The sequence below is a fragment of the Xenopus laevis genome, chromosome 8S, assembly GCF_017654675.1.
Source record: "Xenopus laevis strain J_2021 chromosome 8S, Xenopus_laevis_v10.1, whole genome shotgun sequence".
In the NCBI taxonomy this organism is placed as follows: Eukaryota; Metazoa; Chordata; class Amphibia; order Anura; family Pipidae; genus Xenopus; species Xenopus laevis.
This window is the reverse complement of record NC_054386.1, coordinates 67,734,822-67,806,910: the sequence shown is the minus strand read 5'-3', so window position 1 is coordinate 67,806,910 and position 72,089 is coordinate 67,734,822. Positions and strand designations below refer to the sequence as shown.

The 72,089-nt window shown below is 38.6% G+C and overlaps 1 protein-coding gene across 1 annotated transcript; it reads right to left on the bottom strand.

Moving 5' to 3' along the window:
• Positions 1 to 18,599: 18,599 nt before the first annotated feature.
• Positions 18,600 to 26,407, bottom strand: LOC108700658 (homeobox protein ARX). The gene is made up of 5 exons (XM_018233834.2): positions 25,947 to 26,407; positions 24,854 to 25,178; positions 22,645 to 22,690; positions 20,045 to 20,322; positions 18,600 to 19,073 (listed from the first exon to the last, which is right to left on the bottom strand). The coding sequence occupies exons 1-5, from the start codon at positions 26,110 to 26,112 to the stop codon at positions 18,965 to 18,967; spliced, it is 924 nt and encodes a 307-aa protein (XP_018089323.1). The 5' UTR covers positions 26,113 to 26,407; the 3' UTR covers positions 18,600 to 18,964.
• Between the last annotated feature and the right edge of the window lie 45,682 nt (positions 26,408 to 72,089).

Below are 72,089 nucleotides of genomic sequence, written 5' to 3'. Positions count from 1 at the left end.
TAGATTTCGCTGGCGGCATTTTTTGCGCGCGCAGTAATTGTTGGCGCGCTTTTGGGTAAGGTGGTTCCTGACGTCACGTCCGTTCGCCATTTGGTGAAGAGACTTTGCAGAGCAAGGACGTGTGCATCACTACTCCACCTGTTTGTGCCTGTGGACTTCCGGCAGCTGCTTGTGAAAGTTTCACCGCACTTCCACTCTTCACACCCAGGGGTACCAGCCTTGTACCGCTCCTCATTTCTACAAACCAGAGGATTTCTACATCGCTCCTGTTCAAGGTGCTGCACCATTCACGGACCACGGCTGTGGCCCATCCACGTGCGGACCTTCCGGACTTCACTACTCATTGCCCTGTGGCTGCGGGCATAGTGGAGGACTACACTACATTCATTCCGGTAAAACCCTTTTCCGTTATTATGGCTGACCATTCCTGGGAGGGTTGGGCAGTAGAGATGTCGCGAACTGTTCGCCGGCGAACTTGTTCGCGCGAACATCGGGTGTTCGCGCTCGCCGGAAGTTCGCGAACGTCGCGCGACGTTCGCCATTTTGGGTTCGCCATTGTTGGCGCTTTTTTTTGCCCTCTCACCCCAGACCAGCAGGTACATGGCAGCCAATCAGGAAGCTCTCCCCTGGACCACTCCCCTTCCCTATAAAAACCGAAGCCCTGCAGCGTTTTTTCACTCTGCCTGTGTGTGCTGAAGAGATAGTGTAGGGAGAGAGCTGCTGCCTGTTAGTGATTTCAGGGACAGTTGAAAGTTTGCTGGCTAGTAATCGTTTTGATACTGCTCTGTTATTGGAGGGACAGAAGTCTGCAGGGGTTTGAGGGACATTTTAGCTTAGGTAGCTTTGCTGGCTAGTAATCTACCTTCTACTGCAGTGCTCTGTATGTAGCTGCAGTGGGCAGCTGTCCTGCTTCTGATCTCATCTGCTGACTGCTGCAATAACAGTAGTCCTTGTAAGGACTGCTTTTATTTATTTTTTTGTTGTTTTACTACTACTACTACTACTACTACTATAAGAGCCCAGTGCTATTAGTCTAGCAGTGTTGGGGAGTGGGACTGGTGTGCTAATCTGCTGCTCCTAGTAGTTCAGCAGCACCAACTTTAATTTTTTTTTTTTAATATTCATTTTTTTTTTATTTTACTTTTTTTATTTTACTACCGCTGTAGTAGTGTATAAGTTGACCTTTTAGGCATTATTTGCCCTGTAGGCATTATTTGCACACTGTTTTCTTCAACCCGCCATCGAGCTGTGTGACCTTGTTCACATTCTGTCTAAATATCCATAATATTACCGTCTCCAGAAAAAACACCGGAGTCACTTTTTTCAAGCAGCCATAATATATTTTACGTAATCCGTATCCACCGCTGTAGTAGTGTATACGTTGGCCTTGTAGGCATTATTTGCACACTGTTTTCTTCAACCCGCCATCGAGCTGTGTGACCTTGTTCCCATTCTGTCTAAATATCCATAATATTACCGTCTCCAGAAAAAACACCGGAGTCACTTTTTTCAAGCAGCATTCATATATTTTACGTAATCCGTATCCACCGCTGTAGTAGTGTATACGTTGGCCTTGTAGGCATTATTTGCACACTGTTTTCTTCAACCCGCCATCGAGCTGTGTGACCTTTTTCCCATTCTGTCTAAATATCCATAATATTACCGTCTCCAGAAAAAACACCGGAGTCACTTTTTTCAAGCAGCATTCATATATTTTACGTAATCCGTATCCACCGCTGTAGTAGTGTATACGTTGACCTTGTAGGCATTATTTGCACACTGTTTTCTTCAACCCGCCATCGAGCTGTGTGACCTTGTTCACATTTTGTCTAAATATTGATAATATTATCGTCTCTAGAAAAACCACTTGAGTTACTTTTTTTCAAGCAGCATTCATATATTTTACGTAATCCGTATCCACCGCTGTAGTAGTGTATACGTTGACCTTGTAGGCATTATTTGCACACTGTTTTCTTCAACCCGCCATCGAGCTGTGTGACCTTGTTCACATTTTGTCTAAATATTGATAATATTATCGTCTCTAGAAAAACCACTTGAGTTACTTTTTTTCAAGCAGCATTCATATATTTTACGTAATCCGTATCCACCGCTGTAGTAGTGTATACGTTGACCTTGTAGGCATTATTTGCACACTGTTTTCTTCAACCCGCCATCGAGCTGTGTGACCTTGTTCACATTTTGTCTAAATATTGATAATATTATCGTCTCTAGAAAAACCACTTGAGTTACTTTTTTTCAAGCAGCATTCATATATTTTACGTAATCCGTATCCACCGCTGTAGTAGTGTATACGTTGACCTTGTAGGCATTATTTGCACACTGTTTTCTTCAACCCGCCATCGAGCTGTGTGACCTTGTTCACATTTTGTCTAAATATTGATAATATTATCGTCTCTAGAAAAACCACTTGAGTTACTTTTTTTCAAGCAGCATTCATATATTTTACGTAATCCGTATCCACCGCTGTAGTAGTGTATACGTTGACCTTGTAGGCATTATTTGCACACTGTTTTCTTCAACCCGCCATCGAGCTGTGTGACCTTGTTCACATTTTGTCTAAATATTGATAATATTATCGTCTCTAGAAAAACCACTTGAGTTACTTTTTTTCAAGCAGCATTCATATATTTTACGTAATCCGTATCCACCGCTGTAGTAGTGTATACGTTGACTTTGTAGGCATTATTTGCACAGTGTTTTCTTCAACCCGCCATCTAGCTGTGTGTATTATCGTTTCCAGAAAAACCAACTGAGTTTTTGTTGTTGTTGTTGTTTTTTTAAAAATAATGCCAGGCAAAGGCAGGCCGCCACGCAGAGGCCGTGCTAGGGGCCGTGCTGCTATGCAATCCTGTGGCCCTAGCAAATTGCCCAGTTTTAAAAAGCCAATGACCCTGAACTCCCAAAATGCTGAAGAGGTAGTTGACTGGCTTACACAGCACACCCCATCCTCTACCGTTTCTAACTTTACCACAACATCCTCCTCATCCTCCACTGCTATGGCCACCCCACGTAACACTTCCTCCACCACCGGTGCCCCTTCTTCACTGGGGTCAGAGGAGTTATTTTCCAATGAGTTTCTTGAACTGAGTAATGCGCAACCATTATTGCCAGAAGAAGATGAAGGAGATGAGGACCTTACACCAGATTTAATTCTGGCAGAGAACACGATAGAGATGGACATAATGAGTGATGAGGAGGAGGTCCCCGCTGCTGCTTCCTTCTGTGATGTGTCAGAAGAAATTGATGCATCTGAGGAGAATGATGATGAGGAGATTGATGTTTTGTGGGTGCCTAGTAGAAGAGAGCAAGAGGAGGGTAGTTCAGATGGAGAGACGGAGAGTCAGAGAGGCAGTAGGAGAATAAGACTTAGAAGAAGCAGGGAGGACAGCCCGCAGGGATCAGTAGGGCAACAACATGTATCGGCACCTGTGTTCAGCCGGCCAACGCACCCGCCATTGCCGCCAATACCGCCAACTCCGCCAACTTCTACTGTTACCGCCAGATCGCACACTTCCAAAAAGTCAGCAGTGTGGGATTTTTTTAATGTGTGTGCCTCTGACAAAAGCATTGTAATTTGCAATGAGTGCAGTCAGAAACTGAGCCTTGGTAAGCCCAACAGCCACATAGGTACAACTTCTATGCGAAGGCACATGAGCGGCAAGCACAAAGCACTTTGGGAGCAACACCTCAAAGGCAACAGGCAAACTAAAAGCCACACTCCTTCTGGTCCAGCATCTTACTGCTCTACCTCTGCTCTCCTTGACCCGTCTGAACCACCCTCCACTCCGCCTTCCACCTTGACCACCTGTTCCCATTCCCAGTCATCTGCCACCAGCCAAGTTTCTGTGAAGGCCATGTTTGAGCGTAAGAAGCCAATGTCTGACTGTCACCCCCTTGCCCGGCGTCTGACAGCTGGCTTGTCTGCACTCTTAGCCCGCCAGCTTTTACCATACCAGCTGGTGGACTCTGAGGCCTTCCGCAAATTTGTAGCAATTGGGACACCGCAGTGGAAGGTACCCAGCCGCAATTTTTTTTCTAAAAAGGGAATACCACACCTGTACCAACATGTGCAGAGCCAAGTTACCGCATCTCTGTCACTTAGTGTTGGGCCAAAGGTCCATATGACTACTGACGCATGGTCCTCCAAGCATGGTCAGGGCAGGTATGTCACCTACACTGCCCACTGGGTGAACTTGGTAATGGCTGGGAAGCAGGGAATGGGTAGCTCAACAACAACAGTGGAGTTGGTGTCACCGCCACGGATTGCACGCGGTTCTGCCACCACCTCTACTCCTCCATCGCTCTCTACCTCGTCTTCTTCTTCTTCTTACTCTGCTGCTGGGTCCTCCTTCTCCTCCTCCACACCTGTGCACCCCCAGCTCCCCCTAGGCTATTCGACGTGCCAGGTACGCCGTTGTCACGCTGTCTTGGGGATGACGTGCCTGGAAAGCAAAAACCATACCGGATCTGTACTCCTGTCATCTCTGCAGTCACAGGCCGATCGGTGGCTGACCCCACACCAACTGCAGATCGGAAAAGTGGTGTGTGACAATGGAAGCAATCTGTTGGCAGCGTTGAGACTAGGCAATTTAACACATGTGCCCTGCATGGCACATGTGTTAAATTTAATAGTCCAACGTTTTGTCTCCAAGTACCCAGGATTCCAGGACGTTCTCACCCAGTCCAGAAAGGTGTCGGCCCATTTCAGACGTTCCTACACAGCCATGGCACGCCTTGCTGACATTCAGCAGCGCTACAACATGCCAGTCAGGCGTTTGATTTCTGACAGCCAGACTCGCTGGAATTCAACGCTCCTTATGTTGGAACGTCTGCTGCAACAACAAAGGGCCGTCAACGAGTACCTTTTTGAACTGGGTGGTAGGACTGGATCTGCACAGCTGGGGATTTTTTTCCCCCGTTACTGGGTGCTTATGCGCGATGCCTGCAGGCTCATGCGACCTTTTGAAGAGGTGACAAATATGGTCAGTCGCACCGAAGGCACCATCAGCGACCTAATACCCTTCGCTTTCTTCCTGGAGCGTGCCGTGCGACGAGTGACAGATGAGGCTGTAGACCAGCGTGACGAGGAGCTGGAAGCGCACGATTTCTGGTCGGAATCACCAGAACGAACCCAGGCACCTGCTGCAACGCAGGGAGAGGTGCCAGAAGTGGAGTCAGAGGAGGAAGGTGGCTTTGTGGAGGAGGAGGACCAACAGGAGCAGGCTTCCCAGGGGGCTAGTGGTGACCTTTTGGGGACCCCTGGTCTTGTACGTGGCTGGGGGGAGGAGACCGTGGATGATGCAGTCCTTGATAATGAGGAAGCGGAGATGGATAGCTCTGCATCCAACCTTGTGAGAATGGGGTCTTTCATGCTGTCATGCCTGTTGAAGGACCCCCGTATCAAGAGGCTTAAGGAGAAGGACCTGTACTGGGTCGCAACGCTACTAGACCCTCGGTACAAGCATAAAGTGTCAGAAATGTTACCAACATACCACAAGTCCGAAAAGATGCGGCATTTACAAACCAGCCTGCAAAACATGTTGTACAATGCTTTTAAGGGTGATGTCACTTCAGGAACTCATCAACATTCCAGGGGCAGAGGTGCCAGTAATCCTGCCACGAGCACACCTGCAAGGACAAAGCCCTTTGGCCAGTCTGTAACGTCAGACATGCAAATGTTTTTCTGTCCAAGGCAGCGCCACAACCCTTCTGGATCCACCCTCAAAGAACGCCTCGACCGGCAGGTAGCGGACTACCTGGCATTAACTGCAGATATCGACACTCTGAGGAGCGATGAACCCCTGGACTACTGGGTGCGCAGGCTTGATCTGTGGCCAGAGCTGTCACAATTTGCCATGAACCTCTTGTCTTGCCCAGCCTCAAGTGTGCTCTCAGAAAGGACCTTCAGTGCAGCAGGAGGGATTGTAACTGAGAAGAGAACTCGCCTAGGTCACAAAAGTGTCGATTACCTGACCTTTATTAAAATGAATGAGGGGTGGATCTCGGAGGGTTACTGCACGCCGGAAGACTTGTTCTGACTTCTATGCAGCTGTCCTTCTCTTCAAGCCTCATGACTCCACACACAGCTGTCCTTTAGCGTCCTCCTCCTCCCTCCGCCACCGTTACAAACTAGGGTGCAAACCCTACTGGTTTAATTTTTTCTGGCCTCTGTGCTTCAGTGGCTGCGACCAAAAAAATGCCTATTTTCTGCATTTATATGACATAATTTTTCTGGCCTCTGTGCTTCAGTGGCTGCAACCAAAAAAATTTATATTTTCAGCATTTATATGGCATAATTTTTCTGTCAACTGTGCTTCAGTGGCTGCGACCAAACAAATGCATATTTTCAGCATTTATATGGCATAATTTTTCTGGCCTCTGTGCTTCAGTGGCTGCAACCAAAAAAATTACTATTTTCAGCATTTATATGGCATAATTTTTCTGGCAACTGTGCTTCAGTGGCTGCGACCAAAAAAATGCATATTTTCTGCATTTATATGGCATAATTTTTCTGGCCTCTGTGCTTCAGTGGCTGCAACCAAAAAAATTTATATTTTCAGCATTTATATGGCATAATTTTTCTGTCAACTGTGCTTCAGTGGCTGCGACCAAAAAAATGCATATTTTCTGCATTTATATGGCATAATTTTTCTGGCCTCTGTGCTTCAGTGGCTGCAACCAAAAAATTTATATTTTCAGCATTTATATGGCATAATTTTTCTGGCAACTGTGCTTCAGTGGCTGCGACCAAAAAAATGACTATTTTCAGCATTTATATGGCATATTTTTTCTGGCCTCTGTGCTTCAGTGGCTGTGGCCAAAAAAACTGGGCAAACAATGCCTACAAGGTCAACGACGTTGACCTTGTAGGCATTGTTTGCCCAGTTTTTTTGGCCACAGCCACTGAAGCACAGAGGCCAGAAAAAATATGCCATATAAATGCTGAAAATAGTCATTTTTTGCCATACGTTGACTCAACGTATATGGCAAAAAATGACTATTTTCAGCATTTATGTGGCATATTTTTTCTGGCAACTGTGCTTCAGTGGCTGCAACCAAAAAAACTGGGCAAACAATGTCTACAAGGTCAACGTATGGCGAAAAATTACTATTTTCAGCATTTATATGGCATATTTTTTCTGGCAACTGTGCTTCAGTGGCTGCGTCCAAAAAAACTGGGCAAACAATGTCTACAAGGTCAACGTATGGCGAAAAATGACTATTTTCAGCATTTATATGGCATATTTTTTCTGGCAACTGTGCTTCAGTGGCTGCGTCCAAAAAAACTGGGCAAACAATGCCTACAAGGTCAACGTATGGCAGTTGTTTAAAGAGAACAGTAGATTACTAGCCAGCAAAGCTACCTAAGCTAAAATGTCCCTCAAATCCCTGCAGACTTCTGTCCCTCCAATACAGAGCAGTATCAAGCAGATTACTAGCCAGCAAACTTACTATCATCTGTCCCTGAAATCACTAACAGCTCTCCCCCTACACTATCTCTTCCAAGCACACACAGGCAGATTTTTCAGATACATTTTTGCCCTTGATCCCCCTCTGGCATGCCACTGTCCAGGTCGTTGCACCCTTTAAACAACTTTAAAATCATTTTTCTGGCCAGAAATGTCTTTTCTAGATGTTAAAGTTCGCCTTCCCATTGAAGTCTATGGGGTTCGCGAACCGTTCGCGAACCGCTCGCATTTTTGCGCAAGTTCGCGAATATGTTCGCGAACTTTTTTTCCGACGTTCGCTACATCCCTATTGGGCAGATGCGGAAGAAACCCTGACAGGGGAAAACCCTGACAGACTTTGGCCTTAGATATATTTGGGCCGGGACATATGGTGAAAAGCTCAATGTCCACTTTAACCGGATAGTTGTTCCCTACTGCGGGCACTGTACCCGTGAACTATCCACAGAGACCTGTAATTTCCACTCTTTGTGCCCCTATTGTTTCCACGAGTGCTGGTTAGGTCCCTATGTGCTCTATGCCAATCCTAAAAAGGGCATAAAGACAAAATCCATCGCTACAGACACGGATGGACTGTCTTCAGTGTCAGGAGACTCTGCTCCTGCACCTGTTCCCGCATATCCTCATCACCTCTCCTCAGTGCGGCCACCCACCATCCAAAGCCTACCCACTCCTCTGAAAGCTTTGTCCATTTCACAGCCACAGGGAGTAGGCGCTAGTGGGGATGCAGCCACCCAGAGTGAGGATCCACGTGTTCCACCCAGAGGGAGGGGGAGTACTATGTGTAGGAACCCAGATGTCGCACCTAGGCCTATTACTCCTAGGCCTCCCACACCCAGGCCTGCCACGCCTAGGCCTGCTACTCCAAAGCCAACCACAGCACCAAAAGATGAGGCTTCATCCACAGTGGTTCCAACAGTGTGTTCCAATTCTCAGCAGCCTGTTGCCTGCTTGTCTAAACCATTGCTATCTCCAGAGGCACAAGGTTTCTGGGTCTCTCAGGGAAGGGCCGACCCTAAGAAGGCACGCACAGTCTCTCGGGTGGAACACATCATTAATGCCCGAGTTCGTGACCGTTGGGGTTATCCAATGCCCTATGCCCCTGAGTGGGTTTATGACGAAGTAGAGAAGAATTTGGAAGAATGGCTATATGGAGAACTTTTGAAGAAAACAGATTTGGGACCCAAGGGATTGTTCCAAAGCGATCCACAGAAGCGGCAGCGTGACATGGTCTTCCTCTGTGACACCCTCAGCGAATGGTGGTATGGGCGTACCATCTTAAAGCACCATATCAAAAGTTGTGGGAAGTTTCAAGAGGACCGCTTCTTCAGCTTGTCGTCCTAATGGAGGGAAGGTAGAGAAACCTCAACCTTCCTATTATTTGTCCTACGAACACACCCTGGAGAAGTATGGGGTGAATGTTTGATCTGTCCACAGTGGTTCCGGCTGGACCCTGTGTGTTATTATTCAGTATCCCTCTAAGAGTGAGACTTCTTCTTAGAGATGATTTGTTTACACTTGAGGAAGTCATTTGATTGCCCCAAGTTTTGGGCCTTCTTCATATCCTGATGTTCTTCGAGATTGATGCCCCAAGTTTTGGGCCTTCTTCATTATTTTGTTCACTCATTGTTCCATTTCTGGACTTCTGAACATTGTATGGAACTTGCAAATAGTTGGGTTCATGAGACAAAGACTGCTGAGCCCCCACCACAACTCTTCTACCTCTAACTACTCATTGAGTAGCACCTTTATTCTTTGCCTTTCTACTCCCCAAGTGACTGTCAGAAACTTTGGACACTTGGGTAGGGGGGTGTGATATGGAATAAAGCTTTTGGTTATGGTGGGGTCATGTAACTCAACTGCAATGAAAATGAGTGTTCATGTGTGAAAAGAAATCTATGCTAATTTTTCTTTTCAGCCAAGCCTGTGCCTGGACCTCCTGATACACTATGGATGGTTCAAGTATCGTAAGTTAAGTGCCTAAGTGTTCCATTAAGGACCTCATGCATGTAATAAGTTATGCAACTGAAATTATTTGCACTGAAACTTATCCAATACAGTATTGCACTTTTGCTCTTTACTGTTCTTTTCTCCACAGTACCCATTGTTACCAGGTATTCCTCAGGAGAGGATACCAGAAGAGTGATGTTCAATGGTATTGTTGGTTTGCACTTATATATTCACTTTGTTACTATTGTGTCTATATCATTTCACCATTGTCGGGACGAAATGGATTTTTCCCCCCTGGTGTATGTAGGGACCTATAGGATATCCTATCCCTATAGAGTTAATCCCCTACCTTATGTATGTAGTTCTTTTTTCCCTTGTTATTGGGCCAAGCCCTTCTAACTGGTAAAGTGTAACATCCTCACCTATTGAACAAAGAGTGTAATGACACTCCCCTGCCACACTGCTATATAGTGTTGTGCAGGGAGTGTCCTCTTCCTCTTTGGCTCCTGGTGCTGCTGCTAGGTGAATCCCCATTGAGCCTTGGATCACCATAGGCCCCAGTAAGCATTTACCCCAGAGGGACCTGACACCTTTGGTGCTAAGGCGGGGACCAGGTAACCCCGTGAACGAGGAACAGCTAATATAGTAAGATCTTGTTATAGACTCTCTAGGAGACTGAGACAGAGAGGTGTAGCAGAAAGAGCAGTTGTCGCTCCAACGAGGATTGTAGGAGGAAGTAGCTTCCCACAAGGCCTGTTTGCCTTTAGAGCAGGGAACTCAGTTGATAGGCATCTAGGTTAGCAAAGGACTACCTGTACCCTACCTGATCGATCCCGATCCCCTCACTGGCGACGTCGGTTAAACTGGGAATTGATGTACACCTATCTGCAATATCCTTTGGGAGTCGCTTCTGTCTGACTGTGAGCCTTGTATTGTCCAAAGTGATTCCATCTGCTGTGAACTATACATCTTTGTAAGTAAACCTGTGGTCATTTGCCTCTGGCATAATAAATCTGTGCTCCTGTTTTACTATCTAAGAACCTCCTGGCGTCCATTATTCTATTTTTACACTTATATGCCTGTGAGTTGTAGTTCAACTACATTTTAAAGGGGAAGCTTCCATTTGGCAAAGGCTCTGCCCTCGGTGAGGATTCGCAATGTAACCCATGCTCACTACCTAGCTGGTCACCCTTAACTCCTAATTGGCAGAATAGGCCAAGAAAGCGTTACAACTGTAAAAGCTATTATCTGGTAAAATAAAACATAACCTCCTTGTGTGTTGGTATCAGGGGTAATTAAAGGAAGTTCTTGCAGTAGTGAGTGAATATTATATATTTTATAGATTTGGGTTGGTTTTTACTATTATAGTGAGTTCTGCATAAATTGTAGGGATGCAACGAATCCACTATTTTGGATTCGGCCGAACCCCCCAATCCTTTGCTAAAGATTCGGCCGAATACCGAACCGAATCTGAACCCTAATTTGCATATGCAATATGCAAATTAGGGGTGGGAAGGGGAAACCATTTTTTACTTCCTTGTTTTCTGACAAAAAGTCACACAATTTCCATCCCGCCCCTAATTTGCATATGCAAATTAGGATTCGGCCAAATCTGAATCCTGCTGAAAAATAAATTGAATATGATAAATTTAATATTGTTTCTAAAACAAAAAGGTATTACATGATGGACATGAAATGGATAGTATTTTTCTTTTGTATTTGCACTTAGTTCAGTTTATAAAAGCCAAATTATCATGCCCTGTTTCCTTTAGATTGTTCTGTTTGTCTCTCCACGTGAGGCATGTGATTGTGGGTTCAGAAAAAAATATCTCAGTAAATTACTCCTCTGCTAAATGTTAAACACCATCTTAGTTCACCTGATGAGCAGCTAAATAGATAACACTGCAATTTATTTATCTGTATTGTCATATGTGCAAAGGTGACACACAAGCCCATCTCAGCGCAGAATAGTGTCACATTGGCAGATACATTAGACCTACCGTGAATAAATCAACATTTGCTCTGATTATGTTTTAAGTGTCAAGATGTGGCTGATGCCATTTTTACCATCACTAAAGTATTTAATGGCTCGTTTGCTTCACGGCTGATTGGACACCAATATTTTGTTTAATAAGTATCAGCAAAGAAGGTTTTTAAACATCAGCTACTGATTTGCTTCACTGAAAAGATTAGTGATTTGTGAAATTGTTTTAAATTCTGTTGCCAGGTGACAATAACACATAATGTTTGCAGATATGTAAATAAATACAATATTCAGTTAATATTCATAGGCATTAAAGCATGCGATTTTACTACTTTTGGAAACACAGAATATTGAAATAGGCAAACTTGTCATGTTTAAGAACAGCAGGGTCTATGTCATACGCTTTACATTTTGAGTGAGCCCTCACAAGTTTGGCAGTAAGAGGCTGGGGCAGTTGCTGTATATTCATTTTGAGGCTGTGGACAGGAATACCATCAGGGATCATTGAGCCCCATACTACTAAATTAGCAGGGCCTTCCTCTTCAAGAGCCCCATTATTAATCCATTTGCTACCTGGGCCCCTGGGTGGAGATCCCGCCAAAAAATAGAATGGGGCTTCAATGAAAAAAAAGTCCAGCACATGCAAAGCTAAACACCTGACCCAACCTAGCCATGCCCTATCATATATAAACCCCAACAATGACCCATCCAAACCCAGAAGGCTCTGCCTCCTTCACAACCCCCAAATCAAACATTCATGTGTTTTGGGGCTCTGCCATGAAGGCCCTGACTTAACTAACCCCTGTACCCCATGATGATGGCCCTGGCTGTCCACATGCCTGTTGTGTTTTATAAAAAGAACATGGATATGCCTTCTGAAGCCAAATCTTGTGATATCATACACAGTATACAGATATCTCTTGTGACATCACAAAAGGATCATGAACATGTCATGTCCCATAATGTGCAAGAGAGGACGAGACTGTGAGTTTTACCTGTAAAGCACAATTTTAAGACACATGTCTATTGGCGTAACTACTGGGCCCCACAGCAAATTATTTTTCAGGCCACCAAAATTCTAGAGGTTGACCTGTTTTACCAATATATATTGAAATTGTAAATGAATTAGGGCCTCATGGGGCCCCATAACACATGAGCACCCCTGCAGTCGCAGAGTCTTTTTCCTCTGTAGTTACGCCCCTGCACATGTCAGAACACTCCTTGCGCACTTAAAGTATGACATGGGGATCTCTGTGTCTTACCAGTTCAGGGTAGACCCAAAATGTAACACCTTCCTACTCAGCTGCTTGATTGTATCCAAATTATTACCCATGTTAAAAAAACAGCATAATGGATTCTAATTATAACCCAACAAACAAGCCAGTGATTTGAATGGTAGATGAAAAGAAGGGTGTCTGAACATGAATGGAAAGCTGAATTACATGAATTTAGCTACAGGTACAGATGTTGTGGCTTCAGCTGGGTCCTGATGGTGCCCACTGGAAAGCAGTGTGAAGATTTATAGGTTGAAAAATTACTGGCCATAGGAGGAATATGGTGGGGCCCAGCACTGAATTTTCACTGGGCCCTGGGAGCTCCTTAATGTACCTAAAGAAAATAAATAACATTTCAGCCTCAAAATTGAACTGCTTTTGGTTTTGTAGGGCATCTGACAAATGCAACCAGAGAGCATGTTCAGTTTTGGTGGGAAAGTAGGCAGATTAGAAAAGAGAACTAATTAAGACAATTAAAGTCCAGCTATATATTACTTTAGAAAATGATTTCCTATTTATAGTTGCATGCCAATTAACATTATTGCTTAAAAGAGGCATAAAGTGGCTGGGCTTTATGCTAGATTGATTCATGAATGTCTTCTCTTTGTACATTATCCGTGTACATTCATGGCCGGTGTGTCGCGTCACTGGATATCCCGAAACACTGGATATCTCAATGGGGAACTCATTTAATTCCATGTATATTTTAGTGTGTTCTCTCTCATTCCAATTAATGCACTAATTGTTGAAAGGATTGCAGGAATAAAGAAGGAAAAAAATTTAATCTCTAATCTGTTCATAAAAAAGCTGACTGTAGCCCTGAACCACATACTTTTGTAAATTAATTTTCTCCATGAATACGCCTGAGGCTTTGAGTCACAACATCCCGCTGATTTAACTTCTTTGTGCCTTCCTGAAACACCTGGCACACTATGCTTTTCATCTAGCTTGTTCTCATGTCGTTTTTTTTTGCATGCAGCCTCGTGCCACTGTTTTAGTGGAGACAAAGTCACAGGTGGCATGGCATATAACATATCTATATTAGAAATCCACCACGTGAATCAGTTAAGGAATAATATATGAAATAATATTGCATAAAAATTAAAATCCCTTACTAGAAGTGCAGTTAGTCTATCTAAAAGACTATTATGCCACACACTGAAAACCGTTTTGGGGTTGAATATCATGTAAATAAATCATCGGATTGGAAAGGAAGAGCCGCAAAAATCTTTAATGGGACAATTGGATTGGGTATGTGACTACAAATTTACAAAATAAAGATTATTAGCACTAGGTAAACAATGCATATGTATACAGGTATGGGAACCTGAAATCCAGAATCTAGATGGAAGTCCATCTCAAATAAAGTCCATTTTAAGCAGATCATTTAATTTTTTAAAAAATTATTTCCTTTTTCAGTAGACGGTGCTTTATGGTAACTAACTTGCATGGATCCAAATTGGTGGCAAAACAATCCTATTGGGTTTAAGTAATGTCTACATATTTTTGGAAGACTTCAGGTATCCAGATTAGAGAACAAAAACAGGCCCTGATCATTCTGTATATACAGGTATGGGATCTATTATCCAGAATGCTCAGGACCTGGGGTTTTCTGGATATGAATCTTTCCATAATTTCATAACTTCATACCTTAAGTCTATTGGTAATTTAGTTAGGATCAAGTTCAAGGTACTGTTGTATTATTACTGAGAAAAAGGAAATCATTTAAAAAAAATTGTTTGGATGAAATAGAGTCCATGGGGCAGATTTACTTGAAGGGCGAAATTTGCCATTGACCAATACGCACCCATCGCTACACTTCGCCAGGCGAAAATTCACTTAGACAACGCCGAATGCTGGAGATGTTTTGCTAGTATTACTTCAGCAATGCGAGCAATTGAAAGCGAAGATGTGCTAGCGTTCATTTCTGCCTAACACAAATTTGCTAGAGGTCGGGAAATTTAACGTTAAATGGGCGTATACAGTATGTTGCAGCAAATACATTACATTTCACAAGTCCAGGGAACCTTAATAAAGACAATAGAGTTGTTATAATGCCCTACACATGAGCCCACTGTATAGTTTATGTTCCATATGTTAGCAAATGTATGGTGGAAGCTGATTACCCAAAAAAAAGGACTTTTGCAGGCTACTCTGAAAAAAGGAAAAGACGCCAGCGAATTGTCTCCTGGCGTTAGAGTGTGAATGACCATTAGCATCTATCTCTTTCACTAGCAAAGTTACGCCTGCGCCCGTTAAATAAATAAAAGTAAATAAAGTAAATTAGCGATGTCCCTCCGGGCGGTAATGCTAGCGAATTGACGCTAGAGTTAGCCAGTTCGCCCTCGAGTACATCTGCCCCCATGGGAGATGGCCTTTCTGTAATTTCAGAGCTTCCTGGATAAAGGGTTTTTCAGATAACAGATCCCATACCTGAAGTAATAGATTCTACACATGTATGTGTGTCTATATAGATAATATATGTAAATATTCTCCACACAAATACAATTTCTGCACCATTTGGCCTGTAATTAAATAGCCATAACTTACAAAGTACTACAGGTTTATGTAGAATATAGATTTTTTGAGGTACAGAGTTGCTGCCTGTTTATAATGTCATTTCTGACACCGATATAAAGGTCAAGATCAATTACTTTTAAAATGGCACTGGACGTTTTCATGAGAAACACATAATAAATGTGACCAGTTCATTCCTTCTCTGCAGGCCATTTTGGACAGTTTTTTGATGTCCACATAACTTGCAAAGCAGGCCATTTAGAATCATCAAGTGGAACTATATTGTAAGGTACTTAAGACCCCCATACACGGGCTGTTAAAAGCTGCCGGCAGACCAAGTCGGCAGCTTATTGGCCCGTGTGGGGCCATTCGAGGGGCATCCCTGATTGATATCTGGCCGAAAGTCGGCCAGATGCCGATCGGCTGGGTAAAAAAATCCCATCGGATCACAGCCGCATCTGTTTGTTGATGCAGTCCCGTGATCCGACCGGCCATATGGCCTCCATTCTGATCCGATCGTTGGGCCCTAGGGGCCACGATCAGATCAGCTGAATATCACCCACCTCAATATGGGCATATCGGGGAGAGATCCGCTCCGTTGTGTATGGCTACCTTTACTTACCTATCTGCTAGTGATGATAACAGTGATAATAAAGGAGGTGCTTTCTAGACATTTTGTATATTTCTTGTGTTTTACTTTTTGTGTATTACTTTTTCTTACAGTACCTTTACTCACTGAACTAAAAGAAATGTCATCCTGTGGGTCCGGAGAGCCACATTTCGATTGAACGATTAAATCATTTGAATCGTTCGATTCGAAGGATTTTAATCCATCGATTGAACGATTTTTCTTCGACCTAAAAATTGTTAGAAAGCCTATGGGGACCTTCCCCATAGGCTAACATGGCACCTCGGTAGGTTTTAGGTGGCAAAGTAGGGGGTCAAAGTTTTTTTAAAGAGACAGTACTTCGACTATCGAATGGTCGAATAGTCGAGCGATTTTTAGTTCGAATTGTAGTCGAGGTAGCCAATTTGATGGTCGAAGTAGCCAAAAATATAACATTCAAAATTTTAAGTTTTTTTTATTCTATTCCTTCACTCGAGCTAAGTAAATGGGCCCCATATTGTAAATATTGGTTCAGTACATGCTGACTGTGAGAACATATAAAGTGACAAAAGCTTTCCTATGTACCCCAGCATTTCCTGATCGGCTTTGAGTGTAAGCTGGTTTTAAGTAATATAACATTACCTGTGTACTTTTTATTATATTATTAGCTCTCACAGTGGGTTTATGGCTCACACAGTGAAATTCTTGGGATTGAACAAAGTAGATAAAATTAAATTTAGATGCCAGATCAGAAAGCTTTGCTGTTAACCCCCCAAACACGTTCTGCCAATAATGCAATTTAAAAGAAATGGTACAAATGCACAGAATTCAACACTGAATATATGATTTGGCTAAATTCCAGTCATTTATATGAATCTCAGATGCCCAAATTGTTTGCACATATGATGCCAGTGGTATGCTCACTGATAAATTTTAATTATCTTATGTCTAGTGATTTGTGAATTGACTTCCCAGGGCCTCAATGCATTTAGCAAATGTTAGCGTTTTTCTTTTTTTTGTGAATAATGCACTGGAGTGAATAGTCCTTTTATATTGCCATGTCAAAATATAAATATGCAGATTAAGATATGTTTCATTTTTTAATCGCTTGTGATGCATGAGGTCTGCTGATGGCAAAAATTATAAGATTATAACTGAGATCAGGTACCCACCCCTGGAAAGAGCAGGGAGAATGGTTGGCAGATAACGAACACCTCTGGGGTTATTTATTAAAGTCCAAATTTATCTCAATATTTTCTGCTACAAACACCTATCAAATCTGCTTGTGTTTTTTATGTTTATTTATTATTACATTTTCCTGAGAATTTGGTTTGCGGTAAAAAAATCAGATTTTCGCGTTTTTTTCAGATTTTTTCAGATTTTTTTCATCCCATTTTCAAGATTTTCAAGTTTTTTTTTAATTTTCACCCGAAAACCTGAAAACTGCGGGGTATTGCACGAAACCCAGTGCAGATCAAGAAATCATTGGGACCTCTCCCATTGACTTATATGCAACCTCGACAGGTCTGAGATGCTGGATTTTCTGATTCGGACTTTTCCATCCTTGGGGTTTTAATAAATTACAAAAAATCTGATTTTTTTAAAAGTCAGATTTTGTAAAAAAAAATTTTCGTGATTGTTGCATTCGCAGTTTAGTAAATAACCTCCTTAGAGTTGGCTTAGTTCCTCCGCTTTTCTGGAGCTAGTCCATATGTTGAATAGGATTCTTAAACTGGAATTATCCACAGTAGTGAAATTCTGAGCCTTTGAGCATATATATATATATATATATATATATATATATATATATATATATATATATATATATATATATATATATATATATATATATATATATGTATATATGTATATATGTATATATATACACATGTATATGGAAAATGGAGGAGCACTCACCAAACAAAAACACATGCGTGCAGGTACTCAACACGTTCAGTTAAGTAACTGATTTTAATGGACAAGCATAAGAAATTCCAACGTTTCGATTTTACAAATAAATGTATGATGTATCTGCAAGTGATCAAACTCTCCAATACAAAGAAGTCGATTAATCAAGTAGATTAAAAGTGAGATAACTATATGCTACTTTAATAATGTTGATAGAATGATAGAATATTCACAGTGAATTCTCCTGCTTTGGACATTAGAGTTTACATCTGCTTATCACAAACAAATATCGCCATGTATTCCATGAGCACATGCTGTACAAACTATACTCACATTAGTAATACAGAAAGATTTTTAAAAAGAATATTGTGTTCTAGAAAAATAAAAGACTCTGTGCTTACATTCTAAATATTGGCAAATATACTGGGACGTCAATCCACACTCTTTCTATTCCAAGAATTTGACGACCTGTTGTATTTTCTAAGGCACATGTTGGTATAAATTCTGCATTTCAAAGTAGATTCTGTATTGCTTACTGTTTTTTTCACATTTTTATGAGGTTCTTAAACTATTAACTATACAGGTATGGCATCTGTTATTGGAAACTCATTATCCAGAAAGCTCCGAATTATGAAAAGGCAGTCTCCCGTAGACTCCATTTTATCCAAATAATCCAATTTTTTAAAAATGATTTTCCTTTTCTCTGTAATAATAAATCAATACCTTGTACTTGATCCAAAATAAAATATAATTAATCCTTATTGGAAACAGAACCAGCCTATTGGGTTTATTTAATGTTTACATGATTTTCTAGTAGACAAGGTATGGAGATCCAAATTACGGAAAGATCTGTTATCAGGAAAGCCCCAGGTCCCAAGTATTCTGAATAACAGGTCCCATACCTGTACTATGAAATTGATGATTTTTCACATAAATAAAATAAACAGGAGACATTCGTGGAAGTAATTTAGGAAACTTAAACCTTTGTATAAAATATAATTTGAATTGCTTGGTAAATTCATTCCCTGGACCTATTATATGCAGCATCATTCCCTCTTAAATATATTCAAAAATAGTGAACTGGGGTACTATCCAGAAATTGTCTTTTTGCTTGCTCCTTCCAAAAGGATCAGCACATTTCTTTGTTAATCTCAGTAAAGCTGCCACCAAGGAGATTTATGGCAGGGACTTGTTCAGAATGTTCCTTTGCCCTTTGTCTCAAAGCAGCATTTTCCATTCACCCATGGTTGGATGGGTCAAAGCTGTAATCAGAGTCTGAGGCAGGAATTGGATTTTCCAAAAGGAGAGAAGATGTGGTCATTAGTGGGTTTAGAACACCAAGGAATCTGGAATAAATGGGAAATTGTTCATATCAATGCTCAGAGTGACGATTACAAAGTTACAGCGTAGAAACAAAATGTAAGTTTGTGATAAGCGTATAAAATTATTATTGTTCACCTTTAAACTAACTTTTAGAATGATGTAGAGAGTGATGTTCTGAGACGATTTGCAATTGGCTTTCATTTGTTATCATTTGTGGTTTTTGAGTTATTTCATTTTTCATTCAGCAGCTCTCCAGTTTGCTATTTCAGCAATCTGGTTGCTAGGATTCAGATTACCCTAGCAACCATGCTTTGATTTGAATAAGAGACTGGAACATGAATAGGACAGGAACTGAATAGAAACATGAGTAATAAAAAGTAGCAATAACAATAAATGTGTAGCCTTACAGAGCATTTGTTTTTTAGATGGGGTCAGTGACCACCATGTCAAAGCAGAATAACGTCAAGAGAAGAAGACAAATAATTAAAAAATCAACTAACTATAGAAATAAAAATGAAAAATAAATAATGAAGACCAGTTGGAAAGTTGCTTTGAAATGGCCATTCTATAACATGCTAAAAGTTAATTTAAAGGTGAACAACCCCTTAAAAACATAAGGATGAAATAAAAAACTTTGAAAAACTTGCACATTTCATCTTGAGTACCAAAGACATTATTTGTGACATATCATATTTAGGTTATTGTTTTGTGTTTTCTCATCTGCTTTCTAATTGTAGACACTTTAAATCGGTTGCATACAAACTTTACAAACTGACATTTTTAGAAATCTTAGTGAATTGGTGCAACCTTAAAATCTTTAGTGAGTATTTTTATTTTTACATACTCCTTGTTCCTGTTCTTGGTATTGTAATTATTTACCATGTAATTATTGCTTCTAGGGAATAAAAGTCAGTGAGGTCAGGAACAGGAGGACATTATGGAATTGCTAATATAGAAGACACAATTTGTACCGGAATGCTTAAAATAATGTTACCTTCCAAAATAAGGACTTAGAATGGGGCTACTGAAAAGTGTTGCCCAAGAAATGTTACTGAGATTCAAGGAACCCATCGGAGGTGTGCTTAATGCAGGCATGAAAGGTGGTAATGGTACAGTGGACAGAGGTACTGTTTTCCAAGCAGAATCTGTTAGAGGCGAAGGACCATCAAAATACAGTCCCAAGGGGTTGCTCATGGGAAATCCAGAAACACCTCCTAGCATCTCAATTTTCTCCTGCTTTCTCCATTTTGCCCTCCGATTTTGAAACCAAACCTGCACAAAGAATATCAAGTTTATTAATTAACCCTCAAGATTCGACTGCCGAATGTAAATCCTTCGACTTTGAATATCGAAGTCGAAGGATTTACCTCAAATAGTTTGATCGAACGAAAAATCCGATTAAATCCTTCGAATCGTTAGATTCAAAGGATTTTAATCGATCGATCGAACGATTGTTCTTCGACCAAAAAATTGCTGGGAAGCCTATGGGGACCTTCCCCATAGCTAACATTGAGGTTCGGTAGGTTTTACTTGCCGAAGTAGGGGGTCGAAGTTTTTTTAAAGAGACAGTACTTCGACTATCGAATGGTCGAATAGTCGAACAATTTTTAGTTCGAATAGTTCTAGTCGAAGTCGTAGTCGAAGGTCGAAGTAGCCAATTCGATGGTTGAAGTAGCCAAAAAAATCATTCTAAATCCTACGTTTTTTTTTCTTCTATTCCTTCACTCGAGCTAAGTTAATGGGCCCCCTACACTCTTAGTAATAATCTATCAGGTATATACATTAATCCTAGCTGGGGTAGATTTAAAAAAAACTAGACCATGAGATAACATGCAGCAGACAGAATCAATATACACAGCAAAATGAATATGCAAAGTGTGCCCTGACCCTGTAATTTATAGCAACATATAAGATACTGGCTTTTATAGGGTTGCCACCTTTATGTCGGGCTGAGACCGGGCGGGGGGGCGGTCCGTGACATCAGTGGGCGTGTCTGTGACGTCAGTGGGCGTGCCTGTGATGTCCGTGGGAGGACCCGTGATGTCATTGGGCGACCAGCGATTGGACGATCACCATGTCAATCAAGGGAATCCCGCCTGGTTTTCCTTATTTGGAAAACCGGGCAGGAATTATAGACCCGGGCAGCCCCTTAAAATACCGGGCTGTCCGGGTCAAAACCGGACAGGTGGCAACCCTAGGCTTTTACCATACTAAAAGATAATTTTTATCTCTCAGACTTAATGACAAAGTTTAGTTAATAGGGCTTAAAGGTAAAGTAACACCAAAAAATTAGTAATGAAAATATATTATACTAAAGCCCTGCATAGGAAAACTGGTCTGTTTGCTTCAGAAACACTACTGTAATGTTTATAAATAAGCAGCTGCGCAATGGATCCAATAGAAATAGGGATAAATGGCACAGGTTAAATAACGGATAATAGATTAATTCTGTAGAACACCATTATATTCTACAGAGCTTATCTGCTATCTGCCATGTAACCCAAACCTTTCCTTCTTTTGAATGGCTGCCGGACAGCTACACAACAGCCTATTTATATACTATTATATAAAGTCTTTAAAGCGAACACACCCGTTTTACAGTGCATTGCAACAATTTATTATATCGTGAATATTGTCCCCCTCATAGTAAAATATAGGCATAAGTCACCAAGGAATTCCATAACTATACAAAGGCACGAGGACAGTTCCAAGGGCTTTTACACAGGACATGGGATTCCTTCGAGACTTCTAATATCCTCATATATTACGACAGGAGGTAAATTATGTATTTTAATACACATGTTTTATTGAATCAGTGAAATTACATCACTAAGGACCGATTATAACTGATGACATTGCTAAGCACCATTAATAAGGATATAATTTTATAGGATATTTATGGCTATTGATAATTACAGTATATTTGAATTACTTCAAAACACTTTTATTTTTTGGTGTTACTTTTCCTTTAATGACCTACCTACCTGCCAAGTCTTTAAAATGATTAACGTCAGTAGATTTGAACAGAACGATAACCAATGAACTGTAAAAAAAATAAAAATCAAGCCATAAAGCCTGGGTTTTGGTTGCTTAGATCAGGGACCCCAGCAGAAAACAGAACATGACTGAAGGGTAACAAAAAACATATAAAATAAAAATAAAAATCACCTGAAAAGTTGCATTGAATTAAGTTTATCTATAAAAATGATACCTAATTTAAAGGTGAACTTCACTGTTATAATATATATATAATACACAAAAGGCAATAATATCTTGTAAATTATACCCTTATAAACAGTGAGTACTGATGTCATCAGTTATAAACGGTGAGTAGTGATGTCATTTTTGTCACATCACTCACTAAAATTTGTGTATTATAATAAATAAAGGACCCCATGTTTCAAAATATGAGGATATTAGAAGTTACCTCGGAGTTCTATGACCTGTATAAAAACAGCCTCATGTTTTTATATGGTCATGAAACGGTCATGAAACGGTCATGAAATGCCTTGGTCAGATTTATTCAGACCTGTGTTTTTTTCCCCCAGTATTAAATAAATTATTAGAGTTGATAAATTGAACAGCCACTTGTACCTGCACTCTGGCTTCTGTTAGATTCAGCCTCATTGCAAGATCCTCTCTGCAAAAAGAAACACAGACATGTGTCACTATTATCTCAATCACATATACAATGTAAGGGTGCTCTAAACACATACAGTATTTAGGATTTTGTAAAATATCAAAATATCAATCTCCACAGAAGAATCAGCTAGATCTTGAACCTGAATCTGAATGCTAACGTGCATATGCTAATGAGCACCTAAAACCTCATGTAATATTAATATGGATATAAAAAGCACATCTCTGATTGGTTATTATAGTTTATCTCCCTAGTGTAAATTTCCCTAGTGTTAATAATGTACACCATTGTTTTGGACACTAAGGTGTTTTCTTTTTCATTTGCTTAGCAATTAATCGGTTGCAGAACAGGAAAAGGAATTTCTGTAAAACCCCAAAATATAAAGATTTGCAAATTCTTATGGTACATGTGTTGGACCTGATCTAAGCATGTACCATTCTGATTCATTTTGCCTGTGCCAGACAGTAAACCAAGTCCACAATGTTCCCCTTTGTACCTCTGTTTTTCCTAAAATTTCACAACAATTACTGTTTCATCCTACTTCGAAATGAATTGATAATGTTAATTTTACAATACCGTTTACACTTTTAGGGAAAAACAAAATGTTTATTTTGTTACCCCATTACCCCTAAATGTTTCTATTTTCACTACTTACAAGCTATATTTTGACGAATGTGTTTTAATGAATATGTCAGACTTCTCTCCAAAACATTCTTTCATTTGATGTGTGAAGAATAACTGAATCCTAGCTATAGGAGAAATTTAAAAACAAGATTGTTTTTTTTACAGAAAAGAATATATTATTACTTATATTATTTTTTTTTTTATCTTTGCACTAAGATCCAGGTTCGGTGTAAGGAAAGAGTAAACTATATGTTTTCTGTAGAGAACGGGTTAAATCTGCTTATTCAGAATATATATTCTTTTTATGGGAAAATAAAAGAACAATTGTTATTAGAAATGACTGCTCTGTGTCAGGATTTGTATTTCCCTGCTTGAGTCAGTATGTTTCCCACTGACACAGAATACATCATACCATGTTTAAAAATATATGCAAGTCTATTAGTTTAAACCTATTCCATTTGACTCCACCTTGAAAAACATACGGGGAAAAACAAACTTTCGATTTGAGGAAAATTCTGTTCTGACTCCGAATTTATAAAAAGATCATTATCTCCAAAATTCACATAATAACTCTTTCCGTCACTTTAATAAATATGTCTCTAAGTCTTTCAATGCCGGAGCTGAAACAAGGTGAAAAAAGTGATTGATAAGTAATTCACTAAACTTAATGAGTCATCTACTTCATGAAAAGAATAAGATATACAGTAGCCATTATTCCAGAATGTAACCGGAAAGCAATTACTGTACTAATTTATTATTGAGTGGTGTTTTTGAATTATGCTTAGACTGCAAAAACTCTTGCCACTATTTAGAATGGTTAATTAAATCTCCTAAACTCATAAAATGACATCCTTGAAGCTCTAGGTTGATACTGGGTCTTCCCATTGTCACAAGAGATATTTATATTTTATAGTCAGAAAGGCATGGCATAAGTTACGTCGCTCAGTACTGGGATTACTGAAATGTTAAATGGTTTGACTTACCGTATATTCATCTGATACAGACAGACAAAAGTCTAATCCAAAGTATATACAGTACATAACAATGCAGTTTTATGTTGTTACATGAGGCAAAGATGAATATTTGTGGTTGAGGAGGTCCATCACACCATCAAATGTAGTAAGATAACCATAAAATGACTGGAGTTAGGCCTTTCTAAAGTATGTTAAGGAAAGCAGGTGAACCCATGTAATTATGACTAGTGATGGGAAAATTTGACCCATTTTGCTTCTGCGAAAATTTGCGAAATGGCGAAAGATTCGTCAAATTATTTTAAGTCTATAGACGACACTTTTTTTTTTGCCACCCAACAATTTTTTTCCCAGGTGACAATCTTTTCACCCATTGAAGCCTATGGTTGTCTTTTCATGGTGAAGCCTGGCGAATCCTGGTGAAATGTGTTGAAAATCTCGCTAATCACTAACTATATTTGACCATTCATTCTAATTTTCTGAGCAGTGTTCTGTTTTTGAACTTTTGTGGAAACAACATTTACAAGATTAGATTTTTTTGGATAATTTACACTTCACAATTAGATACCTGGTGATAACGTCCGGATAGTGGGACTTTCTGAATGCCATGTCCAGCTCCTCTAGCTGCAGGTTACTGAAGGTGGTGCGGTACCTACGCTGTTTCCTTTTCTCTGAGGTATTAAGTAACTCTGGGACACAGCTCTGTTTAGCAACTGGTTCAGTTATTTTTTCAGTCCTGTCCTCATCATACATTTCATTAGCTCCTTTTGCCTCAGCAGTGCTCTCCATGACCCCTCTCCGTTTCTTTTCCATGTTCTCCCCATGTCTGAGTTTCATAGGCGTTCCTGTCTTACATAATATCTTTGCAGGTGGAGATCCAGTATCATCCAAATCTGAACAATTAAACAAAATCGTTTTCATGATGAATATCTCACCATTTTAAAAAGTAAAGTCATATTGTAAGAACTAAAATGATGTGATGAACCTTGGAATTATTCGTCTGCATGTTTACCATTAACTGGGCAATGACATTTTCATTTTCCAGTTAAAAAGAAGGGAAGGACAACAAAGCGTCCAAACAAAAATATACTTTTCACTTTATCATGCAGAGCAGGAGACATTTGTAAACAATATATATTCAAAGCAGTATATCAGCTCCCAATGTTTTTTTTTTTTCATTTTCATATTGAGTCCCAATTAAGGTCTCTTAATTTTGAATTCATTTTAGGGGACTAGTGAGTAATTTTAGAATTAGGGTCACTTGACTGTTGGAGCCCTGAATAAGATAACAGTAACTTGAACTTCATATTGCTTCAAAATATTTGTTACAACAGTACAGATGTGATAAGAACAGCACCCCTTCCCCTATAGCTACGTAAACAATAATTTAAGCCAGCTCCAGTCACTATTACCTTAGCATTTTCATCTATACAAAACAAAATACATATGATGTATCCATAGGTTGTCCATCTGTTAACAGGAAAGACTACAATATCCCTCAGGGTTCTGTAAAAGTTATGAATTTCACCATAACTTTGATTTGACGTTAAAGAGTATAATTTGCTAGAAGAAAAAAAATCAGACTGGTGCTGTAGGGTTGTCTGTTGCAAGCTGTGTAACTTATTGTTGCCAAAAAGAGGTATATAAAGAAGTGTACTCACCCCCCTGTGGCTTTTGCCTGATATTTCCTGGAATCTTCTTCTTGTCTGTCGGAGCTTTTCCAAGAATGCAGTCTATGAAGTAAGGAAAGAGGTGTTGGGTGCTGGGCTGGCAGGCTGTCTCTTTGCTGCAGTTCAGATTGGTATCAGTATGTGCTGCTGCCTGCATAGTGTTTCAATGAGGGAGCTCTAGCCTAGTGTCGGCTGGACATATTTCTCTTTTTTTTAATCTCATTGGTCCAGCCACTGCCCCTCGCATCCCCTTGGTCGGCATTTCTCATTCAGTGGCTTCAGGGGTGGGGATATTTACTTACAGGCTATTAATTCTACAGCTCATTAACCTGAGTATGTGACTAACAGTATGAGACAATGATGGGGCTGTGGCGTAGGTTAATGTGCACTGGGTGTTGCACACACAGCCTAAACCAATTAATGTTACAATTTTAATATAACTGATTGATGTTTGTATATTTTCTGATTCCAAAGAAATTAAATATAATCAGGATAATTATTACAAATTACTCCTATTTGCTGGTTTACAGGGCATGGTCATGTGCATGTTTAGTATTCAAGTGTTTTTTTCTTTGTTTTCTAATTCTTCTTTGTGTGAAAAGATTAGCTCCAGATGGATATTGCTGTATATCAAAAAGCTGCAAGTCAGGTATCAGCTGCCTACGCACCTAGGACCCTAAGTGAGAATTGCTATACAGGTATGGGATCCCTAATCAGGAAACCTGTTGTACAAAAAGCTCTGAATTAAGGAAAGACCATCTCACATAGGGGCAAATTTACTAAAGGTTTGAAGTGGGTGTTGCTAGCGAAAATTAGCCAAAACGACACTTTACAGGGACATCGCCAATTTACTAAAAGGCGCAGAGGACAATTCGCTAGCGAAAGAGCTCAGGGCTTACAAAGTTTTGCGCCCTTTTGCCAGGGAATTTTCGCTTAGTTGAACGATCGTTACTCCTCAAATTAATCAAGTGCGAATGTTCTACTACGTTACCCTTTTCGTCATAGTTTGCTACGCCAGGTTATACCTGGCAAACTGATAAGATGAAGCTACGTCCTCCTCAATCTTATGTCAGTGACATCATACCCTGTATACCGAAAAGTCATAAAAAAAAGACAAAACGCTGGCGGTTTTTTTCACATGAAAGTGGGATTATGTTTAAAAGTTGTAACTGTTAAATATATTTACATTTTTTTAACCATTTGAAGGTCATGCCACATTTGTTTTAGGGTGGGCTTATGTCTAGGACAATAGAGGATCTCTTTTGTTTTTATTTTGCTTTCTTGGATATTTTTAATAATAAGTAGCCACTTCAAGCAATTTCACCAACATCACTAATAAAGACAAATATATGACCTAAATGTACCCGTCCTATTATTTGTGTATTAACAAACTTTCACTAGGAAGAAAGTAACACTAGTTCTCTTTAAAATGCTCGTGCTGATGAATTTTCGCTACTTTACTTTTAGCTGTATAGTACATCTATTGTCATGATAAGAATATAAAGAAGAGTATTTACCTTCCTTTGACTCCTGCCTGCTGTCCCATGGAAACTCTTTTCCAGTATGATATTTTACTGATGGGGAGAGAGAGTACTCTTGCCAGCTGCAGTTCAGACTGATATGTGCTGCTACCTGCTTAATGCTTCACTGCGGGATCTGAAGTCTGGTCCTACAGTGTCAGTTGGACATGACCTTGCTGTTCTCAGCCATTATTTCTAACATTTACCTTAGCATCTCATATTGTTAGTATTAGTTCATCAATGTGCTACTGATATATGTTGTATGGAATATATCCCCTGCTTAAATAATAATAATTACTTAAAGCTAGCACTGCAGTCGGACCCAACAGACAAATGCATGAGTGAGTCAGATAAGCAGATGCTGGGATTTGTAGCCTCCCAATGTAATGAATGCAGCACAAATATGCTGCTCCTTCCTAACCCAAGTAAAATTAGATACCACTCACCCAGCTCATTGACAGCCTAGGATGCTGCTGCTAGCTTTGCAAGCTCATTGGGAAAATACATTTCCTAGCATGCCTATGGGGAAAGCAATACATGGTGTTAACAGCAAAGAATCTACACAGAGCAACCAGTCCCTGTAATAAATTTTTATTTTGTGTTTTGTGAACACATAGCAACTGCCAACAGAGGAAACATTGTTCACCTTCTCATTTGTGACAGAGTATAGAATAAAATGTCCTATTGAAAAGGAAAGCTGTAATAATCTGTTTCCTACATTGCAAAATACAAATTTGTATTGTTTGTACCATTTGTATAATTGTTGTCGATTTTTCAATTTTTTTTTATAAGTTACTACCAATAGACGTCCGTCCAAAATTATTTTGCACAGCTAATGCATATGTATTATAAAATTTGTAACACAACCTAGTAGGTGGTACAGCATACTGGAGTTGTGCAGTATAAAATATTACATGACAGAGGATGTTGGGAGCTGTATGACTGGTGCTAAAGTAATTTATCTACAGGTGAACTGAAAAAACAGAACAGGAAAATGCATCAGATAGACAGAACTGTGCGAACATTTACTTTGTGCATGCACATTATAAATATTTTCATCTTTTATAGGCACTCAAAAATTAAAAAATAGAACTATGTAATACTTTATTCAGTTATATATTCAGTTAAGGATTTTTAAAGACGTTTTTAAAAGATTTTAAAAAGTGACACTTCCAACTTTCCACTTTCAAAAACCCGTAACTGGAAAAGTGTATTTTAAAATGTAGAGCTTCCACTATTAGTTGTGGTAAGTGCATTAATTGCATGGTTTCTTCTTTTACACCAAGTCTACCCTTCTCCAGCTCTACCTTTTCCTCAAACTCTAGATGCTAGGGAACTGATTATGATTAGGGTGAGCTGGGTATGAATCTTTGTTAAGGACATGAATAACATACAACGTGGTTATAAAATATTTATTTATTTTTAGAAAATAAAATTAGGTGTAGAATTTTCATTCATCTGAAGGGACCAAATAGTGTTTAATATTAGCTATAGCTAGTTTAAAATGTGCTCATGTCTCCCTCTGGTGGGCAATGGGATTTAGAGATCTTGCAATCATATTAATTTGAAGTTTTTGAGACAGAGACAGTGACGGACTGGCGCATCAGGATACCAGGAAAACTCATGGTGAGATTAGGTGACAGTGGGCCCTCCTGTTCTACCAACCTTTGGGGCAGATTTACTAAAGGGCGAAGTGGCGGTCGCTAGTGAAAATTTGTCAGAAATCTGATCCTCAGGGACATTGGCAATTTACTAACAGGCATAGAGGAGAATTTGCTAGTGAAAGAGACGGTCGCTATGGCAGTTTTGTGCCCTATCGCCAGGCGCATTTTCACTCAGGTCGTTACCCCCTCAAATTCACTAAAGTTTGCATTTACAGAACTTTACCTATTTCGCCAGAGTTTACTTCGTCACCTTAGACCTGGCGAACTGATAAGATGAAGCTACATCCTCCTCAATCTTATGTCAGTGACATCATATCCTGTATGCCGGAAAGTCATAAAAGTTGTAAAAAAACGCTGGCGTTTTGTCATTTCTTAAAGCGGGATTGCCTTCAAAAGCCTAGCTATTAAAGATTTTTGTGTTAACATTTCTTTCCCAACTATTTGAGGGTCATAGAAGAAAAGAAGAATCTTAATCAGAAAAATTACAAAAGAATATATTATTACTGTGTGATTTGTTTTCAGTTAAACCATTAGGTCACGTGATATCTATAAATTCCCTCTTTTTGTTTGAATAATTGATCCCACAAAGTGCTAGTGCTTAACCTCAATAAGTTAACATTAAATAGGGTAAAACAAAAACACAATTAATTTTCCTTTTAATTATTGTGTATATTTGGTAATTTCTAACTCATGAATAATTAATTTAACATTAATTAATAAATTACTAACAACCCGCTAAAACACCAATAAGGATGGTAAAGTGCCACCAAATGTGATCAATTCACATCTAAATTACTTAAAGTGCAATTATGAACATCTCTGATTCCAAGAAAAAGTAGGAAAAGGAAATTGGTAGAAGGGTGGAGAAGTCCCGTATTGTCTAGCTGATTGTTTTACTAACTGCGGGACCCCACAAAGGAGGAGAAGTCAGTGCTTCTGGAACTGTGGTCTCAATTCTATTTTAACTGGCTAGATTGAGAAGCTATCTTGTCTAAAAAACACACAAATTCCAGAGCACTTATAGTGAAAACAGTAAAACAAGAATACAGATGAGGAATCTCCTATAATCTGAGCAGAGAAAAGCGCCCAGATCACAAAAAAACGTTTTTTGTAAAAAGAACCCCCCAAGGTTTTATCTAAAATTGGTATAAACCAGTAAGAATGGCAAGCCAACGCGCGTTTCGCAAAATTGCTTTTTCAAGGCTATTTGAGGGTCATGCCACCTTTGTTTTAGGGTGGGCCCATTTCTAGGGCATTAGAGGATTTTTTTTGTCTTTATTTTGCTTCCATGGACATTGTAATAATAAGTGGCCACTTCAAGCATTTGCACATCTCTAATAAAAACACCCATACAACCTATATGTCCCTGCCCTATTCAAATTGACCTTAGCGGAAGAGTACTAACGAAGTTTCGATATAAGCGAAGAAATAAGCGCTACTGAACGATTGCTATGAAATGGTTGCACTGGCGAATTAACGCTAGCGAAACTTTGCCAGCCTTCGGCTGCCCAGAAGCAACTTCGCATTTTAGTGAATTAGCACAGTGGTAGTGAATTTTTATTTGGCAAAGTGTTGCGCAAAGTGTGGCAGATCGTTTGCTGCCCAAAATTGGCCCTTTAGTCAATTTGCCCTCATTTGTCTTGTATGACTATACCATGGACATTCCTCATGAACAATGAGGAGAAATGGAGAGAAGAATAGATGACCGTGTGTTAAGAGAAATGATGAATATAATGAGCAAAGAAGGTGAGCAAAGAGAAGTGTGCCTGTGGTCTAAGGTTTTCTGTGGGCTCCTGGCACCCCAGTCCAACACTGGACGGAGATATACAATTTGTTGTAAATTACAACTTGCATTGGTTTAGGGTTCCAACATTTTGGAAATCCATGCATAGATATTGGCACTTTGCAAAAGTAGGAGGGTTACCAGATGTCTGTACAATTCAGAGACATGGCTATAAAAATCTAGATCATCTAGAAAGACTGATTGTTATTTTATTAATTTAAATGCAGTGTGTACTGCCCTGCAACAAATATTTATTATACATGTCCCTACATTTTCACGTGATCAGGCACTATAAAGTAGTGGCATGGCTACCTGTCACTGTTAGAATCTGCAGAATGTTTGCCTCTCTTTTGAAATTGGACAGGGGACTGGTGGTGAAAGGTTTTACTGATGCTGTAGATTTACACTGCAGTAGCCAAAAAACTAAATTTGCCTAGTTGTTTATAGTAGGTCTTGAGAAATAATAAATAAATAATGACAAATCTGCTTTATTTCTTGCCTTATAAGTGAGTCTGCAGGGAAAAAAATAGATATTAAGCCTTGGGCTTGTCTCACACAGGCAGGTTAGTAGCTGCCCTATGCTGTTGGTTAGAAATGCCCTTCATTCTATACTGTATCATGTCGTTGATACTCTACTTGGCAAAAATAAACCTATTTCTTGTCAGCTAAAATTAGAAGCCTGCTTTGGAATACTTGCTTCACAATCTGCCATAGTCAGAGAGTTTCCCATCAGAATGGGAAGGAGTTACAGGTGTTATAGGTAATAAAACACCAGGTGTCCCATACAGTACATCCATACACCTAAAATGTCTACCTGTGGCAGGGGTGCTCAACCACTCTATTCATACAGCACCAAACCAGGGAATGATGGAGACTGCCTAGGGGGTAAGTACAGGCATGTTCAAAATAATAGCAGTCAGACATCAATAACCTGATCAGTCACTGTTCAGATAGAAATTATATTTTTAAATGGCAAATAATTTACTAGTAGGTGTAGTAGAGTAATAGAAAAATTATAGAATTGTTCAAAATAATAATAGCTTGTTCCAAATGATAGTAGTGTGGAATTCAATTAATGAAGTTGTTCATTTTGTGAAAAAAACAGGTGTCAACCTAAACAAATGCTGTACTGGATCTAGTGATCTCTAACGATGCAGAACGTATAACAAATGTTCAGTGATTGAATTCCTGGGTAATAGTGACCATAATATGATCTCATTTAATGTCTGGTGCAAAAAAACAAATATACACTGGGCATCAAAAACCATGAATTTCAAATTTGAACTCCTTAAGGGCTACCCTTCAAAAGCATTGATTGTGGTATTATTTTCTCGGCTAAAAACACAGAACAGAAATGGTAATAATTTAAAATTATATTATATCATTGCTATGTTGCTCAATACAAAAGAAAAAAAGTTAATAGGAAAAAAGAGAAAGGTATTTAAATAGTGGCGGAACTACCGTGGGAGCAGGGGGTGCGAGCGGGCAAGGGCCCGTACAGAGGGGGGCGTGGCCCAGCTGCGCATCACACACCAGGGCCTGTCCCCCTCTAGTTACGGTACTGCATTTAAAAACTACAAATCAGTGGGGACAGAAGCTGCATTTAATGAATATAAACACTATAATAAATGTTGAAACCAGCAATCCGGAAGAAATAAAAATTCCAAAACCTTGTAGCTGCACTGTTGGCTCAGCTGAATCTAGTCAGTGGCTGACTCAGGATATGATTCATAAAGTTTTACTGCATTTGGACCAGGTGGAATACACCCTTGGGTACTAAGAGAGCTTAGTTCAGTTTTAGACCTCCATTATTTTCTCAGATTTTCAGATTCTGTTTCATCGGGTATGGTGCCTATGGATTGGAGGAAAGCTGATGTAATTCCAGTATTTAAAAAGGGATTGCGATCTCAGCCTGGCAATTTTAGGCCAGTAAGGTTGACATCTATGGATCTGAGGACTTGAAGGACTGTCTGGATATAAAGGAGGTATGGCAAATTGCCATTTGAATATGCAGATCCTCTATTATTTATAAGTGCAAGTATATTTATTGGTCCTTTCTGAATGCACATTTTGAAATGGTAGTTCCAAGATTCCCCTGCATCAGAGGAACTCTTTCATACAATTCTTGATAATATACTGGACGAGCACATTGGTGCAAAATACGTGGAATACAAGTGTTTGGCTGAAAGCACCTATGCATAGTGTCAATAAGAGCAATGATTGTGTTCATTTTAGCAAGACTGAACTCAAGGCTATGATCATAATCATGCTATGAAGTAAAATATATTTAACAATAATTATATTTTAATAATAAATATATTTAATAATAAGTAAAACGTGCCTTTTATGATTCCCTAATGGTGCTGTCAAGGAGAAGCTAAACAGCTTGAATGCAGTTTCTTGCTCTGATATAAATGAAGCTCAGTGTGCCCTGTAACATTTAGAAAGTATTTTTTTAAAAATATGTTAAAAGAAAAGTTATAGAATTAATATCTGCAACAGAACCTATCCCAAATGTTATTCCTTAATTATCTTTTATCAACACTTCTCAGAGTTTCTTCAGGGTGAGCTTTGCCCTTACTTGGGGATAGCTGTGATGCCTCTTTGTGGCTGCTTACAATTAGAAGTAAGAGCTGGGCTCTAATCACCTGCTTTTTACAATTAATTTTTCGCAGGTTTACAATTTCTTCAATTATTTCAGACAGGCTTATTATTAAGGGGCATGCTTGTAGAGAATGTTTGTTCTTACAGCATACTATGGATGCAGTTGGCAGCCACTGTAAAACTATATTTTACACCAATTAAAGGGGTCAAATGAGTTTGACTGAAATAAATAAATGTAGTGCCAGATTTCTACCTTGAAATGGTTTGACTTACAGTATATAGAGGCATCACAGGCACATAAGCTGTTAAGTTTTTTAGTCTTTGGTTGTTGTGAAATATACAGCAATTCAGTTCCAGATGGCAAAAGCAAGAACCATTTTAGCATGCCAATCTCAATTACATGGCATGTCAATATCATCATTCTCTGTCAGGCTGCCAATTGCTTGTCCAGTAATTATAGCTATAAACTAAAAATGAACTCCCCCCATTACATTTTCTCTCTTAAAACTCAGTAATGCAGGCAACATCATTTATATTTATGGTGGGTGCCAAACCATCTTATTTATGTATCTGTAAATGTGAAAACTCTAAAGTCACCTGAAGCATGTCATCCTGTTTTTCCAAACCAGATAAAAAATGCAGGGGTGTAATAATAAAGGCAGACATACAGTATGTGTCCTGAGTTACAGTATAAGCAATTTTTAGAACAGGTATGTGATCTGTTATACAGAAACCCATTATCCAAAGTGGCCTAAGACCAGCACTAGAGATGGTCAAAGCAGTATAAGCAATAATGCTTTCTAGGTACATGCCTACCCTGCACACCCCTATTCCAGCACACTGTTTTCCCTGCACTTTATTGTTCTAATACAGATTTCTTTATTATACTAACTATACTATACTAACCTATAATAGATACTATTATAGTAACAGAAACAGTAACACCAGAATATTTTAAAGTAATGAAAATATAATGTACTGTTAGGCTGCACTGGTATAACTGGTGTGTTTGCTTCAGGAATTCTATAATTCTTTATATAAACAAGCTGCTGTGTAGCCATGAGGACAGCCATTGAAAGCTGAAAAAGAAGACAAGGCACAGGATACACAGCAGATAACAGATACTCTCTGTAGTATACAATGGGATTATTCAGAATGTTTCTGTTATCTACTGTGTATCATGTGCTTGAATGGCTGCCCCCATAGCTACACAGCAGCTTGTGTATTTAAACCAGTAGTGTTTCTGGAACAAACACACCAATTTAGCAAGTGCAGAGCAACAGTACATTTAATTGTCATTCCTTTAAAACACTTTAATTTCTCATTCAAACTGACCACTTATTTGTATTTCTCTTTAATGAATGTCATCAATACATGCAACAACTATATCCTTTATTATTTGACTGGGTTGTAAATGAGCCCTGTTTGGCTCTTTTTTTTCTAAAACTTACCCAGTCCTTTAATTGCAAGCACTAAATGTAAGCACTAAAGTCGCATGGTGTCGCAGTGTTCATCCGACGCAACACGACTGTCGGATGTAAATGTAGCGTGCAGTGTTTGCATCCAACAGTCGTGTCTCATCGGACGAACACTGTGACACCATGCGACTTTTGTATTACTTACCTTGTTTCCCGTCTCATCAGACTTGACGCTGGCGTTTTGTCGCCCAGCATCGGGTCCTACAGAAGCGCACGGAAATCGCCTGTGTAGTGCTACCCTAATACTTGCGCTGCCTTTTTGATGTAAGCTCTCTCAGCAAAAAGCGTCCACATCCATTTTGCTTGCAACCTTTGCATATAATCATCCTTCTAAACTGCCTGGATCAAGCAACAATATCAAAGCCAATGATTCAGTAAAATGATTACATTATTGCCGCCCAGACATAAAGGGGCAGATTTATCAAAGGTCGAGGTGAATTTTCGAATGGAAAAAAAAAATCCAATTTCAAGCTATTTTTTGTGTACTTCGACTAGGGAATAGTCCAAATTCGATTTAAAAAAAAATTACAAAATTCTAATATCGAAATTTATCATGTACTGTTTCTTTAAAAATTCGACTTCGACCATTCGCCATCTAAAACCTGCTGAATTGCTGTTTTAGCCTATGGGGGACCTCCTAGAACCTATTTGTGAATCAAATTCGATCGCTGTTCCTTCGATTCGTACGATTCGAATTCGGCCGAATACGGACCTATTCGATAGAAAATGGAGCTATTCGACCAAAAAAAACTTAATTTCAGTTGGTCTTTTTGAATTCGAATTTCAACGTTTTTTCAATTCGAAATTCGACCCTTGATAAATATTCCCCAAAGTGTGGAATATCACTGCATTTTTCATACTATAGTTCTATATGTGGCTTAATGTGTGATGTATTGATTTAAAACTATTGAGGTGAGAAGTTGCCTGTAGGTGTCAGTATTAGAATATGTAGCAATCCTTCAAATCAAAGGAATGCAAGGTTTTATAAAACCATGAAAAGCAATGGATTGTTTATATTATTAACTCGTATTTATAAAGCGCTGTAATATAAATGGGTACAATCCATACATTAAATTTACAAGATTACATACAAAAATAGCCAATAACAATTACAATAGGTAAAGTGCTAATGTTTTGAAAAATAACAATGTTTATTGACATTTAAAGACACCTAATAGAGAGTATGATTACGATAATATGAATATGAAGAATTTTTCTTAAGTTATATACCATATATATAAACATTTTAAGTATGATGCTTAACTTGAGAATACATTGTACTTGACATAAAATATTTTAAAAACAATTGTCAGGGGAAATGCAAAATTACTGCAAAAATCTATCCCTTTTTTAATAATTTTGCTTTCTTTGTTGCTAGAATTATCCATCAGATGCTAAGAATAAAAGACAGGTTATTAATGAGGAGGTGAAAGATGCTTTTTTATTAGGGGCAGAAGAAAGAACATGCCTCTTATAAAATGGATTGTAAGTACAGTAGCTGCTGTATGTAAAAATATTATGCAAATGAGCTTGAATATAACAAGTCAATCAGAAATCAAATGAAAATATGTAACAAATCGGAAATAGCAGAGTACAAATATATGGGAGCTAGATTATCATGCATGGCACAATGAAAATTAAAGTGCAAGTGAAGCATGCATGATACTGTAAAATACTTCAGCACTGCCAAATTAGTTTATAAGTGACCCCACAAGGTAATTTACAGTTCTCTTTTGGTAACTAAACCTTCCCTTTAAAGGGATTGTTCACCTTTAAATTAACTTTTAGTATGATGTAGAGAGTGATATTCTGAGACAATTTGCAATTGGTTTTCATTTTTTATTATCTGTAGTTTTTGAGTTATTTTGCTTTTTATTCAGCAGCTCTTCATTGCCTTTTTGGCAATCTTGTTGGTCCAAATTACCCTAGCAACCATCCATTGATTTGAATAAGAGGCTGGAATATGAATAGTAGAGGCCTGAATGGAAAGTTGAGTAATAAAAAAGTTGCAATAAAATGTGTAGCTTTGCAGAGCATTTTTTTTAAATTGCCCCGGCCAGCGCTATGACACTCGCCTTGGGAGGGAGCTCCCGGTACGAGCGTCCATGTTGAGGCACACGCATGTACATAATAAGTGAGTACCATGATCTGCTCATTATGCACATGCGCATGACGTCAGAAGAGCATTTGTGCATGTGCTTTGACTGACATGGTCGTTTGCACAGGGAGCTTCCTCCTGGTGTGACTGTCCTAGCACTGACGGGGGCAATTTTTTTTAAAAAAAAAGACTGTTAGCCCCACCTTTGGTTGGGGATAATATTTTAGCCCAACAGGTGCTCTTTAAGAATGAAAGACCAGTGTTTCTGTAAGATCCACATTGCTAATGAGGTGAGTTGGTTGTGGTTGTAGCAAAAACACCCTTGCATTTAATGAAATTATCTGAACCAAGTTTAAATAGCATAAAAACGGCCTGTTGGATCCTTTTAAATGTCTTACAAAAGACAAGTAAATATATGTTCTGTTCCTGCCATAAATATTTTGTGTGGTTCATTAACCCAGTATCAGTAGCACATGAATTCTTCTAGCCCAGGCTTCCAAGAATGCCACTAATCTTCCGAAAAAAAACATCTACCTTGCCCCAAAGGCAGTTGCCATGGGTTCCCTTCTATATCAACATTCTTTGAGATATTTCGCTTTGTGGAAAACGATCTACCTGGGGCATTAACCCTCAAAAATTCTTAGGTCTAGTATACTTCTTAGTAGTTCAAAGCAATGGACAGCACGCCTATTTTGCAACTACAGGACCCTGCTAAGCGATGCATGCAGCCTCGAGGCTTGGGGTGACTTAATCTTTTCCTTTTAGCAAGCCTTTGCAGCCTCATTTATAAGCTACAGCCTTCAAGAACTTTTCTTCTTCCAGAAACATCATGACCCATGATCCAGGCAGGGGGTGGGGCCATGACATCAGAAGGTCGAGCCAGTGACATTGTAGGCGGAGCGAGCGACGTCGCAGGACTATGATGCAAAGATCAGCGACTGGATGACCGCCATGTCAATCAAGGGAGATCCTGCCCAGTTTTCCTTATTTGGAAACCGGGCAGACTGTCTTGACCTGGGAAGACCTTTGGAAAACCGGGCTGTCTGGGGCAACCCTAAACATCTAAGGGAACCCTAATCTGGCCCAGTCTTAGGGGATACTGTACTCTTGCGATAGACTCATTATTTTCATGTATCTATTACAGAATTGCACTTACCTCTCTGCAACAGTTCTGCAGAGCCTGTATCTGTGTGCTGTAAGTTGTTGCCTAGCAACCAGCTGCACAGTGATCTCAGGGCTGCAGGAAATGACACAGGGAGTGACAGACAGAAGGAGGAAGCAGCAGAGCCTGGCAGAGATATATAATGAGAAAAATTTGACACCCTAGTTATCTAATAATAATTTAAACCAAAGGATGAAAGCAGAGGTCTGGCCTGAATCAGTATGAATACGATTAAGGGAAAAAAAAGGGAAAGTACCCCGCTTGACCTCTTACTCCTCTATTGATATATAATAACTTAAGGTTGGGAAATCGATTATTTCAAAGTATCACTGATTAATCCTTGGTGTACAAAGTGCAAGTGCTTGTAGTTAAATTCAAATAACTAAAGTGCAGTGCAAGGATAACAATTAATTCCTTGAAGTAATGAATAAATAATACTAATTAAAAAGCCATAATTTAGTTCAACTGAAGCACCAATTCATTAAAAATTCATTTATTAGCTTGATACACAGTGCAAATAGATCTAAAGTGCAGTGCAGAGAATATTAAATAAATATGATTCCCATATTAATTACAATAGTTGAGAGTGAGGAGTCGATAATCATGATCTCATGGAATAAAATTATAAAGCCACGTGCTCAGAATGAAAGGAAAAGGAAAGAAAATGATATATAGAATGGTGGACTTGTCCCAAAAGATTCTGCCTAATATTTTTATATCCCTGGGACACCACAAAGCTGGAGAAGGTGGGGTAACTGTGACTGATCTCGTTGCTTAAACTAGCCCTAAGCTATGAAGAACTGACTTAACCTAAAAAAAACCAAATCAGCGGCCCCTTCGAACAGGTAGGTAGAGTTGCACAGAGAAGGAGAATAAGATAGAACTTAGCAAGCGCCACCTAAACACCACCCTTACAAATCTATTACCAGACAAAATTTATCTTTAAAAATCAATCAGGTATAATACCAATTAAAACACAATAGAGCAACCAAACGCCAAACTGGAACTGCCAGTGGGCCCAGAGAGCTGGAAGGCCCCACCAAAAGCTGTCATTTGGATCAGGCTGGTACAGGGAAGCTAGATACTGTGCCGCAGCCTGGAGAGACAGAGAGTGGTAGAGGAGTTCAGATTGGATTTCTCAGCACTTACTCAACTTCAGTCCAAAGGGACTGAAGTTGCATCTGCGTGTCGATAAGTTCTTGACTCGGCCTGAAGGTTCTATGTAAACCATTGGAGTAAGTATTACTATTTAAAGTGACAGTATCCTAAAGGAGTGCTTGAAGATTACAGAGATTGTGTTTGCTTGGGAATACATTAAAAGGACTTTGCATTCTTTTAGTCAGGCAGATAGCGTAAGTGAGTTAATTTGTGAAGCCCCTATTGCCATCTTTTAGGAGTGCTGCTTGTATTAGCTACCTGTTACATTTATTTTAGATAAAACAGTTATTTAGTTGCCAATTACTGTGTGTGAATTATTACTGGTTTCCTAGTGGGGCCAACTGTCGGTGCATTCCCAGATCCCACTAGGTGGAGGCACTGTGCTAGTAAGTACCAGGTACCCAGTCTCTTCAAATAATACTGCAGAGTGGCTCAGGTTTGTCCCGTGCCATCAGGTAAGTTCCACCCATGGAGTGCAACACTGACAGAAGGGTGTCGAAATGGTAAAATAAGCCTTACACACTGTAAAAGCTCAAGGTATCTGACTTCTGTCCTGACCTAGGCTTGTAAAACATAACAAATCATTCCAATTCATAGCTTCAGATACATTTATAAATGCTGCCATCTAGAGATATCTCATCTGAACACAATAATAATGTTGCCTTAGTTATGCTGTAATCATGTTAAAAATCTACTTATTGGATTACAGGCTATTGTTCATTGCTATGTATCTCTGCTATTACCCATAATACACATTAAATAATTACCCAAAAAAACACAATTCGTTTTACGTTTTTATTAAACCATTAAGAATGGATTAAAATCAAATTTAATCTAATGTTAAAAGCTTCTACAGCAGTTGTCTCCCTGTCTCCTTTTCAACACAGAATAAAGGATCTGTATACTACGTATATGTTGAAACCACCAGTGGAAATCTCTTGGATTGTGGGGGTCTGGGCCCATCAGGTCTGCCACATCAAGGACCCGTACGCAGCCTCCCCTGGGTGTCCCAGCTGCAAATTCCCCTCCATTTTCTTTTTTATATTTATGCCATCCTGGTGGGGGTGGTCAGGGAGTGCACAGGTGGCAGATGGCAGAAGATCTGGGCCAACAGGGCCGACAGTGTCCTGCCAGGCCAGTCAACCCCTGTTACCATCCCCTTTAAGTACATTATCACACTGAATGAAACCCCAACATGGAGGTGGTTTTGGGAACCTGTATCATAAACTAGTCTTTGGTCTTAGGCAACCCAAATTCTCCTCCTATTGTTTTTGCATAGGACATCATGGGAGGTAATTAAAAAAGATGTACTCACATGAAAATACTTTTATAGATGAATAGATTTTTATAAGACATTTTTTTAATTGTTTTACCTCATTGAGCTCCTTTTGGATAACTCATTTCTATTCATATTCTTGTCGCCACCTTTAACATGCTTCTTTTTCACAAAGAGATCTGTTGTCTATTTCCAGTTTTCTCAATCAACACATCTTAAAGGAAGAGTGCAGTATAAATCTAATAAAAAGGGGGCACTTTTTCAATATATCAACAAACTCAAGGTCTGAATGCTGCCCTGTCTAAATAGCAAACACTTTATTGATATAATGAAGCCAACATTTACAAAACTTACTAAAACCATCTGGATACACAAATGTATTCTCAATGATGCAAACTGTAAGATAATATTCTTTTGTTTGTGTATTTTATAATGATTTTGATAAAATTAACATTGTCTGCAAACATATTCAGATCTTCCCTGCTGAGTGTTTATTTTCAGTGATATGATTTGTGCTGCCCTTCTGTCTGGTTGTACATTTCTGTAATGGAAAAGGGATATGTTCAGCCAAATCAGCTTGTGTTATAATTGACCAGTTCACCTTGATTTATACAAAAATTCATTGTGTCAATGTTACACTTTTTTAAGTCTATAATCTGATACTTAACGTCTTATTTTCTTTCATCCAAGTTTGTTTTGTTTTTTTGAGCTGTGGGTAGAAAAAGGTATTTGCTTTCAAATAACCTCTGCTTAATGAGTTTAAATTCAGCCTACAAAGCTCCCATCTCAAATGTGCACAGTAAACAGAAATCAGTTTCAGCATAAAACATGTGGCAGGAAACCCTATTTTGCTCCCCTGCAGGTCTAATAGAAACCATATTGCTTCCTTTTACAATATGATTTATAGATTATTTACTCAGAGAATTGATGATCTCAGCCTGCTCAATACACATCTTATCTGTCTTTGTTTAACTTAATGACACCAAACGCTTTTTATGTTAAAGTATACAATTATTATGTATATTTTACTTGGACAGAAAACTAAGTTAGACAGAGATCTCAACAGAAATCTCAAAGAATGGTGGTAATTGCAACATTTTCGAATTGGAACAGGTTTGTTAGTAGAGTACAACTGGGGTCTGTCCTTGGTCCTTTGCTTATTGAATTGGTATTGTAAGTTCTGTCTCTAAATTTGCTGAATAAATTGTTGTTTTGGACACCAATTTTTAAGAAGGATATTAATGAGCTAAAGAGAGTCCAGAGATGTTTAACTAAACTGCAAAAGGATTGGAAGGATAGTTTAAATTATGAGGGAAACCTGTCAAGGTTGGGGTTGTTTTCTCTGGAGAAAAGTTGCTTGCTAGGGATTACTCTTTACAAGTACATTCGAGGACATTATAAAAAATGTCAGGGAGCTCTTCCCATAGAAAAGAACCAGAGGTCGCCCCTTTAAATTAGACGAACAGAACTTTCATTTGAAGCCATGTAGATTGTTTTTCACCAGGTCTGGCAATAAGCCCATTCGGATAAATGGAATGGCTGATGGGATGCTCCATTTAATATTAAATGGGCCGCCGTAGAGTGGACTGCCGAACGGAGACCAAACAAACCCCCGAAAACACCCAATGCGGAGTCACAATGGGAGCTGCCGAAATGAAGCTGCTGAAAGGATCTGAAGCCAAAGCCACCAAAGTGAGCTGACGAATAAGCTGTTGTTGCCAAGGAGGGGGGCTCCTGACCACCAACCACCAATATTTTTTTTCATGTTTTAATCTTGTAGGGGCAACCTTGGCCACCATTGTCTTTTTTAAACTTGTAGGGGTGACCCTGAAATGGCTTGGATGACTACTTGGACAAGCTTAATATCCAAAGTGTTCACAGGATCTATAGTTAGTTTACAATAGGTATGTGCACATATGCAATGGGGGTCACTTTGAGGATTAACTATGTAGCTATAGAGCAAAAAAGTGATAAAAATTTTAATTTTACTGCTATGTGCGTAATTATTCAATCCTTAAACTTCAACATTTTTGTAGAGCCCCTGTAGCAGCAATAACAGCTTTAGCAGCTTTGTACCTGCTTTTTTCACCATTGTCTATTGGACTGAGATCGGGGCTTTAACTGGGCCATTGTAGGATGGTCTAGGACTTTTATTTTCCTGCTTTTTTTTGAAACACCAAACGTTTTTTCATTGTTCTTTTTTAGTAATGGCTTTTTGGTGTAACATTTCCATACGTGTGTTTTCCCATAGTGTCTAGAGGAAAAGTCTCATCAATTGTTTTGCTATAATCTAGGTTTGTTGATGGACTTTGCAGACTTCTGATATGATTTTATGGTTTGAACGTTTGGTTCTTTATATCTATACCTAGAAAATGTAAAGCCTGAGCTAGTTGGAGGTAACTACTTTTATTCTTTATAACTCTCTTTTGAAGATTATAGCAATGTTTCTATGCTTGGTGGCTTGTTCTATGGTCCTGCGACTCCTTGCCCACATAAGCAGATCATCCAGATAGATTGATAGAATTCTAGGTTCTACCACATGACCCTATTACCACCATGCATTTCTGAACATATTGTACTTTTTGAAGTGTTGTCAGCCAAGCCAAAATGTTAGAGTTAATATGGGGGAGGGAAAATACACAGAATGAAAATGTAAATGATGCAAGGTTGAGAAGATGCAAATAGTGCATATATTTCAGATCTTATACTGATAATGGATGATGCAACTACATATCCTTCAAGTTTTTGAAACACTTAAGAATCACTACAGTTTAATACAGAATTAATTACATTTATGGACTCAATTTTGGATGGTAGCACTCAGATGAACTTATTGACGCATTTCAAATCTATAACTTTAAGCAAGCCTCTTGGAGTTTTGGTTTATATAACATTTATGCCTGCTTTCAGTGATGCAGATAAAGTAGTCTAAATAAAGTTTAGAGAGAATATTTGTTATATGGCCTTTCCATAACACTATAATTCTGCAGTATCTCTGTCCATATCTCCCTAAACTGTAGCAGTCTCACATCAACCCTTTACTGACTTTCAGTAAAGTGACTTTCTTCTGTAACTTAGACTGAGATGTTGGCAGCCTGGCTGCTCTTCTACTTCTACTATAATCAAGACTAATATATAAGCACCAGTTTATGGAAACATCAGATCTTCCATCCCATTGTTCCAAAAATCTGTCATCTATATGTTTTGTTTTAAAAAATAAAAGGACAATTCTACCCTAAAGATTTTAAAATAATATCATATGAAGTTTTCCCAAGTAGTTTTTGTCTTTCATAATGAAGTTTACATAAAGTATTTGTAGATTTTATTTTTTATAAGGCATAATTTCCCAAGAAGTCTCTGCCTTTCATAATGAGATTTACACAAAGTATTCATGATGTTGTAGAGGCATAAAGCTCTTCTTGTAGTTTGCAGCCATTTCAATTTCACTACATATTACATAAAAGATTCACATGGTGACTTATTTGCCAAGTTTTACAGAACTCTGGCCTATATCATTCTCCTGTTATTATATCCTATATAGAATTTTAAAATATGTGTCCGAGAGGTGCTTCAGGCAAAGCAACCAAAACCACAAGTATGAACTCGATGTTGCAGTTCATACTAGGAGACCCAATGACATAACCATCTGGGTCATATTATAGTGCTTAATAATATCAATAAGAGGCCACTACCAGAAGTGTTCACACATCACATTAAAATATATAGTTTATAAACATTGCATATCACCAAAGCTAAATTTTTATGGTACCAGGTACCATCATTTTGTAATATAAATTGTACCATGATTTATATAGTGTATTTAGACATTGTTTTCATTGCTACGAGAATTGCTGAAACAATTTGGTGTAAACAGCATGATTCATTCTGGATACTCAATTTGCACCGCCAAATTATGGTCTAAATTTAAATTAAAAGCTCAGTAGGAATCAGATAGCGTATGTGTATGTGTGATTGCTTTTATATTAAATGGTTTACATGAATGCTGTTGTTTATCTTGGTAACAGGTTGTCATGAATATTAATGAGACCCAGGTGTTAATATCATGCTGTTCCACTTCCCACTAAAAAAAATCTTTAAATTGAGTTAAGTATTTGAACAAGTACTTTTTAATAACTCTAAGGGTAAGGAAAAGAGTGTGTGGGAATGATATGTTTTAAGATAAATTGGTAGGCTATACAGAGAAGCATGGGGACAGTAGGATAATTTTCACAGACACAGTCCTACCTTAAATGATCTCTCCTGATTGGCATATCTATATATATATATATATAGAAATAACAAAAAGGGTCCGCACACACAGGACTTGAGTGAGAAAAATAAATTTGTCGTTTATTCAACGTTTCGGCCCAGTCACATGAGCCGTCTTCAGGAAGTGAAGGTGCACCAATAAACATACAGATATTTATACACTTAAGGAAAACAAAAGGGCGCCAAAATATACAGATAAAAAGGTAGTAGGGAATGTGTGTGTGTAATGCTCGTGAATATGACGTCATCTAAAGTGTGTATGCTCAACACTTACCTGAGGTCTGAGCAATAGATGACGTCATATTCACGAGCATTACACACACACATTCCCTACTACCTTTTTATCTGTATATTTTGGCGCCCTTTTGTTTTCCTTAAGTATATAAATATCTGTATGTTTATTGGTGCACCTTCACTTCCTGAAGACGTCTCATGTGACTGGGCCGAAACGTTCAATAAACGACAAATTTATTTTTCTCACTCAAGTCCTGTGTGTGCGGACCCTTTTTGTTATTTCCATACAATGTTTAACTGCTCCAGCACCTAGGCATCCATTTTGTGCTCTGTGTGCACCGACCCTACGGCTTTTATATATATATATATATATTATACAATAAGAATTTAAGAACTTATCTATTATCTACTCTGTGTCCTGTGTTTAAAATGCCTGCCCCCAAGGCTACAAAGCAGCTTGTTTATATAAACTACAATTGTTTTTCAGAAGCAAATGCACCAGTTTTGCCAGTGAAGTACATTATATTGTCTTTCCTTTAAAACACTTTTATTTTTTGGTTTTACTCTTCCTTTAAGATGGATGAATTTTAAAATCTGACATGGGGCTAGACATATTGTCAGTTTCCCAGCTGCCCCCAGTCATGTGACTTGTGCTCTGATAAACTTCAGTCACTCCTTACTGCTGTACTGCAAGTTGAAGTGATATCGCCCCCTCCCTCCCCCCCCAGCAGCTTAACAACAGAACAATGGGAAGGATAGCAGCTCCTTGACACAAGATAATAGCTGCCTGGTTGATATAAGAACAACACTCAATAGTAAAAATCCAGGTCACACTGAGATACATTCAGTTACATTGAGTAGGAGAAACAACAGCTTGTCAGAAATCAGTTCCATCCTAAAGTACTGGCTCTTTTTGAAAGCACATGACCAAGCAAAGTGACCTGAGATGTCTGCCTACACACCAAAATTAAAACGAAAAAAATTACACTTGCTGGTTTACAAATGAAATTTTATATGGTAGAGTGAATTATTTGCAGTGTAAATAGTCCAATTTAGAAATAAAAACTACATCATAAAAATCATGACAGGATCCCTTCAAAGTTCCTTAATCCTTCAACACCAGTATAATGTATGTCTAATAAATCAACTTTGTAGGGGAAATAAAGGCTCAACCGCAGGACAGTATTTCTTGAAAATGTGTGTTTATTGTTCCATTCTACACAACATGTTTCTGGACCAACCCCCTTTATAAAGTGTATAAAGTGAAGTGAAAAAGTTTGCATCTTGTGTTTGGCAATTCAGTCAAATTTATACAGTAATTTATAGTATATTGCATCTTAATACAGGTAATACAGGTAATATGTATGCAGATCTTTATGGGGAAGATTTATCAAGAGTCGAATTGAAAAATCTCATTTTTAAATTAGAATTTCAAGCTAATTTTAGTGTACTTTGACTAGGGAATATTCCATAATTATCACGGAACTATATAATGTACAGTACCCTAACCTAACAATTCAACAAAGAAACTATGCACGACTGTAATCATAACATGAGTATCATGTGGCTGTAACTGACAACATGGTCATACTATACTCAAAGATATATGGTAAGAAAATATTGCTATTTGGGGAGACCCTACTGTAATAAGTTTCGTCATAGCATTTAATGATTAGTTTGTCAAGAATGAAAAACAAGCCAACTGATTCCTCCCATTGGTTTTTGCATTTAAATTATTTGTGTTGCTGTGCAAACTCTTTAGAAACTGTGCAGTTTGGCTCTTCATATACATATGTGGTCAAATATACTTAGTCCTTTTATTCAAACCCTGAGCTGATTGTTAGGGATTCAATCTGTGAATGACCACCTTTAGACTCAATACAAGGAAGAGCAATGGGATCAGATAATCTGTTATACATACTATATGATGATTCTCATTATTATTATTATTATTAGGTGAAACTTTAGAACATTTCACATGTAAAAAAACACAATTTCTTCTCCTCTATTAGCAAATGATTACATGAATGGGTTGTTTCTAATCTGTTTCATGTAGACCTGATCACAAGCAATTTTTAAGACATAATTACCATTTGTATATGTACTTTACCCATCTGATGCTGAGTAGTCACCAGAAATGGATTTTACTAAAACAGCAGCTCCCAGGATGTTTCATTGTTGCTTTTTATAAAAGAATTCATTTATAAGCCTCTTTCTGGAAATTGTCTCTTGAGATCAGCAATTATGGAATCAGCTCAATAACAGGTTTTTTTTATAGTTAAATAATTTAATTCTAAGCAACTTTCCATTATACATTCGTTTTGAAAAAAACTTATCAGTTAATAACTGTCTGACTGTTTTTTTTTTTCAACTGTGTTTTTATTGAAGTTCATAGAATCAGAAACGAATAAAGCGGTACATAACCAGTTTCAGAAAGGTACAGTGTAGTCATACATTATGTATACGGTTATGCATTGACAATATCCAAAGTAACCAAAGATTAAACAGAAAATAACAACTCAAGAAAGAAAAGGTAAATTACATGGTACTGAGCAGTGCACCTCTTCTGAGGGCAATAGGCTAACTTTACCTCATAGCATTATAACCGTAGGGAGAGGTAGGGAGAGGGAGAGGTATGCAACAGCCCCAACTCCCAAGGGGGGGGAGGATTATGGAAAGATAGTAGTGTCTGAACACCCAATGTCCTTCTTGGTTTCTATACCTCCCTTTGGAGTTCGGAGCAATAAGAGTTCCACATAAACCAGTCCTCCTCTGTAGCTAATGAAGAGTTATGTAGTATAGCAGTTAGATATTCCATGCGTCTCACCTGTTCTATTCTATTAATCAGGTCCCATAATGATGGGGGTGTAGGATCTTTCCATCGAGCTGCAATTAAACACCTTGTTGCCGTAAATATACAGTTTAGTACCTTCTGCAGTCCTTTCCCTAGACCCAATACCGGATGGCCCAGCAGGTAAATCAGCGGGTCCCTATGTAAATCTAGGCAAGTAGCCTTCGTCACCAATGTTTGTACCGTGGACCACAGAGTGGTTATTAGGGGGCATGTCCAAAACATGCCCCCTAATAACCACTCTGTGGTCCACGGTACCACAGAGTGGTTTTTAATATCTGCACTGCTGGATCCTGACACAGTATAGCAGGAATAGCTGAATAATAGAGGAAAACTAATGCCTCAAGAGTCAGAACCACAGAACAGAAAAAATAAATACAACCTTGTTTTCTTGTTTACATACTTGCCTAGCAACGCACGCATAGGGCAAAATAGAACACAGAAACATAGAATCTATGGCCCTGGCACACTGAGGGTTCTGTGTCAAAGCCATCAATTTCAAAATTTACATTGTTTACTAAAACAGATCCAATTAGTACACAAAACCTAAGGATAGCCAACTGAATTTGCTTGCAATTAAGACAGGAAAGCTAATTACTAGTGAAAGCTGTGCTCTAAGCTTTGCACTGGATTAAAAAATCCAGCCCTAATAAAGAATAGAGCTCACAGTTGAAAGGGTGCTCTGTACAGATGCTCTAAGCATGATGTTAAGTACTGGATACCCTTTATGCTACTTCCTTGTACATTATGCAATGTCCTGCCACTTTTTTGTATGCAGTGCATTGTGCCCCACTGTAATAGAACCCTTAGCACTTTCCCTGTCTTATCTGTCAACTGTATCATAACAGCAAAAGCATGAAGATGCCCTTCAAGTGTAACACCTAAGAAATGAAAGGTGATTAAGAAATGAAAACTTTTCATAAGGCTTAATTAAGCCTGTTGGGCACTTCCTAAATTTAGCTAAACTTTTTCTCAGTAAACAAGGGATAAACGGAAAATGTTCTAAATGCTCATTATATTCCCCTGGAAAACAGATTTATTGGAAAAAAATCAAAAACTTTTAAAGCTAAATAGAATAAGTAGAACAAAGCATGCTTTTAAGGTTTCCAAGCCAGAAGGGACAGCAGCATATTTTAGTAATTACAGGATAACACATAGAAATCGCAAAAAGCAATCAGGCTAGCAAGGGAAAATGGAAAGAATTCACTTGTGCAATTTAAAAAGTTAAAACTGTAAGAGATTCCGGGAGATTCAGTCGCCTGGCGACAAATCATCTCTTCTTCGGGCAACTAATCTGCCCGCAATGCCTTCCTTCTGACTAGAATCGAAACCGATTGGATGGCACTCAGAGCACTTTTCCGAAGTCGCCCGAAGTTTCCTTGTGAGGCAATTTCGGAAAACGAAGGGGAGATTAGTCGCCCAAAGAAGAGGCAATTTGTCACCCGGGCGACTGAATCTTCCCAACTCTCCATTTGTGTCTCTGCCCTAAGGGTCAATTTAATAAAAGGGCTGTGTGATAAAACAACTTTTAATCTGGAGGGAAAAATGCCAACTATTATGTTATTGCTTAGATGTCTCACAATATCCCCTCCCAACTGATGCACCAAATGGTATTTTAACTGATAACCTCTGTTTTAAGTGTAGCCAGTCTGCATTCAAGTCCTCCCAAGGTTATAGACCCAGACTGTGAAGGCAAAGCTAGGACCCTCTGTGTAATAATATACATCGTTTTTCCCAAGTCCCCCTGTAAGAGCTGTGTACTGTCTGGAGCCTACATTCAGACTAAATTGGGCTTGCTCACGAAATGGCAGCAGTGTTAGCAGTGTATTAGCTGTGGTTGCCACTATCACAATTCAGTGCTGGATTGGTCTCCATAATGGCAACAACTTATACCACTTTTGGAAGCTAACTTTGTGGTTGGCAGAAATAATCAATCCTGTTCTGCAATTACGACAGGTGCTGTTCCCTTTCTGGCTTACAAAGGTGGCTACCAAGAATTCCAAATTGTTAGTCTTTTAAACTATATAAAATATCACAGAGACTACCCAACTGTAAACCATCACAGCTGTACCCACATGTTCCAGTGACCTGCAGCAGCAGTGCCCAATGCTGACATCATTGGCAGGAACAACCACTAAGTGCCGGCAGGCTACCATATAAACTCTGAGAAACTTGTAACAACGGATCTACAATAAAGAGCCTCATTCCCTGAAGTATTTGTGTGTGTGAGTTTTAACCTATGCCCATGTCCACAAAGGGGGGTGGAGTGCATTTGCCCACAGCCCACAAGTAGAGGGGGCCCTCCATCATCTCTTTCATCAACACGATTTATACCTTGTATGTCATCAAATATGTTGGATTGCCCTTCCATCTCCTGTACACAGATTGTACAATCTATATTTTGGCATTAGAATCTGTAAATGTACTGCATGTATTGTAATTATAAATAGCAGCTAAAATGTGCACAGTACACAGATGTAAAGTAGCAGATAAAAATGACAGCATAGCAGGGTAGACTTTTTAAAAGTAGATTCTACTTTATCTGTTATTAAGGTTGTGTAACAGGAAAATAAAGCAATCGAAAGTCCACAAGCAAGTGTTAATTTACTTTGTCTTAAGTTTTTCTCAAGTCATTTAATTAATGACTGGGCATCTGCAAGCTTATAGCAAAACAAAGCAAGTGCAACTCTAGAAGTTTGCTTAATTATAAGACTGTGGGGAGGCAGTCGCTTAATTTCCATTTTGGTAGGTGGAGGTCGACAACAGCTTTTATTAAAACCATATTTGCCAAAAACCGATAACCCTGCCCTTGCCATGTTATACCAAGCCCAGGTAACCACAGATGCCAGCCACAGCAGCAGCAGTGGGCATGTAAAGGAAAAAAACCTACTGGCAATACCCAAAAAAAAAACAATTACCCGCCAACAGCTGTGACAATAATAATATTTGTTCTATAACACATTCTTAACAATATGGAAACCAGTCCATTGAAACAGTGAAAGTGTAACAATTTAAGCATAACAGTGCAACGGGTGGGATGATCGGCCACCGTTAGGAGAGACCAGACACGTGCCAGCCTGCACAGCGCTCCAGGTGCCTGTGACGTTGCAAGAGGAGGAGGGTAAGCAGCTTCCCCTTTTTATTACAGCCCTCCCTTAGTCCCATTAACAAATCCTTCCACCCCATGTAGCCAGTCCCAGGGTTCCCTCTGCTCCCAGTACAACCCCACTTTGGTGCCTTGCATACTTTAGAATAGGGTGGTTGACTGAACCATTGCATTTCACCTGCTGTTCCACATATGGTCCTCACTCAAAATAAAGGAACTAAAACATTTATCAGGTAATTGCCTTACAATAAGTTGGCCTCTTTTCCCTGTATGTATTTTCTTCCACTTAGCTTGCCTCATTCTTCTTACTTCATGCCTTTATAGTCTGCAATGCCTTTCTAATCCCTCACTGTTTTATATGGACTCAACCCTGGTTTTATCTTATGTTGTTACCCTCACTACTTTGTAGAGGCACCATCTCTGTTTGGCTTTATTGCAGTAGCACAATTTTGTCCTATGTGCACTGCTGCTATTATTGTTTACTGAGCATCAGCACATCACTGTTCCACGCGTACTTCATTACTTATCCTTCTGAGCACAAATTAATAGGGCAATTTATTTTCCTGGACTAATTTGCTTTGCTATCTTGCTTGTTAGAACTCATGAGTTGGACAACTTTCCTTTTTCAATGTGCATTTGCTTTGCTGTCCCTATCAATTAAGCTGTATTTTTAATGAAGAAGTCACAAACAGATTAGTTGTGCTCAAAGAAAGTTTAACAGAATCTTCTTCCAACATGTTCAGACTCTGTGGGGCTCATTTATTAACAATGCTTGTGTGTAGCAAACTTAAAGGGCACCTGTTGCCCTAAAATATTTTCTAATATATTATTTAATATAATATTTTCTAATAGAGCCTGCACTCCTGTTGGGGTTAACGGTAGTTTTTATTTAAAAAATGTCCCCCCGCTAGCGCTAGGACAGATGTACTGTCAGGGAGCTCCAAGTTCAAGCAGCCATGTTGGGGCACACACATGCTCATAATAATGAGCAAATGCTGCAACTTGCTCATTATGCACATGCACGTAATGTCAGAAGCTCATTATAAGCATGTTCTTTGCAAAACATGGCCGCTCGCACTGGGTTCTCCCCCCCTCCCCGGTGCGGTTGTCCTAGTACTGAAGGGACCAATTTTTAAAAAAATTACTGTTACCCCCAACTGAAGTATGGGCTCTATTAGTCTGCACCTTTGGTGGGGGGATTTTTTTTAGGGTAATATGTGCCCTTTAAATTGTGCCATGGAGTTGCCTTCCCCCAAAATATGGGCACATATTCAACCCCAGTTCTAAAGGAGATTTCCCTTTCCTATTCTCTTGACGGTAATAAGTTCAAGTTGTGCCATGGACCTGCCTTCTATCAAGATCTGGGCAAATATTCAACCCCAGTCCTAAAGGAGATTTCCCTTACCTATTCTCTTTCAGATGATAACTATTGGGCTGGCTACCTTTACCCTAGGGAAATATCCATTCTCTAAGTAGGGTATTTCTAGAAAAACCATTCTGGTGGGAATATCTGGGTTTATACAATCCATATATATGCTAAGAAAAAAATGTACTACAAAATGTATGTCAGATTTAAGGAATTGCAGCCAATGTAGGAGTAAATAACACTTACAATTTATTGTCTTTTAATATCCATTCAATTTTACATTGTTTTTAGTGACGAGTCATTTTAAACTTGGAGAAAATGATGTTTGTTAAATGTCAGCTGATTGTATATTCTTAAGGGGTTTAATGACCATACCTAATCTTATTGAGTTGACTTCATTAATAGATGCTCAAATCATGCCTGTGGGATTGACGCAACTAATTAAAAATCCAGAAGCCTCAATTTGCTGCTTATGCGGAACCTAAACCATTTTCCTGGGGAAAAAAATTAGAAGTGCACACTTTCTATGATAATAACTACTATAGTCACAAAATCGTACTTGTGTTTCTCTGACAGCATATAATGTAATGAAATGTAAATCCTTATAACTACTACATTGTCACGTTTTTAATGAAGCGTTGCATTGCCAGATTGTTAAGATAAAATTCACACTACAAAGCTCTTTATGATCATTATTTTGGTGGGTGACACATTTACCTGGTAACAGTGAAAGTAATTAATTGTGACACTACTAACATCTTATTCGACCTCAAGGATGCCCATAGGAAGTTGACCTTCTAGAAGGAAGACTCCATTATAATTGGGGTAAATTGTATTCCTTTTCAGAGTATTGCTTTTTCTCAAGCGATTGTACAGTGTTTGTGCCTCTGCAGAAATGTGACAAAACATAAACTCTTTTATTGCATTAAAGAATAGCCTGGCAATGGCCACAAAATAAAAGTAAGAAATACACCACTGTCACCATGTTCATGTTACTAAAGAGAGAGGGAGAGCTGAAAGGCTGAAAGTCATATTGGCTCTGGTACTGTAAATATAAATGTCAGACCTCTAGGGTTAGAAGCGACTCAAAATTAGTTTTTTTCCCCTCAACAATACACCTCTAGTGAGTGTGTGGGAATAGGGAGCACATGACTGATTCACAAGCAAAGTCATCTGGGGTTAATTATATCTTGCAGGATGACACTCCCATTTGGCTGCAAATATCCATGTCGGCTATGTTTATTCAAAAAGGCAAAGTACAGGTATAGGATCCCTTATCCGGAAACCCGAAAGCTCCGAATTATGGAATGGCTGTCTCCCATATACTCCATTTTATCCAAATAATCCAAATTTTTAAAAATGTTTTCCTTTTTCTCTGTAATAATAAATCAGTAGCTTGTACTTGATCCCAACTAAGATATAATTAATCCTTATTGGAAGCAAAACCAGCCTATTGGGTTAATTTAATGTTTAAATTAATTTCTAGTAGACTTAAGGCAAGAAGATCCAAATTACGGTGATATCCGTTATCCGGAAACCCCCATTCTGGATAAAAGGTCCCATACCTGTACTTAGGCAAGCCTTCATCTATATATTTTAATGAGGAGGCCCAAGTTACTAAAACAGGTTGAGTTGAGGATGAACTATAATAATAAAATTACTGATATGCACAGGAAACATTACCAAGTTCAACCTCTGCTTTTTAAAGTACTGTAGGTATTTTGACTTGCTTGGCCATGGGGTTAGAAGGGCAGGCTTTTGCCATAGATATGATACCTTGGTGGGTTATTGCACACAGTTCTGATGCCACACAACTCTCCTTTCTCTAACTATATTATTTATGTGTCCTGCTCCCCTTTCCAAGGATAACCATCAAGTATTACTGTCACTTCCTTCTGTGCTATCTAATTCTTAGCCTTAAAACCCATTTTCAGCTCCAAATAACAGTTCCATTGAATCAGTTCATGAGTCAGCTCATGAATGCATAATCACTGCATTAACTTTCTTCCATCTAGACCTCCAGAGTACTAAATAATCAGATCAAGTTTTTGCAGGACTTCCTCTAAGCCAAACACCTATATCAGCACAGATAATATCAAAGGCTTGCTTGAGAGTCAGAAAAACTGTTAACATGCTGTACTCAAATATCATCATTACTAATACAAGTGTAGGCAAAATGCAAAAAAAAGTGTAATGGGTGTAGGTGTTATTCATTCACTGTTCAAAGGAAGCCAACAAGAGTTGGTGTATGTGAATAACTGACATCAATGATTATTGGGTAGGTGTTGACATTCTTTTAAATTATTTGTATTAATTTTTAGAAACAGCTAGACACTTTTCAGTAGCATCCAGAATTACCAAGAGTAACACCATGTGCTAATCAGAGGCATATATTATTTATGCATAGGTTATTTGCATTTCACAATTCATACTGTTTAGTTATGTATCCATTTTTCTCAGGCTGGACAGGTTCAGGACAATTAAATCGTTCTTCAATAGATCTTTTGCAGATTGAGGGCTTGCCTTTTGTCAAAGACCACCCCATTAACTATGCTTTCTATGCCCCTTCAGCATTCCCTCTGCTCCCTGTGTACCTCTTTTATTTGTACACTCGTCTGCCCTGTCCCATCTGGGAAGGGTGGGTCAGATATGGGCACATAAGCAATGGCAGCACAGTGAGTCGGTTGCCAGAGGGCAGAAGTGAGCAAAGCATATTTGAATGCAAGTACCTTTAATGAAAGTGGTCTTAGATGCAACTCACTGCAGGGAAAAGCACAATAGGAAATTCATACTGTAAGGTATAATTGAAACGGGATAGGTATTATACAAGGCTATAATATAAGCTAACTAGTACCTATATCTTGGGTATGGGATAGTAATTGAAATTTGTCTATAGGGCTGAATTTGGCATCATTAAAGGGAATTTATAGTTCTTGATTTTTAAATTGGAATTTTAGCTCTGCTAGTGCAGAGAGGCAAGAACCACTAAAATGCCCCTGCATTTTTCTGTAAAAAATGTGCTATACAACGTTACTTAATATGTAGTGTATTTTTTTGTATTCTGTATTTTATGTATCAGGTGTGTGAGTAAAATTCAGAGACTAGGTGCAATTTACAACATATTACATTTTATGCTCCTTGTGAGGCCTCACTTAAAATGAAATACCATATATCTGTTTGAAATTGAAAAGGATAACTACACTGTGAGCAAACTGCTCTTTTTGACTCACACACATATTTCATATTAATAAACTGATATTAAAGAGTTTTTCAAAGGAAAGCCATCTTGTTTTTAAATGTAGATTTTCAATTGCTAGATGTGGGTGGTAAGAAATCATTTTAATTTAAATTTAGTCTGACACCTGTGTGATTGTTCTTAATGTAGTTTTGTGTATAGATAAGAGTGAGTCATTTGTTCTGAATGGAAACTTGGATTTCGTACTGTATTAATATCCACAGCTCCACAGATCAGTGTGCAGTGAGGATTTTTTTTTTTACAATTTTCAATAATATTTTTGGATGTTAGAAATAGAGAAAGTAGGCTTATGTAAGAAACATAAAATAAGAGCTGGGCTCCCCTTCACTTCCTATTGTTCCAATTGTTTGGGCTGAGTGGCCAGATCAGTACAAATAGCTGTACAAAGTCAGACAAGAGTAAAAAATCAGTTAAATAATGCTTATTATATGGCACCCCTTTGGGCGGAGAAGCAATTGAGACTGATGTTGGACACATTGGGTGGAGGAGCTGGACAGACTATATCTGGATGGAGTGGGCAGAGAAGCTGCACAGGCTGGAGCATTTTTCTGTATAACTAGGAACTCACCAGGTCAACATGTAATGCAGATTCTGACCTGCTTGGGCAAAGTATCAAATACAAATGATTTCAAACAAGAGGCTAAGGTATGAAAGGGGGATACAAAACCATACAATTCATTGATGTAAAATTACTATCAATTTCTCTCAGCAGAGCAGTTTTGCATTGTGCATTCACCAGACCACAAATACCAGTTGTTTGCCTCTGAGGATCAACAACTCTAGGGTTAACTAAATTCAGAAATAACATAAAACTTGCACAAACAGTTTGGGGCACTCACATTCAAACAAAGCTTCTGAGCTGAAGCCTGCCTAGCAGTATAAAACTGTTTAAAACTACTAATATCCCAAAAACAATAAAAATAAAAAAATAATGATATTGCATTACATGCTCTTGGTAGCAGTTTATTAGATATAACTAAGGCAATTGATAGTAATTTGATTAATTGTGCTTGGCTGAATAACACACCAGCAACAAATAATTTGGATTCCTTTATAAACAGTGGTCAATTTGCTCCTGGGCAGTAACCAATAACAAGGAATCAGTGATTAACATTTTTCAGCCAGCTGAAGGAAGAACAATGAAAGCAAGCACCTGATCGGTTGCCATAGGTTACTGCCCAGGAGCAAATTTGCCCAGTATGGGGTAATATAACAAGTGTTTGCCATTGTCAGCCAGGGAGGATTTACTGTTAATTGATTCCTATGGGTAACAAGCCCTCAATCTTTTATTACTGTGTCCTATATGGTGGTTCAAATGTACAAATGTAAAGCCATATACCTCGGCACCTGGCATGGTGCATTGATACAAGTGGAGCCCACATAATTAACATTGAAGTGGTGCCCACATAAATAACATTGGTCACACTGCACCACGATCAAAGAGTATAGTTCTCAGCAATATGGCATTGAATTTTGGGGTGCTTATTTATATTAAAGGCAATGGTGAATGATTAATTTGTGGGCATCAGGCACGGAATCTGTTGACTGCAACAAATGCCAGAGGGGCTGCTGTAATATGTCATAGACAGTCACTATTTAGTGGGCTGGTAGGAACCTATATATATTGTGAAGGCATCCATAGGGTTAAGTCCCTCTATGGTCTGAAAATACCACATGCTTGGAAATCCCCTGCTGTGGCTATATTGGACCTAAATTGGATAAGGGAGGGGGGAGTGATTCATTTTGCCCAATGCAGTTTTCCCTGGCAGATTAGAAAACTTGCCCAGAAGCAGTGTCAGACTGGGACACCAGGGGCCCACCCAAAAGCCTTTGACCAGGGGCCCACCAATAATCTTAGACAAGGGGCCCACTCTTAGTGCTATTATTCTTCCTCTCCTCACTCAACCTCTATTCCCCTAGTCTCTTTTCTTTACATACTATAATCTATTAATCCATCTATTTAGTCTTTTTGTTTTCATCGAAATAAGGAATGGCCATGAAATAGGCCAAATGTTTAGCAGCATGAGACCCCACTGACACCTGGGCCCACCAAGACTTTTCCTGGTATCCTGGTAGGCCAGTCCGACACTGGCCAGAAGTTGTCACTGTTGTGCAAGAAGTATATCAAGCAGAGCAGTCAGGAAGGGTATTGGGCCAGAGGAATGTTCCTGGGTTAAGCATTCTGATGTCCACATGCCCGATCGATGCTGGAATTTTATAAACAGAACCAGGAATTAGTAGTCCAGTGCCAGGAGTGCTCCGTTTCCAAGTTTTCTGATTTATGAACAAAATGGAGGTGCCCAGGGCCACACATCCAAGTCATTGGCATGCGCCATCCGCATGACATCATCACATTGAAAATGGACCGGAAAAAAAAAAAAAGGAACACAAAGGCATGGGTTCAATGCCCGAATATAGGTCGCATTTCTTGACATTCCTGGGTGCTGTATTATTCTGTATTTACTAGTTACTGGACTTCTGACATTTTGCTTAGTACCTGACGGCGATCCTTTACTGCCTGCCCCTATATCTTCTGCTTGAATCTCAACCATGATCCTCGTTTAACCCCTTGGCTACCACATATTGGATTTTTTACCTAGTACTTCCTCATTGATTTAGAGGGACATTTATTTGAAAACAAATCGCTTCATCTGAATTATGCTATATAAATGCAATGGGCCACTGCTTTATTCAGTGCAAATTATAATCTGTTTTGTGCAGCTATATTTTGTATCATTTCCTTACAGCCACAGAGCTCTAATGAAAGTGTACAAGTACTGGTATGCAATGGCTCTGTACCACAGGCGGGAAGTGAGTAAAGTTTAAAATATAACTGTGGAGCATCTGGCAAGTCTGTGCTTGATGTTGCAACTATTGATTGCTCATTTATTTCGAATGCCCATTTTATAGGAGCTTCATTTTTACCACTATTTTGTTTTTTTAGGAGCTATATCATTAAACATGTATTGCTTTTTGTATTTATAGTTGTTTCTCTTTACAGTTTTGACATGTTTTGAATTGTGTTGTTTTCATTTTCTGACAATCAAATGCATTGTATTAAAATGCAAGGAAAGATTTAAAGGAGCTGCCTTATGAGCATCATCTAAAAGCAAGAAAATTAAGACCTGATTGGTCGATATTTCTAACTGCGCTTACAATATGTATCTAGCCCAGTAATACAAGTCGTGTGTGTGCGTGCGTGCGTGCGTGTGTGGGGGGAATCATAAAATGAACAACTAATGAAGACAACTAAAGAACAGGTTAGTCACCCTTAAGTTAGGGATGCAATATTTACTTAGGCAGTGGGAAAATTATAACACTTAATAAGACAAAAACAAGTATAAAGCATAAAAACTGCTTTTTTTAAAATATAGTATAAACATTTTAGGTCACTTTTTGCTTTAAAATCTGTAAAATGATTAATATCAGATTGGTGTTCCGCGGATGGATAAATCATGTAAAACAGGATAGGCCTTTAATGAGACACTATAATTTACAAAACCAACAATGCATAAACACAATCACATCTTAATCAAAACACAATCTTCATGCAATCTAGGAAAAAGATTAATTTTAATTGCAGTTTGTGTCAGTAGTTGTATGCTAGATTGTTGACATTGTCTTTAATTCCCGGTTGCCTGTCAGCTTCTCTAATTAAGCAGCAGCTTTTTCTTTACCTCTTTATGTTGTTAAGGCATATATCTGCAATAATGAGTTAATGTCCTAAAATATTATGCAGTTTAGATTATTGTTATTATATGTGTGTGTCCATGTGACCATGGTGTATTTAATAAAGGGTAGTAATTCAAACATGTCTCTTAAAATTAAAAGTCGATGAAAATATAACATTGTGCCACTTTTAAATTATCTGTAAGGGGTTATAATTGTCATAATCCAGTTTAGAATGGTCATACACCTACAGTATGATAGTTTAAGAATTGTTTTCTTCATTCTCCTTCCTCTGATTTTCATTTATGCAAGTAAATTGGTTCTCCCAATATGTTGGTAAATTCTTATTTTACAGATATAGACTCAATTACATGAAAGCTCATTGATAGACCCTAGTGACCTTGAGCAAATGACATTGTGGCTCACATAATAAAGCCTTTGGAGCAGGATCTGGTGCTATTAGTGTAAACAATAATTATTCAAGGTAAGTAAGCTCACAGCAGATTGCTGCTAGCCAATCTTTTATTATTTATGTATTTTTTCATGGGCAACCAATCCTTGAAAAAAACTCGCAGTTGTAAGGAAAATAAACCTTCAAGATAAATTCAGAAAATCAATAAAATCTGATTTTTCTCAAGTTCATGCTAGCTACAAAATACTAAGAAATAAAAGCATATATAGCGTTTGTCCATCTAAATGTTGTTGAATTCATAATCAGCAAGGGTTAATGCATGGTAGCTGTAGTGTGGCAACCACTGTCATGGCAATACTGCAAATTACAACATTCAAAAAACATAGACAAAAAATCTTTAAAATTGACCTGCAGCTTCTATATCTCCATGGTGAACAATCCCCAAAATGTATTATAACTTCCATAACAATCACTCCCACTACCATCTTGTCATTGGTATCGATATTATCATTCACAATTTGTTTGCCAATACAGGTATTACAAACTTCAAAAGGGTGGATATTGTGCTGTTTGGTGTTCAGTGCTAAAATAACATTGTATGAAACCAGGAAGAGAGACAAATCTCTTATTGGAGGATCCCCTTGTAGTAGGAGTGATTGTCATGGAAGTATACTGTATGTGTATGTTGTAATTCATTTTGGGGATTGTCTACCATGGAGATGTAGGAGGTGCAGGTCAATTTTAGTGACCTTTGGTTGTCCTAAGAAAACACAAAACAATATATAGCTTTCTTAGCTAATCTAAAATGACCAACAGTAAGGGGCAGATTCATTAAGGGTCGAATTTCGAAGTTAAAAATACTTCGAAATTCGACCCTCGAATTGAAATCCTTCGACTTCGAATATCGAAGTCGAAGGATTTAGCGCTAATCCTGCGATCGATCGATCGAAGGATTTTTCGTTCGATCGAACGATTTTAATCCAACGATCGAAGGAAAATCCTTCGATCAAAAAAAGGTTAGCAAACCTATGGGGACCTTCCCCATAGGCTAACATTGACTTCGGTAGGTTTTATCTGCCGAAGTAGGGGGTCGAAGTTTTTTTTAAAGGGAAAGTACTTCGACTATCGAATGGTCGAATAGTCGAACGATTTTTACTTCGATTCGTTCGATTTCGTTCGAATTCGAACCAATTTAACCAATTCGATGGTCGAAGTACCCAAAAAATACTTCGAAATTCGAATTTTTTTCATTCGAATCCTTCACTCGAAGTTAGTGAATCTGCCCCTAAATGTTCCTACACTGCAATAGATGTTACTCTTACAGTACTTGGGGCTCACACACTAGACAATTTTCAAAACAGGAATACAATCAAAAGGGGTAATTTATAATCCCTCTGTGGTTGTCTCTCTCTCTGAATTCAGCTCTGGATTGAAAAGTCTATAGGCAGGCAGTAAGTACAGAGACCCCGATGCAGGTTGCACCTCCTTCTTATTATTAACTTGTATGTGTAAATGACGTCCACATTAGGTGAGAGCACCTACGTGCCACCTCCCACCCATCACTTTAGAATTGAGAGCAGCCTAACACAGGCCACTTTTGATTTTAGGTGCAGTCTGCAGGTCTCTGCTCTCTGAAATGGAAAGCATAGGCCCGCAGTGGGCAAAGTATCAAAAAAGTCAGGTTATGGCATATTTGACACTTTGCCCACTGCATGGGGCATTGTAAATGCATCCTAAAGTCTTTATTTCGATCTTGAAATTGGTCCAGTGTGCAAGTTGCAAAGTGTTATATGTATGAAGTCTCTTCTCTCCCCAGCTATGGGTTTGGTGCTTTAACACCTTGACCATTTTTGGTTCACTAACATCTATACTCCACATGCTGCTATTAAGCACCCAATTCCCAATAGAATACTGGTGAGATTTAATTTGATCCTTTAGCAACAGTAAATTGGTTTTCAATGCCAAAATCTGTTTTCAACTGTGAAGGACTTGTGACATGTGCTCTCAAGAGATATTTTTTACAACTGGAATTGGAAATTTACCCTGAAATTTAAAGGATTATTTCCGAACTCCCTACCTTACGTTGTCAGGAACTCCCTGGTTTAGAACCAGGATCCTGGGGTAGTCTGACCACTGCTCCTCCAGGTTAGGGATGTAGCGAACGGCGGAACCCCATAGACTTCAATGGGAAGGCGAATTTTAAAAGCTAGAAAAGACATTTCTGGCCAGAAAAATGATTTTAAAGTTGTTTAAAGGGTGCAACGACCTGGACAGTGGCATGCCAGAGGGGGATCAAGGGCAAAAATGTATCTGAAAAATACATTGTTGACACAGCGCTGCGTTTTGTGCTGTAAAGGGCAGAAATCACACTACGTCACTCAGGTGATGTTTCTGGACACGGAATGTGAAAAAGCTCACACAGCTAGGTGGCACTTGGTTAAAAACTGGGCAAACAATGCCTGCAAGGGCAACGTATACAGTAGTGGATACGGAATATATTATTGCTTCTGTAAAAACATCACTCAGGTGATATTTATGGACACAGAATTATTATTGTTATTTAGACAGAATGTGAAAAAGCTCACACAGCTAGGTGGCACTTGCATACCTCCCAACTGTCCCTCTTTTGACCACTCAACCCCCTGTCCCTCTTTTGTACTGGAAAGTCCCTCTTTTCTCTGCACTGAACAGCCAGAAAAAAACCAGTTTCTAACTTAATTGGCTTTTGGCAGAGAGCTCAGAACAGCTAACAGGTGCAAATAAGATACTTTGCAACAATTTTGACTCTGGTTGGTGCTGGTAGTGGTGAACTACTAGGAGGAGCAGCACACCAGTCCCTCTTTTCTCTGAACTGAACAGCCAGAAAAAAACCAGTTTCTAACTTAATTAGCTTTTGGCAGAGAGCTCAGAACAGCTAACAGGTGCAAATAAGATACTTTGTAACAATTTTGACTCTGGTAGGTGCTGGTAGTGGTGAACTACTAGGAGGAGCCGCACACCAGTCCCTCTTTTCTCTGAACTGAACAGCCAGAAAAAAAACAGTTTCTAACTTAATTAGCTTTTGGCAGAGAGCTCAGAACAGCTAACAGGTGCAAATAAGATACTTTGTAACAACTTTGACTCTGGTTGGTGCTGGTAGGGGTGAACTACTAGGAGGAGCAGCACACCAGTCCCTCTTTTCTCTGAACTGAACAGCCAGAAACAATACAGTTTCTAACTTAATTAGCTTTTGGCAGAGAGCTCAGAACAGCTAACAGGTGCAAATAAGATACTTTGTAACAATTTTGACTCTGGTTGGTGCTGGTAGTGGTGAACTACTAGGAGGAGCAGCACACCAGTCCCACTCCCCAACACAGCTAGACTAATAGCACTGGGCTCTTATAGTAGCAAAGTAAAAAAACAAAAAAGAAAATAAAAGCAGTCCTTACAAGGACTATTGGGTTACAGGCAGCAGTCAGCAGATGAGAGATCAGAAGCAGTGCCCACAGCAGCTACATACAAAGCACTGCAGTAGAAGGTAGATTACTAGTCAGCAAAGCTAACTAACCTAAACTCACTGTCCCTCAAATCCCTGCAGAGTTCTGTCCCTACAATACAGAGCAGTATCAAGTAGATTACTAGCCAGCAAAGTTACTATCAACTGTCCCTCAAATCACTCAACAGCTCTCTCCCTACACTAGCTCTTCCAAGCACACACAGGCAGAATGAAAAAACGCTGCAGGGCTTCAGTTTATATATGGAAGGGGAGTGGTCCAGGGGGTGTGGGGGTGGTTCAGGAGGGAGAGCTTCCTGATTGGCTGCCATGTATCTGCTGGTCTGGGGTGAGAGGGCAAAAATAAGCGACAGCTAAGGCGAACCCAAATTGGCGAACGACGCGCGACGTTCGCGAACATTCGGCGGACGCGAACAGCTGATGTTCGCACGAATTAGTTCGCGGGCGAACAGTCCGCGACATCCCTACTCCAGGTTGAGCCAGAGGACTGTCTTTATTCCCAGATGATCATGCCCATGATACAGCTGCAGGCAATAGCGCTATTAACAATAACCCCCTCCATTACTGTCTGCCTGTACTGTGTTTATTTGCTGCCTACCCAGACCTGTGCCTGAAACTGAATTGGCTTCTGTTTTTCTGTTTTTACAGAAACTAAAATTATCTGAAAGTCTGTTATGATTATCTTAGTTAGCCAATAATGGAATCACCTTTATACTACCATTTTTGTTACTTTAAATTCTGGTGCAAATTCCAGTGGTTTAAGAACTGCAATGAAAGGGAAATCTTAATTACTAATATTTATGTATTGCGGCTTTGTATATTCTATTAATACAGTATATTGGCAGTCATTTCCTAACTGACAGTGTTGTACATCATCAGAAACAAAGATGGTGATGCACTATTGGCATATTTAGAGGCAAAGATCTTCAGTGTTATCGGTCAGTGATTTGCCTTGGAATGGTACCGTTTCTCAAAACATAATGTGCAGCATTTCTTCTCTACTTCCTCGTTGAGCTTTAGTTCTCTTTTAAATGCAAAATGTTATTGGTAGTGAAAAAAGTAAAGTAATACACATATATTAAATTGAAACAGTGCCATTCCCATCACTCCTGGTGTACTCTATTTAGAGCTGTTTTTTTTGCCTTTTTACAGCTATCAGCATTCTTTAAAGCTTGACAATGTGATGGAGGTTGTCACATACACTGTGTTTATGTCCCTCTTGAAGTAGCCATAGTTATCCTTTTTAAATGATTTCACTGCCCCCCAAGCATTCATGTCACTTATTAATTTAGAAAAAGTTTCATAGAACCTATCTAGAGAGAGAGAGTTTTCTTGATTTTAATTTTCTTTGATGCACTTTGCTTGTCACTTTATTTCAGCATAACAACATTTAATATACCCTTACTCTGCAAAATCTCTGCTCTCCTCAGAGGCGTTAGCTGATAGTAGGTGAATAAAACTGTTTTATCAAGCTGTGCATCTGACACAAAGTAATCATCACTCTGCACATAATCGGTTTCAGACAGTTATAGGCAATTAAAGTCATGCAGAATTAGTATGGAAACACGTAAGAGTAATAGCACATTGGCTGGGGAAATGCACTATGAAATCTCTAACGGTTTCCTCCAAACTAAATGAGGATTAAGCCGTGCGTAGAAAAATCTGCTGTATGTCATGATGGAACACAGGCTCTTTAAGGCTGCAGTCATAGATTGTAAAAATAAATGTAATGTACCTGCTGGACAGTGAAAATTATTAGATTACAGCTACTGGAGAGTAAATGTGCACCTATAGTTTTACCCAACGGTAGGTGAAGTAGCTCATGTTTTTAGCTCACAAGAGACAACTCATTCAGGCAGAGTTTAGTTCATTCCCAGTGTAAAGAACAGCTGTCCAGACAAGCATAGAGGCTAGATGAATCTGCTTCAGGTAAGTGTTAATTACAGGTCACTGGAAAATCCTAGACTACCAAAATACCTCTGGTACTTGCATATCTTTGGCTAAAGAGGTATTTATAATTTTTTTTAATATTATTCCTTATAGAACAACTCATTTAGTTACATAATATAACACAACCCCTGAGTGATTTAGAAATCAAATCTGTGGGAATATACAAAATACCAGAAGTAATATCTAATTATATGCTGGGAACCCTAATAGGTTGTAACTGGAGCCCGCAACTTCTCCAGATGCCTAAACTTAATTTTCTTTTGTAAGTAAATCAATAATTAAAAATACACAGTTCCTGGTTCAGCCATTCATAATGACGTGGCCATTTATTTTAAGAATCTAAAAAAAAGCAATAGGAAGTGAAAATGGCGAAAGGAAAATAAAGGAAGGAGAAAAGTGTAGGAAAGAATATTGAATAACTGGTGCCATATTTCAGCTAAGTAACAATTTTAGAGGGGAAAGTGGGAAAAGTTTGAGGTTTCCATTCTACTCTTATTTATATTTCATAATGATATTTTAAACTTGTGTAAAGTTTGGTAAATTATGGGTTTTGCAAAGAATTTGTTAATCACTTTCTCAGTGTCTCAGTGCAAATGAAGTGGAAACAGACTGTGCCACTGAACAGTATCTGTAATAAAACGTCTTGAGAAAGTCATATTTGCAACAAAATAAGAACTAGGGGAAGCCAGAATAGGCACGTGACTAGGGAGCAAAGCTTAGGGAGCGCTAGGTATATACCCAATATATATGAAAATATTGGCCTTTCAAGAACATAAACTATTGTCAAAACACATCAGGGACATCTGCCTAAGGCTACAAAATACACCATGCAACTAAGAGGGGGGACATAAACCTATTCAACTTGTTTTTTTACCTTACTATTCAAGTCCTCTCCTAACCATCTTCCAGTCTTTCATTCAAATAATTGCCTGGTTGCTCGGGTAAAGTGGACCTTAGCAACTAGATACTTGCTAGTTCACACTAGAGAGCTGCTGGACAAAAATCTAAAAAGGTAATGTTCTCACTATACATACCCTGTCATGGAAAATAAACTCTTTTGTGGCCATTTGTAAATTAGGTTTTAGAACCAGGATGAACTTTTCACACACATATCCATCTTGCACCTACAGGATAATTTTGGGATACTCTTTTTTTACCCTATGGTTTTAGGGATCTTCTTTTTCTACCCAAAGTGGAGTAAACTTTTCAGAGAAGGCCACATTTGCTGGTATGGGTTTGAGACTGTCATGTAAGATTTGGAAAGAAATCCAAGGCCGGAACTAGGGATATGCAGAAGTGGCATGTGCTTAGAGTGCAAAGCTTGGGGGCCGCCAGGCACGTACCTTCCCTGCTGCCTACCCCCGTCCGGTTGGACCAGTCCTGCTTTACAATATCAAAGCTTGCGGTTGTGCGCACGCAGGGGTAGGGGAAGAATACGATATTTTTTGGCTGGAGAGACTGTGAGAGCTGCATGGACTTTGCCAAAAACGAAAACTCCCAAGAATAACAATGGCACTGTTTGATAAATACATTAACAGTACTGACTCTGAGCTCTGCTTGCTGACAGAGAGAAAAGCTGTAAATCTATTTATCTTTGAAAGAAAAAAAAAGTTGGCGGTGAAAAGCTTGTGCTACACTTTTTCAGCTCTGGTGCTCAGATAACTAAACATTTTTCTTTTTCTTCCTTACTGTATTTCCCTCTTAAATCACTTTCGTCAAATACTTTTCTAAAAATAATTTCATCTAATATCACTGTTATTTTGCAAGCTGCCCTTTTTATTCTAAGCACCTGGCTGCTTTTTTCACATTAATGTTAGCATGTCTGCAAAATAAATACCACTGTCTGATTTAAACAAGGTATATATATACATTTTCTATTTTTCTTTTTTTTTCCAGAACACAATTTGTCTTTTATATAAAAGGACAGTATACTGATCATTTATACCGAAAAACATTTTATAGCTGCTTTTGCGGAGAAAGAAAAGGCTTATCCTATACATAAGAAGTACAGCTGTCAGAAGTAACTTGGCCAAACAACTAATCATGACATATGAGACATTATTAAAACCTGATAATGCATCATGAAATGTGTACCAGTAGAACTTACCTGTTACATCTGAATCTCTCTACAAGACCTTAATTGGGTGCTTCTCTGCCTGCAGCTTCTATTCTGGCAGGTGTTATAAAAAATGTTTTGCCAACAATATATTTTACAGGCTTTAAACATGTAATACATCATGCACTACCCCATAAGAGCCTACAATCTAAGGTCCCTATCACATGAAATATAGAACGTTTTAACAGGAGCCAGTTAAAGGAAATCTTACAAAAAAACTTTAAAAAAAAACTTAACTAAAGAAGTAGGGCAGAAATGTTGTACATTATGTTTTGGACTCCTCTACCAGCCCAAGGCAACCACAGCCCTTTAGCAGTAAAGATCTGTGCCTCTGAAGATGCCCCAGTAGCTCCCCATCTTCTTTTTTGCCGATTTACTGCACATGCTCTGTGCTGCTGTTAGTTACTGAGCTAAGGGACTAACTCACAATATACTGAATATATACAGTATTATAAATGTCATAATATAAGGCTGATTAGTAAATTATTCATATAATGGGTACATGGCAGCTCATTAACCAACACAAATAGCATCAGAATGTAATAATCAGCCCTTTAGCATCAGCTTATATGACAAGCAAACCTAATTTTCTGCTTGATGATTTGTGACGTCTCTAAGCTTAGCTTCTTGAAAGCTGATTAGAGCCCACTGAGTATGTGCGTGTTGCAGACACTCCTAACAAAATCCAAGATAGGAAACTCCTGTGACAACTTTAAAGGTCTGGATTATTACTACTATAGAGATGCTGAATATTCATACTGTTTCAATAAGTTCAGCATATAAAATATGGCATTTCTAGCCAAATTAATTTTTAAGGTTTAGTTCTCTTTTAAGCTTCCTGTATGTCCTGCATGGAAAAGAATCATAGTACTACAAGGCAGCGGTGCTAACAATTGTGCCACTATGCTTCAATGTACACATATTTGTCGTTTAGGAAGTTAAGTCAGTATATTGGAAAAGGGGTCATACAATTTATAATCTGTTGTACAGGCATGGGACCTGTTATCCAGAATGCTCGGGACCTGGGGCTTTCCAAATAACGGATCTTTCCAAAATTTGGATCTTCAAACCTTAAGTCTTCTAGAAAATCATGTAAAACTTAAATAAACCCAATAAGGATTAATTATATCTTACAAGGTACTGTTTTATTAATACAGAGAAAAAGGAAATCACTTTTAAAAATTTGGATTATTTGAATAAACGGAGTCTATGGGAGATGGCCTTTTCTTAATTCGGATCTCTCTGGATAACGGTATTTCCGGTTAACGGGTCCAATACCTGTATATGAGTGCTTAAATCAGTCCTATGATCTTGGAAATATGTTTACCCCTGAACCTTAGGGGCAAATTCATCAAGGGTCGAATATCGAGGAATAATCATTCGACCAAACAATTAAATCCTTCGAATCGAACGATTCGAAGGATTTTAATCCAACGATCGAAGGATTATCCTTCGACCAAAAAAACTTAGCCAAGCCGATGGGGACCTTCCCCATAGGTGAACATTGGGTTCGGTAGCTTTTAGGTGGCGAACTAGGTGGTCGAAGTTTTTTCTTAAAGAGACAGTACTTCGACTATCGTATGGTCGAATAGTCAAACGATTTTTAGTTTGAATCCTTCGATTCGAAGTCGTAGTCGAAGGTCGAAGTAGCCCATTCGATGGTCGAAGTAGCCAAAAAAACACTTCGAAATTCAAAGTATTTTTTCTTCTATTCCTTCACTCGAAGTTAATGAATTGGCCCCTTAGTGTTCGTAATTGTCAAAATTAAAACATAAGTATTTGCATACATTTCACCTTCCACCAAGATGTTTGTTCTAGCATATTTTTATTACTTAATCATCAAACGCCATGGCAAGGTGCATTATAAGGCAACTCACCCATTTACAAGGCAATTTCAAAGAAGTAAATGAAAAAGTGTAAATAGCTATAAGCAAAGGCAATTTTTTAATAGTAAATGCGAGAGAATGTCTTGTTGTTACACTCTGGCACAATCTAATTAACTCACGATTTACAGTCATTCTAAGGACTGCCTGTTTTATAGATTTCTTTTTTTCTGTTTTTTGCACAACACCAAAAAACAGAAATATAATATAATATAATACATGGGAAATATAAATTATAATTCATAGGAAAGTGTCCAGGGACAGAGTGAGGTTAATATGCATGTTTGTTTACTTCTCGTGCACATTTACAAGATTTATGAATAATAGGAATTAGGGATGATGTTGGGAAGGCAAGAACATATATCCTAATGCAATAGAACATACACCTTTAATGCCTGTGAAACGACAACCTGATTTGTATTTAACCTTTGTAGAATACAGTGAGTCTCCAACTCTTATCACATCAACTTTAAAAGCTCTTTTGGCACTGAATGCCCAGGTCATATCTCTAAATCTGCAAACGATATCACACTATGAAGAATTGATCACTTTTATTACCAGTTCTTTTAAATCCACAAGCACTTAAAACGATTACATGTTGGGTCATTCTTCTGCTTTTACACGAATAGATCTAAATTGTTACTTTATATATTTAAATAGGAGTAAGTCATGATGAAGATGCAGAGCCCACAGGCGCATTGATACAGTGGAAGCAAAAGGTTAAAATCTGAACCAGGCTTCAGCTTATGTAAACGTAATACAAACACTTCTGCACTAGATGGTGCTGTGGTGCTATTTCTATAACAGGCAAAACAGCAAATGACATCTGGCTCTTAGAATTGGAGAAGTGTTAGCCACAGGATATTTGGGCTGCATTGTCTATAATTTTCTTTTTTTTTCTCGCAGATGACCTCTACAATAAGATGCATCTGGCAGAGCAAGTGGAACATGAGATTTTTGCTCTATTCTCCCACTGAAAGCAAACTGACCTTATTGTAAGACTTATAAAATAGCGTAATGCTCAAAAATAACATCTGCTGTGAAATATGCGAATGAATGGTACAGTTTAATGCACAGGATGTTTTGTGTTTTTTTTAATTTTTATTTTGTTAATTTCAAAATGTATCCAATGCCAGGTTATCTTTTCTGTATTCCTTGCATATCAGAGATACATCTCCACCTTTTTACGCACAATGATACCAGTGACCAAAGTTAGTCTAATCATAGGAATATTGAATAAAAATCATACTTTGTCATGGAAGTGGAGTAAAACATTGCTTTATCAGCCATAGTTCCAGTGATATCTCGACGTTAACATGGGTTCGACCCCAATTTTTTTCTAAATGATTTTCCAAGATGAGCTTCCAGACAGATCTATGAGAACAAATAGACATTCTGCCCAAATCTGTCCCTAATTGGCTTTCAGCCTAGCCCCCAACCAAGGCTCTGAGCCCTTCTAGATTGCCAGCCCCAGAAACCTCACATGCATTTTGTATTGTCTTCTGGTCGAGTTTTTCCACAGCTGCTATCATAGTATGGGTTTCAGAGAGAAAGGCATATATATTTTGGAAGATCATTATATTGAATAAAATCACAAAGGAAACAAAAATAGTGATCCACAAATTAAAGTAAGTAAAGACAGTACTATATATGTTTTCTGCATTTTCTTCTATCTCTGCAATAACCCAGAAATAGTTTTATCATATGAGTTATTTTTCTATCCCAATCGCTAATCCGCCAGCAGTGCCAGTGTATCTAAATATAGGAAACGGAGGTTACAAAATTGTATGTCATTTTGCTTACCTGTAATTTTCCTGCCAAAAAGGCTAAAGGCTACACAGAGACTTAAATGACAGGGCCAAAAATCAGTTCAGTTGTTGTTTCAAAGCACAGGCAGAGAGTCTGTATGATGAAAAGTCACTGGCGTGTTTCCACTGAATAATGTGGAGGGAGGGAAGAGCAAATGTTTTTTGCCTGGTACAGTTTTGCGGCAAAACGTTTTGCAAATCCATGCTAGAAGTTCGCCATGCTTTATGTTTTGCTAAAACAAAATGTATTTTTTGCACTGGAAAAAAATACAGAAAAATGCCAGTTCCATTATTCGAATTTCACAATGCAATTTGTTTTGTGCGGGGAAAAATAAGGGGTTTGCCAAACAAATGCACAAAAAAAACAAGATTATTAACTTGATTTTTAACTAATTATTAGAACTTTACAATGTGTTTTGTTTCACTGGGAAAAAAAGTATTTTTCCATTGACACCTATGCATTTGCTAAAATTTAGCAAAATTTCATCAGTTTGTAAATTTTTGTTCCAATTTCCTTGAAAGCCTGTTTACCAATGTGAATAATGTTCCTTTCATATTTACATACCCACATTTTACATTTTCCTGGATTTAATGTTTTTCCAGTCCTCCAGAAAATGTTAAATTGGGGTTTCACTCCATGTGTATAAAGTGTGTTGGTGGAAGGTCTCTGTGTGCACCAGCCCCCCCCCCCTTAGGTTTTTTTGCAGAGGGGGCCTGGCTTCCTGTTAGTATGCTGTTTGCTTGTGCCTTTTTTTCCATTGCTTAAAACATCAGAACCATCCACTTTAAGGCCAATTTTAAATTTAAAATCCAGTTGTTCTGCAATAAGTTTGAATGGCAGGATCTTATTGTGTGTTGCCAGCTAAAATTTTATAGTCCAGAGAATGACATGGCACAAGGAAATATTTTGATATTATTAGTTTCATTAGTAAATGACATGCCATGTTCCTATAATTCTGGTTTCTTAAGCAGTATCCA

Coding starts and splice junctions, on each gene's coding strand:
- LOC108700658 (XM_018233834.2), bottom strand. CDS start 26,112: ATGCAGGCAGCAGCACATACTGATACCAATCTGAACTGCAGCAAAGAG. Junction 25,179..25,946: donor CAGGCAAAAGCCACAGGGGG/GTGAGTACACTT, acceptor TTAATTGTTCAG/ATTTGGATGATACTGGATCT. Junction 22,691..24,853: donor TATCCGGACGTTATCACCAG/GTATCTAATTGT, acceptor TTCTTTTTGCAG/AGAGGATCTTGCAATGAGGC.